This window comes from Nuphar pumila, chromosome 4 (assembly GCF_984573655.1).
Source record: "Nuphar pumila chromosome 4, dmNupPumi1.hap1.1, whole genome shotgun sequence".
NCBI classification, from domain to species: Eukaryota; Viridiplantae; Streptophyta; class Magnoliopsida; order Nymphaeales; family Nymphaeaceae; genus Nuphar; species Nuphar pumila.
Window position 1 is genome coordinate 145,075,610 of NC_143252.1, and position 54,579 is coordinate 145,130,188.

Sequence of the window (54,579 nt, forward strand, 5' to 3'; positions counted from 1 at the left end):
CAGATTGAATGGATTGGCTATGTTGTCAATTGAGAAAGAAATGGTTGAACAACTTGATTATACTGATTTGATAAATATTTTTGCATCTAAAACAACTAGATGGGTAGTGTTTATGTAGTTTATATAAATATTTTATACATTGTTATTTGATATAATATAAATATTTAGAACATCATATTTGTTTAGTAAAAGTATAAATCTTATCGTTATTTGAATGATGATACTATCAGGTTGTGTCTTATTCTCTTGACTTTCTTGTTTCATTGTAATTTCTTATTTTTAGTTTCTGTTAGCAGTTAATTTTTGTTAGTTAATTACTATTAATTATTGTTAGTTAATTTCTATTAATTGATGTTATTGCTAGTTAAATCTAAAAATAATATAAATATTTGTATTAGTTAATCTCTGTTAATTAATGTTGAACAACTTGATTAAACTGATTTGATAACTATTTTTGCCTCTAAAATAATCAGGCGAGTATTGTTTAGGTAGTTTATATAAATATTTTATATATTTTTATTTAATATAATATAAATATTTGGAATATTATATTTGTTTAATGTGAATGCAAATTTTATTGTTATTTTGATTCTTTAAAAAAAAATAGGAGGCGCTGCCCCCGAACTCCTACTATTAATAGGGGGCTCATTGTTTCCCTCTGCCTCCCCATAAAACACAGGTACGACTCTGGTTTTGCGGTATTTTAAAAACTAATCCTAACAATCTGCAGATATAATAAAAAACTACCTAACCACTAACAGAATCTGGACCTGTGGGCTGAAGCTAATGGAGACTAAGCCTAATGGAAGTGGCTGTATCAAAAAGTATATATCAAGATTAGCTATGCTCAAAAGAATAGTAATGCAATACAGAAAATGGGCAGCGGCTGAATCTTGTCTTATATGTAAAATAATACTAAAGAATTCAAATCTAATCACTAGGTCACTTAACATGGGCTGACGTGAATCACATTAAACGACATCTCAATATCTGCTATACAATAAAAGACGATACTCTAAATGGTTAACGATTAACTTCCCTACTTAAAATGCCACTAGGTAAATAGCAACCGTCTAATCTGATCTAAAAATTAAACTTCTGGAATAAAAGTGGATCTAACTAACTGATTAACTAGACGCTATCTGCAACAAAATACAATATGAGAAAGTAATCTAAGCTAAAAAAAATCGGTAATTAAATAAAGACAAAAAAATGGCTACAATGATTTTAGTCTAACCTAACTAATGTAACTAACTTCTAATTACTCTAATGGTTTAAACTAACCATCTATGAAAATAAACATAACATATTAGATCTACTTGACGTCATAAGAATTTCAGATTTTTTTTTGCATAAAGCTAAATCAGCTAAAAAAATATTTACGTGATAAAAAATGAGTATATATAAAAAAACAAACGTGTTTCCGACTACTCTAAACTAAAACTAATCAAGAATCAAGAACAAAATATGAAAACCTATGTTAAAACTCTCGATCTACCTATATTAATAATATTCTATACCTAAATCAAGAAAGCTGCTAACTAGATTAAAACAAAATCTATATTTTTTTCTTTTTATTTTTCAGATGTTAAATATAAACTGATCTAAACTAAATATGCATATGATGCAATGATCAAATAAAATAAAATGCAATGCCATGCTTTACACCGAGCAGAACTAAAACTATGGTGAAACGAGAGACAAAGAAACAAACCGTCGTAGATCGCCTTCGACAGATTGGATGAGAAGAGAAGATGGCTAATCCCAGCTGCAAGCAAGCACCTTCCTGATGAAAAGACTGTATTGCCGACGACGAAAAGGGCTAGAAGTAAGAAGAATAAGAGGAGAAAAAAGGAGAGGAAGAAGAAGAAAAGAGAGGGCGAGAAAGAGGAGGGCTTGAGGCTGCTGAAAAAAACCCTCCTCTCAGCCCTCAAAACCATTATTTATAATCCCTAACTAGGTTAAATTTTGAAATTTTAAAAAGAGTCCAATAATTTTTCTCAATTTTCAAAATAGGGTCTCTTTTTGAAAAATGCGTTTTTCAAAAGGATATTTTTTTAAAACTCATTCAAAATAATTAAGTCCTATTCTAACTAAATTATAATTAAGAAAATTCTAAAACTAATAAAAATACTGAAAAATGCAGGGTCGAATAAAAAAATATGTTTTTTTCCAAAAATTTAATTTTGAAGCAAATACTTGAAAACAATGATTGTGTGTGACACTAAAGAGGACAAAGATCTTGTTATTCTCGATGCAAGTGAAACCATACTACCAAGATGTCCGCGCGTTGAGGCACGCAATGGGATGCTGGAGCCAGAGGGGTGAGCCTGCGCAGGCAGGTGCGCAACAGGGCCAACAGGGACAACCACACATGAAGTGCGCGATGTTAAGGCATGTGTGTGGTGCGCTGGGGTGTGTGGTGCGGATGAACCCACATGTGAAGCGCGCGGTGGATGAAGCAGGTGCATCACAACACATGGACACACATTGAGGTGCGTGGTGTTGGGTGAGGTGAGCGATGCGAACGACTCATGTGGGAAGTAGGGACGACTGCACGATGTGGCGCACGGCGTTGGGGCCGACTGTGAGGCGTGACCGCGTGGTGAGGTGCGCAACACAGCCGACAGGGTGTGCAAAGTGCGATGATAGATTAGAGGGCCTTTCAGTGGTTGTGGAGGTGGAGCAGTTGCACAGAGGTGCCACAGTGATGAAGGAATTCGGGTCGGGGACCACGAGCGATCGGAGGAAGATCCACGTCCTTTAATGAATTCCCAAAGCAGTCATCGATAGCGATTTGCAGAACAGAGAGGAAGACAAGAGGGGAGAAGGAGAGAAGAGATAGAGAGGCGAGAAAAGTAAGGGGGGAGAAAAACAAACTATTTTATTCATAATCCAAAACAAGCTACAACAAGGGGGCTTTATAGGCCCATCAAGGGTGATCCCCACAATTGGGGCGCCAACACAGAAAAAGCAAAAAAGGGTATCAAGGGATCCTAACGGTCTCCCTGACAGCAAGGACATTGACACCCAGATCGTGCACCACTAGCCCCTGAGACGTGGCTGCTGTAGGGGTATTCTAGAATAAAAAGGGGCCCTGCGACGTGCTTGCCGCAGGGTGGTGGTGTGTAAGAATATGGGTGTGGCATGTGGCCACGCCTAGAAGCTTTTGCCGTGCGCTGAGGTGCGTGGCATGAGTGTCAACCGTCACGTGGGCATGTATCAAACATGCACGATTGCGTGCACAATATTTTTACGTGAAAATCTAGTGTGCATTTGGAGTTGTTTGGGGCCAAGATCGAAGATTCACCTTGTAAATGGACTATATGAAAGACGTCGGTGAAGGCGGATTCGAAGAATTTTGAAGTTAAATTTTTTCCGGTTCTCAAAGTATTTTTCGGGTTCCTCCTATTGGTGGAGGCTCAGCTCCCAAAACATCTATATAGGGGACCTCCTGTTTGAGCTCTTTGGCACGTCTTAGCAACAGCTTGGCATAGGCACCCCCTATATCACACGGGCAACACTAGGAGTGCATGTGGGTGTCCGTGTGTAGTGCAAATCCCTCATGAAATGTAGGCAAAGGCTTTGGGTGTGCAGATAGGCAGCCCTTGGTCTAGCGGTGTGATCTCAACCGTGCATAGTGGCATGGGGTTGTGCAAGTGAGTGCACGGTGCTGGTGAACGAGTTTGGATGTTGTTGTTCGCTATGACATGTAATCATCAATTGGTCTTCAGACTGAGGGTCGAAAGACCTTGTCCCTTTGGTGGTTAGGTTCTGTTGGGGTTGTGACCATGGGGTTGCCATCTACTCTATAGCATGTGAGGCTAAGGCATCCATGTGTTATTGACTTGGGTGATCGAAATTAAGGAAATGCGGCTCAGAATGATACTTGGAGGCTTGGCATGCGTCGGTAAAGGCTTTGGGATGCACCATGCTCCTCATGACTCGTGTTAAATGTTGATTAAGTTGACAGTGTCGTGAATATACGTTTCAGCCTATGCCAACTTACCCTTGCCTGTATGAGCGGCAATGCACGTTTGGCCCTTCTGTTGAAGGTGCTAGCCGGTATGAGACGGTTATACATGTAAGTGGCTATCAGATGCGCAATGACTATGCTTGAAAGGATTTCTTGAAAGAAAGGTTCGCTAAGTTAAAGTTTCGTTGTGTAAGAAAATTACGTGTGAAAAAAACATGTGTTGTGAGATTGAATAGACCACGAGGCTTAGTGCCGCACGGGCGTTTCTTGGCTTAAAAGTTAAAAAATTTGTCCTTGAAATTTTGCCCATGACAATAAAATACAAAATCACTATGTTAATTAATCATTAGCAAAAGACAAATATGAGCACTCCCTGGGAGGGAGGGGTAAGCCCAGTGAGTTTTACGCTGCCATGACAGGACAGTGATCGTAAGTACGACAGGCAGAGCCGGTGCGGCTTGGTCTCTGATCCTCGGGGCTGTATTTTTGTGTAAATATAAAAAAATAGACAAATACAGCTAGAGTTGATGCATAGTTACTCCATTACTTGATACACCCCGAGTGCATCGTGTCTCAGGTGTGCCAGTGTCAGTACCAGATACCAATATGAATTTCATGTTGGAAACCATAAATAGAAATGTCAAATATTTAAAGCTTGTCCCAGTCACTTGAAAATTTCATACCGTTTCTTGTAGAAACTCATTTCTATTGCACCATAAATAATAATAATAATCGTTCTCCTCAACACCTCTACTTATATATGTGCCGTTTCAATATACACTTTTTTGTTAGAACTTCTGAATATTGTGATCTACAAAAATATAATAACAATGGGGATTGATTAAATATATATGTTTAACTATTTTAATTTGTTGGTATGTTTATGAAGATATATTCTTTTAACTATTTAACTCATAGATATCTTACAAACATATATATTTTCGCTTCAATGTTTTAGAAACTTGAACCAATTGTTTTATAAGCCGTATCAATATTTTTTTTTGGATTTATAACTCGAAGAAACCGGCACCCAGCACTAAGACCTGGTCGCTCTGGCTCAGCCTGTCATACCAAAGGTCGTCTTGCCGGCAGCGTAAAACTCGGAGGCTAGGACCCCTGCCCCTGGGTCCTTAAGCCATATCAATATGCTTTCGGAATACAAAACCTACCTGAAACTGTACTAACACCTTGTACCCCTACCTGCAGTTTCTCACAAGAAGACGCGAAAGATCATTTTTTTGCCTTCATTCTGTTTAATAATAATATCCCAAATATTATGAAAGCAGAAGTGGGGGTATTAGGTGCAAAAAATTAAATGCTTCATTTATGTTTTTAACATTCTTCTCGTGTGTTTTGCCTGTGTAATTAAAACTTTCTTTCCCCTTTCTCTATGTAGTTTCACCCCCCCCCCCCCCCCCCCCCAAAAAAAAAAAAAAAAAAGTGTCACATGGCATATTGTAATTTTTGAACAAACTGTTGGGTTTCCATTATAGCTCCCTCTCTTAATCTTAATTTTCATAACAAAATCTTTATAACCATAATAATAAAAATAGGAAACCTTTGAGCTCTCTCTCTCTCTCTTAATAAGAAAGAATTGAGAATCTTAATCTCTTAATATTGATAAATAGTATTTGATGACCATTCTTTTTGTCATTTCAGTTTTCTTGTGGGACCCGAACATATGGATGGGCCAATGCTCTTGTGACAAATAAAGCCTTGGGCTGCAATCTTAGTTAGTGGCCTAACAAGTCATTGCCCTTATAATCTTATTTAGTGCCCCACTTTATTCATGTTGCAGAAATTGCATGGCAACAGGAAAAAGTAGTTACAAAAAATGTAGGGGTGTCAACAGGTTGGGTTTGGTTTGGACCCAGGTAGAACCAGTCTTGGACCATATTTTCTGGTATGGTATCCGGTCTGGACTTGAGTCTAATCGGGTTTACTATAAGAGAAACCATATCTGGACCCATTACGAACCACATGAACCAGACCCGCACCATACCTGGTAAAATGATATTTTTTATTATTTTTACATTGAAAATTTGTGGGTCTTTAATCGAAACTCAGGTCGGGCCCGAGTCTGGTATAAAATTTCAAAAGCTGTACATGGATCCATGTATTAATTTGACCTTTGGATCCAGACCCGAGTCTTCTTATTTGTCACCATACTCGGACCCTATAGGGTTTGGTCCAGGTCGAGTCCCGGTAAACCCGACCTCTTGACACCCTTAAGAAAAGGTGTGGCAGGAAATAGTGAAGCGAGGATCAGGTGCAATGTAATTGCACACTTTTAGTGTGCTGTTGCACCTGATCACCCTCCGTCTTTGGGATGACGGGCAGCAGCACAATAAAAGTGTGCAATCATATTGCCCCTGATCCTCCCTCAGAAATAGTGCCTTACTGCACTTTAGAATTTTTTTTTTTGGCGGGGAGGGGGGCATACAAAAAGGTTTAATTGGGCAATAGGGATCTAATCCCTGTGTTGGGATCATGTGAAATCACATTGCACAATTGCAATGTGCCTGTGCACATGACACCACCTGTTGTTTAGCCCCACTCGGAACAGAAGATGGAGGGTGATCAGGTGCAGCCGCACGTTGAATTTGTGCAATGTGATTGCACCTGATCCTGCCCCCTGTTGGTTGCTTTTATCTGCGTTTATAGTGGGCAGTTACACTGGTAAAACTGATAAAGGTGCATTAGGAAGTAGGGGTAACTTGTAAGAGGGCACCCCACGAGGGCTCTGCATACCTGATTAAGTGGGTTGACTTAAGTCTTTCTAAGTTGAAGGTGGTTGAGAGTTTGATAACCAGTGTGTGCATTTTTTGCCTTAAGGCCAAAGGCAAATGAAAATCTATCCTATGGTGTGAGTAAGGGGAGAGTACTTGTGGATTTTACTGTGGATACTGACTCAATTGCGCGGTTAATGTGATACTTTTTTTTTTTTGTTTTGCAATGGGATGTCTGAACTGTTGAAGGAATAGGACTCTCGACCACATTAGAGTCCACGTCCAGCTCAAGATCCAAGTCCACATCTCATACGAAGTCCTCATGTGATGAGTTCAAAAAAATCCTATAAAAAAAGAAGGCTTCAAAAATTCTCAAAGAGTCCAAAGTTTAAAAGTCTTGTAATCAAGGGATCAGTCCCAACCAAAATAGGAAGGTGAAGTTGGTTGGAGCCATGCCCATGTATACCGTCCCACTTTGTTATAAATACAAGCTCCTCTCTCTCTCTCTCTCTCTCAAGAGAGAGAGAGAGAGAGAGAGAGAGAGAGAGAGAGAGAGAGAGAGAAGCTACATTGATCGTGGATGTAGGCTTTACTTGAGCCGAACCACGTTAAATTCCTCTTGTGTGCGTGTTATTGTGTTGGTCGACCCATGTTTCAAGTGTGAATGTGAGTGTTATAGTTGTGATCGACCTCCTTGGGTACCTCTTATGGTGGGTCCAATTAGACCCAGGTTCAGACCCAATACCATACCTGAGGCCAGGTCTTATTCCACCTGGGTCCTAACCAAACCCGACCCGTTGACGTACACCCCCTTTGTAACGGGGGTGAAGGAATGAAATTAAAACCTTTTATGCACCTCTATTTATAATGAGAATGCCAAACAATGCATGACAGAAGCACCAACGTCATATTTATCATAAATCACTATTTAAAAGAAACAAAATTAAAAACTGCTGATCCGAGCAAACGAACGAGTGGTTGTCAAAGGGTAGCTAGCCAGCCACACCTTATCATGCATCATCACATCCACACCTTGTATACAATAATATCAATTTCATTTGTTACTTTCAACCAACCTAGTCAAAGTGGTACATTACATGGATGGCCAACCAAAAGAATATATTCTGAAGAACATTCCCTCAAAATTCTCGTTTAAAGCTATCATGAAATAAAATATAAAAGCGATTCGCCTCCTTTAGCTTGCACAATACTAAAACTACAAATAGTAATGATGATTATGGTGCCTCTTTTATTCAATGAGAAATAAACGTTTACAGTAATAAATAGAGAAAATAACCAGCACTCAAAGAGTCTAATAATCCTAACCATTATTTTCACCTTCCCTGTAGTTTCTCTAGTTTTTTCACTAGCATGAGCTAACCTGTCTTGACCTACCACCACTACTCAACTCATGATGGATTTAGGTGAAGCCATTAAGAAAGAGTTGATGGAAAAAGCAAAATTTTGGAACTAGAAATTATTTAGCTTTAATGAAGAATATTATTAGAACTTAGTAAATGGTTGTCAGGTGAGACCACCAACCTCCGAGCCCTTCTCCCAAAGCCATGTTTGAAAGTGAAAGTAAAAGGAAAAAATCCTGTTAGGGATGACAGTGGGCAGGGGACAAGGTCTCCACCCTTGCCCCGGCTCCGCCTCCATCCTCACATAGGTTTTGATTTTAACCTTGATTTTAACCTCCATCCCCACCTTCATACCCGTTTCATGTCCTCCATCCCTGGTTCAAATGGGGCGGAGCTCCATTTCTCCCCGATCCACTGTCATCCCAAAAGACATTTTAGTTATTTTATTAATGGGGATCGGGGGTGGGGGGAAAGCATAAGTCCATCCCCGGATGGGTTTTGATTTTAACCTCCATCCCCACCTTCATACCCATTTCATGTCCTCCATCCCTGGTTCAAACGGGGCGGAGCTCCATTTCTCCCCGATCCACTGTCATCCCAAAAGACATTTTAGTTATTTTATTAATGGGGATCGGGGGTGGGGGGAAAGCATAAGTCCATCCCCGCACGGGTTTTGATTTTAACCTCCATCCCCACCTTCATACCCGTTTCATGTCCTCCATCCCTGGTTCAAACGGGGCGGAGCTCCATTTCTCCCCGATCCACTGTCATCCCAAAAAATATTTTAGTTATTTTATTAACGGGGATCGGGGGTGGGGGAAAGCATAAGTCCATCCCCGCACCGGTTTTGATTTTAACCTTCATCCCTCCTCGTTTCATATCCTCCATCCACGGTCCAAAAGGAGCAAAGCAGGGTGGGGCCCCGTTTTCCTCCTGTGCACTGTCATCCCTCCTAAATCCTGCTATTGTAAATGAGTGAAATATGGAGGACCAGACCCAAGGGTTTGACCGTTTGATAGACGGTCTAGGTTCAAATCCCATAGGCGTTACCCTCCCGTGTAAGTTGAAGCTTGCCAACTCCCTGAGATCGATGGATAAGCCCTCGGAGTTTTATGACATGGACAGAGACCAAAAGTATGGCAGGCTTAGCCAGTAGGTCTCTGCGCCTGGAGCGGTTTCTCCTATTAAAAATCAAAAAAAGAAAAGATCGAGGACCATTTGACACCGTATTCTTGAATACTTTATATAATATAGGAATAGGTTACAGTTCCACAACGTGGGATCCATAAGAGTTCAACCGTGAAAGTTATATGGGAAAAATTGAAAGGTTTTTCTTTGTTTGAATAGTGGGAGCACACGAGACACATCACTTGGTTTTCTGCAGCCGCAAAATTTGGTTGGTTGCATCTGGTGCGGACCGAAGACGACAGAGCTCGACCCGAATAGACTCACCGTCCACAGTCTACTGGTCCGGAGAGGTGGAGCAGTCCGTCCACCAGGGGAAGCTCCGCCCAGCTTTCTGTCTACATAGAGGAAGAGGAAGAGGAAGAGGAAGAGGAAGAGGAAGAGGAAGGAGAGCTTTCCTCGACACCCCTTCTATTAAAATCAGCCTAAATCTTGATATAGGTCTACTGATTCTGCGGGAAATCCAAACGCTATCTCGTGTTTCTTCTTCGCCGCGACCGGAAACAATGGGTTTCTCTATCGTCGAGGTGAGTCTTGGCGATCCTTGCGTTTGTTCTTCGTTGGGTTGGGATCATTGGTTATTGGGAATTTTGGTTTTCTTATTCTGTGGGAGAGTTTTTGGAGATGGGTCATTGTGTTTTTAGTTTATCTCTTCTTCTCGTGTTATAAATCAGGGTTTCTCTAAGTCTCTCGTCATGACCGTGCTTTCGGAGATCGGCGACAAGACGTTCTTCGCAGCCGCGGTAAGCGATCCTATCGTTGGATGGCGTTGCGGTTGAAAGGAATGATGAATTTGGGGTTTTTTGGTTATCTTCTTTTTTGGTGTTTGCTGTCTGTGATTTATGTGTATGAGTAGCTTTGATCTTGGGCAAGATGCTGTCTGCTTAAAATGAACGGTATTGCTTTAGAACCTCTGGAGAACTTAGTAATGGATTTTGGATTCCTTAAAACGAGCCTTCTTTGCAAGTAAGATGTAATTCATTACAAAAAAGTTTGTGGGCAAGCTATTGCTTGTTTGGTTGATGGGCTTGTAAAAGATCTTGATTTCAATTTGCATGAACAATTAGAAAAGCCAACTATTGAGATATTGGATTTTGGGCGGAGCTAGAAAGCTTTAGAGAATAATATCACAAAAAAATAGCTAAATTGGGTTTATAATAGAAACTTTAGTCAGAGAAGGCTTTATCTGAAAAATCATATTGTAAATAGAAAATGCATACAATGTTTTTTCATGAACCTAAAGAGACCATTATAATGGGGTAATATGATAATTTATTTTAATAACCGTACAGATCAAAAGTGTTTTCAATTGGTTTATTGTGATTAACTGAGACGTATATAGGTAGTGAATATTAAAATGCAAGGAAATATTTGTTGGAACAACAATTGTTTTCCCAATAGAGCTGTTCATATTTAAAATTTAATTTGAGCATGTAGTGGGTATCGATGAATCTGCAGCTGCAGTACAGAAAGAGGTCCCATGCTGTAAGTTTTTTTTTATATCATGAGGATAAATCATTTTTTTGGTTCATACGTCCTGTTACGGGCCAAAAGGTTCCACTTGATCGTGGCCCTGTTTTGTGCCTGCAGTGTAAAAGTCCACCAGTACTCCCCCTTTCCCACCAGGGATAGTTTCCTGTTGGCTGCAGCCTTGCAGCAAGGGATGAACACCCCAGGTATTGAACTCTTGATGTCCTTCAACTTGAACACCTTAAGCTGACCCACCTAACCAGGTGTGAAAAGCCTTGTGGGATATGATGTAATTTTATTTATATATGATATAATAATGATAGAGCTTACGGAAAGGAACATTTCAATGATTAAAATTTAGGGGTTTTGTCTGATTTCTCTGTTGTTAAAACACAGTTGCATAATTTTCTTTTCTTATTTTAATGAAGGAAAAGCCAGATCTTTGTATTTGTAACGTTATGCTCACCAGACGCCTGAACATTAGAACATCAATCCCTATTTCAAGAGATCTCATCATCTAGAGTCAGGTTATGCAGTTCCACAGAAGAATCACATTGACACCTGATTCTATGAACATGAAAAAGTCAAAATTGAGTTTTTGTTTAACTTGGCTAGGTTCTTATTACCTGTATAGAAAAGTTTGATTGTTGTTAATGCCGTCTTCTGTAGTTAAGTTCGACATATTATTGGAATGTTAGTTGTGTATTACATTTACATGAGTTATTTTTAAATTTTCAATTGCTTCTTCTGTATTACATTTTCTATGTTTTATACAATTTAATTTATTTCTGGTTACTTTATGTGACTGGATTGCACTATAAAATATGCCTCTAAGATGGCTGCCTATTTTCTCCAGTCTTTGTGCTTATTGACTTTTCTGATCCTTTTTATGTTTCCTAGTTGTAACAATTCCAGAATTCCTTGTATCGTTCATACTTCTCTAGTTCTTTATCATGAAATTTATGCAAGATATATCCTGACAAATGGATGATTACATACCAATAAACCATATAAAGTGCCATACAGAGTGTGATCCAATACTTGGTGTTGCTGGGGAGGGGCTTGCTGGGCTTGGTCCCAAGACTCCCAACCTTCTGCAATTATACAAGAAGTGGCTGCCCTCAGGACTTGAGCCTGTGTTCCATGCTGAGCACTTGCTAGTGCACCAATCTGTGGCTTTCTTCAGGGAACAACATGTAGTGACAAATTTGTATACTGCAGTCCAGGCAATTTCGAGCTATCTTTTCTTAGTGAATTTGATGAAGCTTGTGTCTGTTCTGGCCTTTCTGGGAACATGGTCTTTATCTAGCTCCTCCAATGCTTTTGCGTGATAGCAGAACCAGCGCCACCATCCTTGGATTCTGTTTCATAAGTGAGATACATAGAAGTCTATTATCAATTCTGCCATTTGAAATTCAAGAATCGATTTCATCTTGTTCCTTCCATAATTCATACCAATCTAAAGCATCACATGCATTTTGATGGCAGTAGGCAGAGTGCCGCTGCTCTATTTTCACACACTTGATAGGTCTTGATTTATATGCTCAATCTTGAGATAGTGTTGACTGCTGCATTGTGGGCTTTTTTGTTTTATCATTTATGACCAGTTGTTTTCTTTGATTTCTTTTCTGGTAATAATGCAATGCCATTATTGTTTGTAGTTACATGGTTTCATTTTCTTATGGCAATGTATCTGAATTTCTGAACTGAGCATGGATGCTCTCTGGTGGAAGTACTGATGGATGCCTAGCTTATGCACCAGTTCACATGAGAAACTGATGGAGCGAATGTTCATTTCCTTCATTTGGTCGTGAAAAGATTGAGAAAATGCTTCATTTCATTATATAAATGCAGGCCATAATATAATAATATGTACCTATGCAATGGTTGTGTGAAAATACATACTAACAGATGGAGACTGTTATTCTGGCTCTTTGTTTTGGCTTCTTTTCACTTCAATGATAATTGGCCATTTCTATTTCTGTTATGTAAAGTGATAATGCCAATCCAAGAGGGAAGGCACATTAAGGGTCCGAATTCTAAATCTCATCTTGACTAAATGAGTTAAGGTAAAAATGCCTTTTAAGATTAATGTAATATATATATATATATATGTATATGGGAGTCAAGTCAAAGCTAGTTTGACTAGCTTGGGAGCTCTCTCTTATTATTTAATGAGAGAGGACTTCTTCTATCTATTCTACTTCTCTTCTTCTCTCCTCCACTTTTCTCTATAAAAGGGTATGGGTGTGTGCCTTGTAAAGTGAGAGAGTGATGAGTAGTATTAGGTATTTTATGTGTGTTTTGAAAGTTATATAGTGAGGAACTTATGTATTTTTTTTTTTTGTATCTCTAGTATCCATTATGACTAGAGTCATTCAATGTAATTTTTCTTTGTCTATTATGAACAAAATTGTTCATTCACTTTTTCATGTAACCTTTTAGCTCTCATGTTTTTATCAAAATGTTTTATGTTCTTGGAGAACATTGTGGAGTGTGTTGAGATCTGTGTCGTTTCATGACATAATATCAGAGCCTTGGCATCATGGTCTTAGAAAAGATTCATATTTATGAATGGTATAGACTCAAGGATTTTGCATTCCGGTATGTATCTTTGTCTTTCTACCTTTATATGTATGGTAGGTGGTTTTTCTAAGTGGGTTATGTTAATATTACATGTTTTCTTTTGAAATTAGAATACGTAGAGATTGTTATCTTTTGATATATGAAATACATGTTTTTGAATTATGAATATATAGTGAAAAACTATATTTTTGCAAAGATATGTGATTTCTTAAAATCTTATATATGTTCATGTTTTGTAAAATATTAAATTTCATGTTTGAATGTTCCTTAATGTATGTGTATACATTGACTACCCTGGGATTGTTAATATATTGTGATGTTTCATTCAGTTATTTTTTTATTATGAAACCAAGATATTATGCTCTCTTAGAGGTTTTTTCTATCATCATATGAATGTATTATTTCATGTACGTGTGAGTGAATATGTTATTTCATGTACGTTTGAGTGATACGGCTCTATCATTATACAACTTATTAAGTAAGATTATTTTCAAAATTAATGACTTGTGAAATCCCTTGGTATATGCCTTCTTGCATAAATTGATCAATAAAATAATATTTTATTCCTTGTGTTCATGCCCCTTTAGTGGGTGTTTGTGTGTAAGCCGATTTTGTGGCTTATGTATTCCTTTGGTGCTTTGGTGGAACTCTTTGAGTATCCACTCTTGTTGTTTCGGTGTATATATTTTGGAGGACCTTGTTTCCTTACATAGTATATGCCTCAAGTAATTTTTATGAGTATTAAGCATGGCTTATATTCGAATGCGTACTTTAAAATATTAAATGTGTTTCTCTTAGTGGATTATTGTGCTTATGCTTCCTCTTGAGCATTGTTAAATCTTACTTTTTCTTTTTAGTCCTTAGTGGATTTATGTGTTTCTTGTTCATTGGTGATTTATTGATTCGGGAACTTGTGCACTCTTGCAACTCCTAGTGGTTTCTCTTTTACTCCGCCTGTGTATAACTGTTTAGTTATATACTGCCGGTCCCAAGCCCGGATAAAGGAGGAGGGTTGCGGTAGGCCAGTGACAGCCAACATAAAAACTTAGTCATACCCTATGAATATGAACCAATATGAGAATTTCGTTGGGACGTTCCCTACTGAGCGACACGTTGTACTCTATAGGCCCGGAGCCAGTGATAAATGGGCAAGGGTTGCTAAGTCGTCGCCCAGAAGCGACGCGTCACACCGGCGCCCGGGTGTGGTGTCAAATAGGCAAGGGTTCCCTCACTTTGTTGGACTGGTGGGGGTAAAGAAGTTAGTCCAAGACCATAAAATTAGGTTAGCCACTTGGAACATAGGGTCTTTAACTGGTAAGTTGGTAGAGTTAGTAGATGTTATGTGTAGGAGAAAGATGGATATTTTATGTCTACAAGAGACCAAATGGGTAGGTGAGAAAGCAAAAGTGATAGAACCTTGGGGATATAAGATTTGGTATACAGGAATAAATAGGAATAGGAATGGAGTAAGGATTGTTATGAGTCGTGAGTTTATAGATAATGTAGTTGAGGTCCGTAGGAAGGGTGATAGGATTTTACTTATTAAATTAGTATTAAGTACAAATATTATTAATATTATTAGTGTTTATGCACTTCAAGTAGGTTTAGATGATTCCATTAAGCGTCAATTTTGGAAAGATTTAGATGGAGTAGTACAAGGGATATCTTATGGAGAAAAGCTTTTCATCGGCGGTGACCTTAATGGACATGTAGGCATTAGTAGGGATGGATTTGAGAGTATCCATGGAGGCTATGGTATAGGAGAAAGAAACGAAAGTGGAGAAAGGATTTTAGATTTTGGTTTGTCCTATGATATGATCTTAGCAAACACTTGGTTTAGGAAGAAGGAGTCTCACCTAGTAACATTTAAAAGTGGGGTTAATACGAGTCAGATAGATTTTTTTCTACTTAGAAAGAGAGATAGCGGTTGTTGCATCGATTGTAAGGTTATACCGGGAGAAAATGTAGCTACACAACATAGAGTCTTAATTTTAGATCTTAGAATTAGAAAATGCCGCAAAAGGGATAGACATAGGATAGATCGTAAAATTAAGTGGTGGGCACTGAAAGGAGATAAACAAGGAATGTTTGTAGAGCAGGTAGTTACGGAAGTTGATTGGTGTCTCGAAGAGGATTCAGAATCAATATGAAATAAGATAGCAGGTGGCATTAGAAAGGTGGCTAAGGAGATATTGGGTGAGTATAAAGGTGGTGTATCGCTAGGTAAGGATACATCATGGTGGAATGAGGATGTCAAATTATCTATTAAGGTTAAAAGAGAGTGTTATAGAAATCTAAGTAAGAGTCGTGATAATGAGAATTTGGAGAAGTATATGATAGCAAAGAAGGAAGCTAAAAAAGTAGTTCGAAACGCGAGAGATAAAGTATATAAGGAGGTTTATGACAAGTTGGATACCAAAGAGGGCGAGAAGAATATTTATAGGCTTGCAAAGATGAGAGATAGGAAATCGAGGGATCTGGATATGGTTAGATGTATCAAAGATGAAATGCAAAGGGTTTTAGTCAAAGATGAGGAGATTAAGGAGAGATAGAAAGATTATTTTGATAAGCTTTTTAATGAAAGTCATGCTCAGGATCTTGGAGACTTATCCATTCCTTTTCATGAGATGAATCGTGACTTCATGCGCAAGATTAAAAAGAAAGAAACTGCAGAGGCTTTGAAGGAAATGAAATCAAGAAGGGCAGTTGGCCCAAATGGTATACCTATCGAGGCTTGGAAATGCTTGGGTGAGAAAGGTTTAGAATGGTTGACAAATCTTTTTAACAAGATTTGGCAGACAAATAAGATGCCTAATGAGTGAAGGAAGAGTACTTTGATGCCTCTATATAAGAATAAGGGTGATATACAAGATTGCACAAACTATCGTGGTATAAAACTCATGAGACATACTATGAAACTTTGAGAGAAGGTGATTGAGTATAGGTTGAGGAAGGTTGTCATGATATCGGAGAATCAATTTGGTTTTATGTCTGGAAGATCAACTATGGAAGCTATACATCTTTTTAGACAACTTATCGAGAGATATAGAGAGAGAAACAAATATTTGCATATGGTTTTTATTGATTTGGAGAAGGCATACGATAGAGCACCTAGGGATGTTCTCTGGTAGACAATGAAGAAGAAAGGTGTTTCTCTCAAATACATTAGTATAATTAAAGATATGTACGAAGGAGTAGTAACCAATGAACGCACTTGTGGAGGGGTGACAACCAAGTTTCCTATAACGGTTGGGTTACATCAAGGATCTGCATTAAGCCTTTTCCTATTTGCTATAGTGATGGATGAGCTTACGAGATCAATTCAAGAAAATGTGCTATGGTGTATGTTGTTTGCTGATGATATTGTTTTGATTGATGAGTCTAGAGCTGGGGTTAATGCTAAGTTAGAATTATGGAGACAGACATTGGAAGCAAGAGGTTTTAAGTGGAGTAAGAGTAAGACAAAATATATGGAATGTCGGTTTAGTAAGCAACGAAGTAGTGATGGGAGTGTAGTGAAGCTTGGTGAGCAAGAAATACCGGTGGATGACTGTTTCAAATATTTGGGATCTATCATTCAAAAGTATGGAGAAATTGATGGAGATGTAAATCATAGGATAAAGGTTGGGTGGATGAAATGGAAAAGTGCAACTGGAGTGTTGTGCGATCATAGAATGCCATTGCGGTTGAAGGGAAAGTTTTATAGGACGACAATTAGGCCCACTTTACTATATGGTACAGGATGTTGGGCTGCCAAGAGACATCATATTCAAAAAATGAGTGTAGTTGAGATGCGTATGTTTAGATGGATGTGTGAAAATACAATAAACGATAAGATTCGAAACGAGGAGATACGTAAGAAGGTAGGTGTTGCATCCATTGAAAATAAGACGAGAGAGAATCGCTTACGGTGGTTTGGACATATTCGGCGAAAGCCTAATGATGCTCCAGTTAGAAGGATGGAGAAATGGAAAAATATATTAGTTAAAAGAGGTCAAGGTAGGCCTAAGAAGACTTGGATGAAGATGATAGGAAGGTGTAATAAAATGGTGGTCTTCAACAAATGCACAAATAACTCACAAACAAGTGTCTATTGGAGACACTACAAGCATGACCCTTGAAAGGGTATAAAAGGAAGAACACTTGAAAAATAAATAATACTTTATTCATGAACAAAATGCTTAAGAAGCATAGTAATATACATTGAAGGGGTTCACCCCTATATATACAAAAAAGTGGGAGAGAGGAGAGCTCATTTTGAGCTCTCCAAAAGAGACGTTGGATTCCAACGTCTCTTAATATAGCTGTTGGACTACCGTCCAACAACATTTATTATTATAGCTGTTGGACTGTAGTCCAACAACATTTATTATAGCTGTTGGACTACAGTCCAACAGCTATTTGCACAGTCAAGTTCCAACTAGTTTCTATTGAACTAGATGCTAAAAAAGAAAATAAAGAAAAATAAAAAAATAAAATAATAAAAGAAAATATAATAATATTAAATAATATATATATATATATATATTACAGATTACATTTTAACACTCCCCCTCAAACTTACGGTACAATGAGCGAAAGTTTGTGTAAGAGGAAGTGAAATCTGGGAGCAGCGAGAGGCTTGGTGAAAAAGTCTGCTAATTGATATTCTGATGTAACATATGGCAGATCAATGGTTCCATGTAAGTATTCCTCTCTGACATAGTGAAAGTTCATCTCAATGTGTTTAGTGCGCTCATGGAATATCCGGTTGCTTGCAATGTAGATCGCACTTTTGTTGTCACAGCACATCTTTGAAGCTTGCGTTGCTTTAGCTCCCATATCCGCTAGCAATCGTTTGAGCCAAACAACCTCTATAGTGGTAGTTGCCATGGCTCTGTATTCAACTTCGGTGGAGGAAAGAGAGACTTTCTGCTGCTTCTTGCACCTCCACGAAATTAAGGTTTCACCTAGGAACACACAAAAACCAGTAGTTGAGTGTCTATTATTGGGATCACCTCCCCAGTCAGCATCAGTATATGCAATTAAATTTAATGAAGATGAAGCAGACAAGAAGAGTCCTCGTGAAAGAGAGGATTTTAAGTATCTAATAATACGCAAAATCGCTCCCATGTGCACGGAGGTGGGAGCATGCTGAAACTGACTGACTGTATGAACTGCATGAGTTATATCTGGCCTAGTAATGGAAAGATAAGAAAGAGCTCCAACAAGTTGTCTATAAGGAGTAGGATCATCAAGAAGTTCTCCATCATCAATTTTCATTTTAACATTGACAACTTCTGGAGTGTCTACTTTCTTATCATCTGTAATTCCAGACCTGGAAACGATATCAAGAGCAAATTTAGATTGAGATATCAAATACCCCCGAGGGGAATAAACAACTTCAATGCCTAAAAAATATCTTAATAAACCTAAGTCAGTCATTTCAAAGTGAGTTTTAAGAAGAGATTTGATATTTGCAACTCCCTGTTTGTCGCCTCCGGTGATGATCATATCGTCCACATAGAGAAGAAGAATAATGATGCCTGCATCAGATTTCTTAACAAACAAAGCAGTGTCAGTTAAACAAGGTTGAAAACCAATATCAAGCATAACATGACTAAATCGGTCATACCAGGCTTTTGGAGCCTGTTTAAGACCATAAAGAGCTTTTTCTAGACGAAGAGCTTTACCCTTAGGGATACTAATACCAGGTGGGGCTTCCATGTATACTTCTTCAACGAGATTCCCATTCAGGAAAGCATTTTTGACATCTAATTGAAAGATAGGTCATGTTCTAATGGAGGCCAAGGCTATTAAAGTTCTAACAGTGGTCATACGGGCCACAGGAGCAAATGTTTCTTCATAATCGATGCCATACTCTTGGGCATATCCTTTTGCTACTAAACGAGCCTTATATCTTTCCAGGGTCCCATCACTTTTGGTTTTGACTTTGTATACCCACCTACAACCTATAGGTTTCTTACCCGGAGGAATATCTTGTATCGTCCAAGTATTGGCCTTTTCTAGTGCATCCAATTCTATTTTCATGGCTTCTATCCATTCTATATGATTTTTTGCTTGAGAATAGGATGATGGTTCAACATATGATTGTATTAATGTAATGGCGGCCCTATACGTGGGTGAAAAAGATTCATAAGACATAAATTTTTCTGGAGGTTTAGAGATTCTAGACGTTCTTCTAGGTGAGACTTCAGAGTATTTTTGTAATGCACATGGAAGATTTTGCTCTCTACGTCTTGAATATTGTAGACTAACATCCCTATGGATTTGCTCTTCATTATCATCATTTTCAACAGCAATAGGACTTTGATCATTGTCAAGGTCACATCCAACATCACATTCATTGGATTTTGAAATTGGATCAATTAAAAACGAGTATTCAGTGACATCCTTGGATTTTTCAAATTCAAAGAAGCTTTCTTTTCCAAAAAAGATACATTTCTTGACACATATAATTTGTCATTTTGAAAATCGAAACACCTTTAGCCTTTTTGATTATCAGCATATCCTAAAAAGGCACATGGGATTGCACGAGGAGAGAGTTTGTCATTTCTGTTGGTGAAAACAAAACATTTGCATCCAAAGACTCTTAATCTAGAATAATCTGGAGTTAAGTTAACAAGTTTTTCTATTGGAGTTGTATTCTTTAATGAGGAAGATGGCATCCTATTAATGAGGTAGGTGGCAGTTAGGACCGCTTCAGCCCAAAAACTTTTTGGAACTTGATTTGCAATTAGCAATGTCCTAGTAGTTTCCATAATGTGCCGATGTTTGCGTTCGGCTAGGCCATTCTGTTGTGGAGTGTGTGGACATGATTTTTGATGTGTAATACCATGTAAATTGAGATAGTCTTTGAATTCGTTGGACATAAATTCTCCCCCTGAATCAGTGCGAAAAATAGAAATATCATTTTGAAACTTATTTTTAACCATTTTATGAAATATTTGGAAGTTAGCAAAGACATCAGATTTATGTTTAAGAAAATAAATCCAAGTATATCTAGAAAAGTCATCAACAAAAATGACATAATATGTATAACCACCTTTGGAAATTACTGGTGCGGGGCCCCAAACATCCGAATGTATTAACTCAAGTGGTCGTGAGGAAACAAAAGTTCTACTAAGAAATGGTAACCTTTTCATTTTGCCAAGAATGCAGTCTTTACAAGAAAAATTTTCAGAATTACAAAATTTTTCCAAACTTGGAAAATATTGAATTTTAGACATATGAGGATGGCCAAGCCTTTTGTGCCATAAATCCAATTCTAATTTCTGAATATTATAACAAAATGCATTCTTGGGTAATTCCAAAAAGTCCATGTAATAAAGTCCTCCTTCTCTATGGCCTTCCCCAATCAGCTTCCCTGACTGGCGATCCTGTACCCAACAACCATGAGAAGAGAAGGAGATATTACATCCATAATCAGATATTTGCGAGACAGATAAGAGATTCAAATTAAGTTTAGGGATATATCTAACTTCTGGGATAAAAAATCTTTTGGATTTTTGAAGATTTTCAAAACATCCTATTCCTTTTACTTCGAGAGATATGCCATCGGCTGTAAAAACCTTTGACACACTTGAGTTATTTTTAAGACATTCGGATAGACTATTAACATTTGGGGTCATATGAAAAGAAGCACCAGAATCTAAAAGCCAAGGAAAGTTACCTGGACCGGAGAAAGATGCAACTGCCGCTCCAATTGAGGCTTCGGTTGAGGAGGATACCCCTTTGAGAAGAGGTTGAAGGATTTCCATTAGTTGAGCCATAGACACAGGTGCATCTTGATCTTTTGACTCAGATTCAACAGATGCAACTCTTTTTTCTTCTCTTCTTTTTAACTTTGGACATTGAGGCCTATAGTGCCCCGGTTTATGACAATGATGACAAATAACTTTTCTTTTATCAAAGTCGCCGTTTTGCCTTCCAAAATGAGGCGGCTTGTAAGTACGAGTATGATTCCCCGGTCTAGATACAGCTAAAACAGAGTCATCATCAACTTTTGGAGTACTTTTTCTAAGTCTATTTTCCTCCATAGTGAGCTCTTCTATAGTATCAACAATAGAAGGAATTTTTCCACGATGTAAAAGGGCCGATTTGGTGGATTCAAACTCCGGCCTTAGACCATTCACAAATTGATAGAAATGTTCCATATCGAGTTGCTTTTGGCGAAGCTCGATGTCTTCGGCACAATGCCATTTGGGCTCAAGAAGAGCCAACTCTTCCCAAAGTTCGGACAACTCATTATAATATTCTCGAATAGTTTTATCTTTTTGAGTCATTGTCCGAACTTTATCTTGTAAATTGCATACATGTGCAATATCTTTAAGGGAATACATGTTTTTGAGGTATTCCCAAGCCTTATCGGCATGCTCAAACTTAGCTAGACTAGAGCATTTTTTAATGTCTATGCTATTAATGAGCCATGACATAATTTTTGCATGCCCTATCCTCCATTCTTTCCATTTCTTTTCATAAGTGGCTAACGCCTTACTCTTCTCTTCTTCCGTTAGAGGAACCTCTTTATCACCCTCTTTCTTGGTAAGAGATAGTTTAGGTTCCAAATCGGAACCATCCACTATACCCCATAAACCTTTTCCCCAAATGTGGTGCTTCATAATCGAAGCCCACATTACATAGTTAGTATCATTTAGCTTCATAGGAATGATGGTGATCTTATCATTGTCATCCATCTTTTACAAGAGTAAGAGAGGAATAAATAGGAGGAGAGAGAGAGAAAAATAAAAAGAAAAGAAAAAGAGTAGACAAAAGAATAAGAGAGGATACAAAACCAATTTTTTTTTTGTAGCACAAGTTCGCCTTTCTTCAAACAAATCTTCTTGAGCCAAGAACAAGGTGATGAAACACCTTTTGTAAATGTGGCACGGAAATCGAGGCGAAAGCACTTCAAGATCTAAGGATTTCGTAGCTCTGATACCATGTAATGAAATGGTGGTCTTCAACAAATGCACAAATAACTCACAAACAAGTGTCTATTGGAGACACTACAAGCATGACCCTTGAAAAGGTATAAAAGGAAGAACACTTGAAAAATAAATAATACTTTATTCATGAACAAAATGCTTAAGAAGCATAGTAATATACATTGAAGGGGTTCACCCCTATATATACAAAAAAGTGGGAGAGAGGAGAGCTCATTTTGAACTCTCCAAAAGAGACGTTGGATTCCAACGTCTCTTAATATAGCTGTTGGACTACAGTCCAACAACATTTATTATTATAGCTGTTGGACTGTAGTCCAACAACATTTATTATAGCTGTTGGACTACAGTCCAACAGCTATTTGCACAGTCAAGTTCCAACAGGAACTTGACTGGATCAAATATCTAGTTTCTATTGAACTAGATGCTAAAAAAGAAAATAAAGAAAAATAAAAAAATAAAATAATAAAAGAAAATATAATAAAATATAATAATATTAAATAATATATATATATATATATATATATATATATATTACAGATTACATTTTAACAGAAAGGATATGAATGCTTTGAACCTCACCGAGGACATGACATTGGATATAAATGATTGGAGGAGAATGATTCATGTGGAAAACCCAGAATGATTTTCTTTTTTGGTTCATATCGCCGACCCCAATTGTTTTGGGATGAAGGCGTAGTTGTTGTTCATATTTGTTGTATGACGTATATGGGTTCATGATTATAGATCATTATGTATGTTATTTCTATATGTAGATCTTTATGAATTTCTACATATTTGCCTCAAGTAATTTTTATGAGTATTAAGCATGGCTTATACTCAAATGTGTACTTTAAAATATTAAATGTGTTTCTCTTAGTGGATTATTGTGCTTATGCTTCCTCTTAAGCATTGTTAAATCTTACTTTTTCTTTTTAGTCCTTAGTGGATTTATGTGTTTTTTGTCCATTGGTGATTTATTGATTCGAGAACCTGTGCACTCTTGCAACTCCGAGTGGTTTCTCTTTTACGCTTTGATATTTTTTAGAAATTTCATATTTGTTGTATGACGTATATGAGTTCATGATTAGAGATCATTATGTATGTTATTTCTATATGTAGATCTTTATGCATTTCTACATATTTGCTTTCAATTGTCTCGTAGTAGACTTATGATTTAGCTCTGATCTCTTATCATAGTAGTTTTTGCATATACGTCTATTAAACAATATATATATATATATATATTTTAAACAATATATTTATATATACGTATACATATGTGCTCTTATCATAAGTCTATTGAACAATATATATACTTATATTACATTAATCTTAACAATGCCATGTCTTCTTTCTTTGTTGTTTTTGCATGAAAGCTTCAATTGTTATGATTGCAAAATGCAAGCTTTCCATGTTCATTTGTTATATTTGTTGAATCTATTTTTCTTATGTTTGAATTTATTAATGCTACTTAGATCCTAGCAATGCGTCATCCAAGGGGGATTGTGTTATCAGGTTGTCTTTCAGCTCTAGTTGTAAGTATGCTTGCTTTCAGTTGGTGTTGCCTGTTTGATTAACTAGAAAGGAGGAAGATGTTAGGTTGCTGATTGAAATGCTAAATTGCAGGTAATGACATCTCTTTCTGTTCTTGTTGGCTGGGCAGTGCCAAATCTGGTAATTGACTGGACATGGATTTGCAAAAGCACTATAATTCACTTATTGTTCCATATCATTTAATGTTGGGTCACATATAGTTTTCAGAAAATGTTGTACTAACTTTCGTAATATCTTCTTCCAAGAAATTAATTGATTAATCAATGTTACTCAATGGTTCATTCTCTTTACTGACTTGCAGAAAATCCTATCCTTCGTCTACCAGAGCTTAATATGGCCAGTGATCAAACTATATGCAAGAATTTTTGTAATGAAAATGAAAGATATCTTTTTAAGAAGCTGAAAACATATATATATATATATATATATATATATATATATATATATATATATATATATATATATATATATATATACAACACACTGTGCTGTGGAGATCCTAACATTTGTCACAGACTACCATGTCATTTAACTCCACCCAGTCAACCTTTTTGCTGGACCCACTTTGAGCTATGCTTTCCAACATTCCAAGTTCCATATGTAATATCCAGCCTCGACGTTATTGGGACTTTATGTAAATCTTCTATATCTTATAACCCCAAACCAACATTTCCTGTGCAGTAATTTTGGACGTTATCTTTTCTGTGAAGCTATATTGTCATGGTGGCCCTTTTTTTTTTCCTGTAGTTGCTAATACTGCTGCTGCAGCAACAGCTACTGCTATTATTGTTGTTATTGTTATCACTGCTACTGCTATCCTTTCTTGCATGGGAATATGAAAAAGATCTCTGGCTTTGAGTGAGTAGTAGGATGTGATACAACCTATGTAACACGGACTCTTCTAACAGGGCACTGCACCCGACACTTGGACACGACTTCCTTTGTGTCAGGTGAAGTCAACCGCAGAGGTCCATTTATGTCCAAAAGTAGATTCAGTTAACCCTAACCGATTCCAGTTTTATCTATATTATATATATAAATACATGAATGCACACACATACACGTGTGTGTGTGTGTGGGGGGGGGGGGGATGAAAACCGCCCTGATGGAAACCCTCCCAAACCTTCAAAATGGATTTTTTTTTCAAAATTTTGACCATACAGATGTGTTCAGCATGATTGATTTACTATAAATCGACACTTGGATCATGAATTTTGGATAGAAAAATGGTATTTGGAGCCTCAAAAATTTATGAAAATTGTACGCCGTTGATTTTGAAACTTATAAAAACCTATCCATGCATCGGAATCCAATGCTCCAAGAACTGATTCCTATAAAAACAAGCATATAGATCACATCTGTACGGTCAGAATTTTGAAAAAAACAACAAAAATCCAATAAAATGTCCATTGGGGAGATTTGGGAGGGTTTTCCATTGGGGAGGTTTTCATTTCCCTAGGGTATATATATATATATATATATACTCCCTGTACCTCCTCACCCAAGTTTTTTTAAAGTGCCACATCTGCACCCACGCCTATGTGACATAGGATACAACTTTCATTACTTATCATAAGCTGTTGGAAGATGAGCAATGGGCACAATTCTATGGTTAGGTTTCAGCTGGTTCCTTACATGGAACTTTTTGGTTTGAAAAATAATGACTTTGTGTGCTAATTATTTTAACCAGTCTTGTCTGTGTGCTGGTAGTGTTGTCCTATTCTGCATTAATGATCATTAAATTATGTCTGGTTCATGAACAGTCTTTTTCTCATTTATTTGTTGGAGATAGAAGCTGCTCTAAAGCCTCTATTGAAGTGGAATAACATCTTCTAAGATGATTTGGTTTGCTGGTATTAACCACTAGGTTGGGTGTCCATATTGCTTAATTTCTTCATGTGGCATATTGCGAGGGTTACAATTATGGATTTCCATATGGCATCAGTCCATTCTTCAAGCATTATCTTTTAACTGGAAACAGTCAAAATTGAACTGAAGAAAAAAACTAGGAAACTATTTCATTCCGCATTAACCCAGTGGGGTGCTAAATCTGGGAAGCTTCAAAGCTTAGTATCTTTTGTCTCCTAGATGCGACATTGCAATGAATGCATCTTTTCTTATATCTTGAAGGGTCTCAACATGACTGTTTCCTTGATCTTATCTGTAATATAACACCCTAATTGTACCCAATTATATGCCAATTATAGTAGTTTCTAATTGGGGTGTGATATTACACTATCTCTCCATTCCCTTTGTTTATTTATCTTAGGAATATATGCTAGTTATTTGTTTGCACAAACTCCTGATTCTGGGTCTGTGATGCTGGAGATTCAAGCTTTTGGTTGTGTTCTTGTGAACCAAAATGAAAAAATAAACATAGAAATTTATGTGGGCAGCATAGCTAGGATTAAGTTTGAACACTGGAAAAATTAATAGTTCATACTTCATAGCAAATACCATGGTCAGGGGATAGTGTCCATTGCTGCTTTACATACAACCAGTGTTGTGAAAAGCGTTGAGGCGTAGTGAGATGCTCCACCAAAAATCGAGGCAAGGCGTAAAGTGTAAGCCTCAATTTTTTTTGAAAACTTTTAAAAAATTATAAAAAAATATCTAAAAATACAAATAAATAAAGAAATGCTTTATTGATGAAATAACAACAAATAAGAAATAGAAAATCTCAAATAAGTACTAAAAAATATGAGATTAACATATAAAAGTAACTAAAAACTGATTATATAATTAGAAAATATATGAGATTAACCAAAAAAAGTTAAAATATACTATGAAACTTATTACATAACTGAAATAACTGGAAAATATTTGACATTAACCTACAAAAGTTAAAATATATGAGATTATTCTAAAAAATATGAGATTAACATATACAAGTAACTAAAAAAATGATTACATAACTGGGAAATATATGAGATTAACAAATAAAAGAAAAAATATACTAAGAAACCGTTTACATAACTGGAAAATATGTGAGATTAACCAACAAAAGTTAAAATATATGAGATTATTCTAAAAAATATGAGATTAACATATAAAAGTAACTAAAAAACTGATTACATAACTGAAAAATATATGAGATTAACCAACAAAAGTTAAAATATACTAAGAAATTGATTACATAACTGAAATAACTGGAAAATATATGAGATTAACCTACAAAAGTTAAAATATATGAGATTATTCTAAAAAATATGAGATTAACATATAAAAGTAACTAAAAACCAGGGTTACCGGAAGCGCCTAGGGTAATGGGGAAGCGCACTTCCCCGACACGCGCTTCGGAAGCGCGAAACATCGCGCTTCCGAAACGTGTGGGGGAAGCGCGCTTCCCCACGCTTCTCCATTTTTTTCACTTCCCCCTCGCTTGCTTCCGGTTCGCTTCCTAGGTCGCTTCCGGTTCGCTTCCGAGACGATTCGTAATTTTCTTCTAAGTGGTCCCACGCTTCCCCGCTTCCTACATTTTTGAAAGTGCCTCGCTTTCCCGCTTCCTCAACTGGCAACTCTGCTAAAAACTGATTACATAACTGGAAAATATATTAGATTAACCAACAAAAGTTAAAATATACTAAGAAACTGATTACATAACTGAAATAACTGAAAAATATATGAGATTAACCTACAAATATATGAGATTATTCTAAAAAATATGAGATTAACATATAAAAGTAACTAAAAAACTGATTACATAACTGAAAAATATATGAAATTAACCAACAAAAGTTAAAATATATTAAGAAACTAATTACATGACTGAAATAACTGAAAAATATACGAGATTAACCAACAAAAGTTAAAATATAGTAATATACTAAGAAACTTATTACATAACCGAAATAACTGGAAAATATATGAGATTAACCTACAAAAGTCTTTTTGATTATGTCTCAGAAGTCTTGTTGTAAAAAAAAAGTTTTTTTTTTTTGTTTTTTTGGGCCTCAGGCTTGTGCCTTGAGGCACAAAGGGCGCGCCTCAAGGCGAGGTGCACCTTTTGTGCCTCAAGGTGCGTTTTTGATAACACTGCATACAACTATTATGGCATGTGCTACATGCTTCTAGTATATGTTTCCAGTTAAAGACTTGAACTATTTACTCAAGTAGGAGATCTATCTGAAATGACTAGCAGAATTGTGCTGGAGGACTGATTCAGTTGACAACTATATAGCATGTTGTATGGTCAGGGTGGGAAGGGAGTGTGCAAGTTGAACTGCTATCTAGCTTCTTCTATTAGATATTACTTCCCATTCCTTCAATTAGTCTAATCAAATTCTATTTTTCATATTAACTTTGAGACAGATTTCTCGCAAGTGGACTCATCATATAACTACGTTGTTGTTCTTGGGGTTTGGACTTTGGTCTTTATGGGAAGGATTCACTGATGAAGGGTATACTTCCTCTGTCATCATGCTTTATCCTCAGAATTTGATTGCTGCTTTCAAAAAAGATTTTTTGTTTTCCATCTTGTCAATTGGATTTTATTTAATAACTTTTTTCCATTCTTTCTAGCTTTTTTTATCTTATTTGACTAGTGATTTAGTTTATTTTTCTTATGCTACAGGGAGTCTGAAGAGCTAGCTGAGGTGGAGGCAAAACTGGTGAGTAGATCTCCATTTCTTTGTGCAAGTTAATGAAACACAACTTTTTGTCATATCTAATCTTCTTAGGATAACCTATGTCATATCTAATTTTTATGACTACTATGTTACAGAATTCGGATACAAAGGCCAATAAAGTCAATGGAAAGTTTGGTTCTAAGGTCAGTAATCCAACTAAATGGCTGCAATCTTGTCATTCTTTTTAAAATTTAGAAACTGAACAGATTGCCTCTTTGGACTGGACAAAGGTCATCTTCTTGTTGTTAGGTAGAAATAATCTTTTTTCATTGGCTTAACCTGGACGATGTAATTACTGTGTCCATTGTTTGACTAGGACTTTAGTGGCGTTGGTCCTTGACAAGTCTAACAAACATGGTAATGAATGCATTAGTGATATGCATAGATATATGAGAATAGAACTCATAAGATTTCAGATCATTCAATCTGTTAACAGCATGTTACATGATGCATGATGGTGATGTAGTCACATAAAATTTCTGCTGTTCATATAATGTTGTAAAATGCATTTTTCTGGTAACCTAAGCCCTTTTTTCTTTTTTGTGCATTAAATAAATTTGAGTTTTTGGACAGGCAGATGACGATCTAAAGAAGCAAGAGAGACGGCTTCTTGTTCGTCTATTTTCACCAATTTTCTTGAAGGTAATGAACTATGATTGTCCCATGGTATATAAGGAATTCTTTATGCATGCATTTCACAATAATTTGGTCTAACCTAATTTTCCTTTTTGCAGGCGTTTTCCATTACATTCTTTGGTGAGTGGGGTGACAAGAGCCAGGTAAGCACTGGGAGACTGAACTTGTCTGTTTTCAATGGCATAGTTGGTCTTTTCTCATCTGGATGCTGATTGAATATTGGTATACTTTTTTAGCTAGCTACAATTGGATTGGCTTCTGATGAAAACCCTTTTGGTGTGGTTCTTGGAGGAATCATGTAAGTGTATTCCTTCCCTTTCCTGTTCTGTTTTCTAACTAGCTGCAGGCACCAACGGGTATGCATGTTTTGAATTTATGCATTTGCGTCAGTGGCCAAGCACTCTGTACAACCGCAGCTGTTCTTGGTGGGAAAAGTTTAGCATCTCAGATATCAGAAAAGATGGTGAGTGGCTTTAAAGTTTTTGCCAAATCAACCTTTCTCATGCCTGTTGATTCTTATGGTTGCTACCGTGCAGGTTGCTCTTTCCGGAGGAGTTCTTTTTATTGTCTTCGGGCTTCAATCATATCTTTCTCCGGTAGAAGGTTCTTGATAGCTAGCCATCTGGTGGTCACCGTGATCTCTTCAACTCCTTCCATTATTTGGAGCAGTTCAAATGGAGGATGGCTTTATTATTCAAGCTCCGGACTGATTCCAACCTGTAGTTTTCCATCTGTTACTGCTATTGCATAACCTGTACGCACAAGCAGCAGCATACACACCCTTTCATAAAAGTTGCTATTGTGACATAGGTGCTAAAATTAACATAGTTGATTTTAGGAGGCATAGCTAAAAAAGCTTGTTGCCAAATGACTATTCTTCTACCTCAAACATGTCTTGATTTTTTTAGCCTTTGATTCTGTTGTTACGTTTCTGATATCCATAATGAAGTTTACTAGCCTGGTTGGAAATTGGAATGTAGTGCTTGCAAGTGCGTGGCATGAAGTCAGATGTGGATTTCTCGTTTTTAAATTTATGTACATGATACAAACTAACTGCTCTGGTATGTGAGGAAATAGTCCCCGTATGAATGGCAAAAATAATCACCGATGCAGATATGGAGCTCATGTTCATGAGACCAACGGGCTCTGCGTGGTTGGTAGGAGCCTTGTGGTGGGACGTTGCAGGTTCAAAACCCAGTGGTACAGTTGAATAACTGGTGGGGATCTTTCTAACCCCATCTTGCCTTTCAAAAAAAAAAAAAGCTCATGTTCATGAGTAGGAAAATTTGTTAGATATCTGAAAAGTGTTTATAGGAATTTGATTCCCATTTACGGAAGGAGGTTCAGAAAATTCCCTTCATCGCACCAAAAAAGGATACTTTTCAGTTTTCAGAATCCAAATAAAGACACTCAATAGTTGTATCACGAGCAGCAATGTTGGATGCAAAATGTCCAACTTCATTGTTGCAGGCAGTAAAATAATATAGTTTTTGGAATGAAAACGGGACTTTTTCAACAGAAATATTGTAAAATTTGTGACAGGGAAGGGTCGCCTATGAAACCTTTTCTCAGGGGGGTGGTTTATATATGCCGCAGCCATTTTCTCATGAAAAATATGATTGGGGCGTTTGTTTCAGCTGATCAAGTTGCAAAGTCTTCAGAACATGCCTCGTGCGAGTATTAGGTGCTTGAAGTTTTGAAAGACGGACATTGTTGCAACTATGGAGAGAGAGAGACGTTGGAAGATTCTGAAAAAATAACGCACTACTTCATTCCTCACTGGCGGATTCCAATCAGACCATCTCAAACATGGCAAAAATTTGACATGCTGCAAACCAAAAAAACAATGGCTTTTTAAAAGAGCCCCCACTGTTGGTCGGTTTTAGTTATCCTAATACGCTGAACATTCGTTTTCCTGAGGAATTTTACTATTTTCCAAAGAATTAAATGAGTTGTATCCATTCATTGGATAGCTTTCAATAAAATATTAAATGTTTCAATGTTTCATGTTTTGATAAAAAATGCATCTCCAAAAAAAATCACTTCTTGGAAAGGACTTTTCAAAATAAAAGAACGGATTATTATTTTCAAGTGATAAATGATACGCATATGATTTGTGACAGGGAAGGGTCGCCTATGAAACCTTTTCTCAGGGGGGTGGTTTATATATGCCGCAGCCATTTTCTCATGAAAAATATGATTGGGGCGTTTGTTTCAGCTGATCAAGTTGCAAAGTCTTCAGAACATGCCTCGTGCGAGTATTAGGTGCTTGAAGTTTTGAAAGACGGACATTGTTGCAACTATGGAGAGAGAGAGACGTTGGAAGATTCTGAAAAAATAACGCACTACTTCATTCCTCACTGGCGGATTCCAATCAGACCATCTCAAACATGGCAAAAATTTGACATGCTGCAAACCAAAAAAACAATGGCTTTTTAAAAGAGCCCCCACTGTTGGTCGGTTTTAGTTATCCTAATACGCTGAACATTCGTTTTCCTGAGGAATTTTACTATTTTCCAAAGAATTAAATGAGTTGTATCCATTCATTGGATAGCTTTCAATAAAATATTAAATGTTTCAATGTTTCATGTTTTGATAAAAAATGCATCTCCAAAAAAAATCACTTCTTGGAAAGGACTTTTCAAAATAAAAGAACGGATTATTATTTTCAAGTGATAAATGATACGCATATGATTCTGTTGTCAGTGTCCCTGTTGTAAGGTGTTAACCTCAACTTTCAAAAGGCAATTTTCTGTAGTTCATGGTTACAATAAACATTCATTTATTATGGAAATTGCCAATCTCTACAGAAGCCACATTCAACAAGAGAAGGAAAGGTAAAAAGAATAAAGAAAGAAAAGCCAAGCGTCTGTCTTGAGCAAAACCAAACCAATAAAGCATTGGTGATGACAGAAAAGTGAAACTATTGTGAGTCTGCTGAGAAAGTAACTAGGTTTGAGATTCGTCTTCTGTCATATGAAGCCATTGATGATGACAGAAAAGCCCAACTTAATGTCGAACCCTCCTCCCTCCCCCCTCCATACGATCAGAAATGGTATATGTTGCTGTTGTTAGGAAGTCGGATGCAGCTGTTGCTGTAGCAAAGGAGTAGTGAGTTTGGCAACACAGCTGTACTTGGAAATTGAGTATTTCCTGTACACTGATGTCAACTTCCCCACACCTGCATTTTTGCGTATCTCCTCTATCAATTTCACGCATTCCCTGCAAGAAAAGAGAAACACAATTTCTAAATCTTTGTCCAACCTTCAGATTTGCTTGTTTTGTCTCAGTAGAGACCAATTCAGATGGAAGAAATGGCCTCTGTACAGGAATGAAGCGCAAATTCTAGTTGATTCATCAAGTAGAATTTGCCATTCTAATATATGCCAAACTTTGAATCCAAGTGCAGGACTCACTGAAGCTGTAATTCAGAATAGGTGGAATGAACGTTGAGGGTCTTGTTCCACTGTGGAGATTGTTTCAGCAGGCACCGTCCTGTGTATATTGCAGCAGCAGCCAGCAATGATGGTGGAAATTTTAGCATCCGATATTCCACCATACACAACTCTGTTAAATAAAATGACACCATTTCCAACTGCACCACAAAAACAATGTCTAAATATATAACTATAGGACACTGAAACACACACACACACACACACACACACACACACACACACACACACACACACACACACACACACACACACACACCTTAGTGTCAGATTCTGCTGCCTTGAGAAACCTTCTCATAAAGACAAAAGGGGTTGGGACTGATACGTTGAACTGTAAAGTGTTCAACATTGATTTCTCCTGTAATATTCACAACGGTCAGTTTTTTCAAATAAATAAACAAATGAAATATAATATAGATATTGATATATATTTCTCCTACCATCTTCAAGACATCCTCTCTAGTGTAAGCTCTGTCAGAAATGATCACAAAGTCTTCCAGGGTAGGAACATAAACCTCCTCATACTTGCAGGCTAGGAGCATCCCTGTGATGCCAACCAGTTGAAGGGATTTTCTCATCACATTTTGAATAGACAGATATCTGTCTATGAGATTAATGGCCAAGAATAGAGTCTCATGCATCAGATCAAACTTGTGGTGTACCTAGAGAAGTAAAAGAAACAATACCACCATCATTACCTCACCACTATTAGAATGCCAAATTCATTTCATTGTGAAAGTGCACAGAAATTAGAAAAAAAGGAAACAAATTGCAAAACCTCAATCAGCCAATCGACCAATATAGCTCTCATTCGATGATTGATATCAGTCTGTTTTGATATGTAGTCCGCAGGAATACAGCTAATGATCTATATCATATAGAGAGATAATTTAGATATGAATACATATCTAATCGATTTGCCATTAAAGTTCTTCATAAATCATAGTGTACCTCAGTTCTTCGATAATGGTTGTATATATCCTCAATGTAGTCAACTACAGCCAATGGGTTTCTAGCGTCTGCTTTGTCAATGCTGGGTATTGGTGAATCTGCTTCTTCCATTTCAATTTCACACGGTTCCTGCCCCCAAAAAAAGATTCATCCCAAGTAAGGCCTTGTAGAGAAAGAAGAAAGAAGCAAAAACAAAGAAAAGGCTTATGAGAGAGGGATCACATACGTTCTCATGAACCTTCGACATGGACGACGACGATGCCGGAGAAGATTCGCAGTCCATGGTACTATTCTGCTTGGAGTCCTCATCTTCTTCCATGGGTACATCAATCTGATCCTGAGTTTCTCGGTTCTGGCTCTTCTTTTTCCTCGGAGACAGCGTTCGCCTCTGTTTGGATCTCCACTGGGCGTTCCCATCGTTCTCTTTGCCGGAATTCTGAGAAGCCTGATGCTCAGAATCCAGTTACAAAAATAAGAACCCAAAAACCATAAAGAAAAAGTAAGAAATCACATTATAGAAAACAATGGAAACCTGTGCTACTGATTCGCTTTTGGCAAGAATAGCACCATATTGTCTGCATTGAAAGAAAAGGCAAGAGTTTGTTAAAAAGGTACCCATTATTCAAATCATATGCATCCATAGACCAAATGGAAGAACTGAATAATTACCGTGTGATGGGTCGATCAAGAGGGATGAATCCCTTGGTCGGATTTCTGTTCAATTTGTTTTATTATATTAAGAACCCCGCAGGACTAAACCATAGAAAGAAACTATAAAAAAGAAACAGAAACCAAAGAAAACCAAATTACATACTGGGGAGGAAATTTTTGGCAATTTTGGGGAATCGATGGTCTATCAGACAGATCACCAATCAGATTTCCAAGATCTCCCAACGCCCTGCGAGTGGTCGCCCTCGCCATTTTCTTGATGGGCTTTCTCCTTTCTTCTACAAGAAAAAGAATGAGGACGACAATGTTTAACTCAGAAATGCATGGGCAAATCTTTGATGTTTCTTGCAGGACAGAGAGGAGAATAAGAAGAAGAGGAGAGTGGAGGAAAGAGTGAGGTGGGGGCACACAAATAAAGGTGGAGGCAAAACAGGGGTTGCAGAGAGAGGAAAGGATGTTCAACGGATACTTGCCCACGAGAGAAACACATCAGCACGGTGCTCAACGGTCGACGTATCTCGACCGTTAGATTTCATCGTGGACGGCGCTCAGTTAGCCTTGCGGTCGACGGTGTCAGAACCAAAATTGAATCCCCATATTATTTATTGGCAAAACCCCGTCTCACGACTTTTCGCCACCACTGATTGGAATTCGGACACCCCCTCTCTCTCTCTCTAGAATAGAATGTCATTATCTTGCACATTTTTTTTGTATAAACTTATACTCCATTTCTTTTCTTTTTTTATGAAGAAAAAACTTGTACTCCATTTCAGCGCATAAATATTCGCTTAAGCTACTCAATTCCTTACTTCATTTATGATTGTTTCATTTAGTTTTTGGGAATTAAACCTTTTCCCTTTTAAATGAAGTTATATTGCAACTTTTCGCTTGTCTAACTACTTGCAAATTCACTTTGTGGGTGAGTGGAAAAAAAGTGAGGTGATAGTGCAGTTAGAACGGTGGATGGGCTTCAATGTTGTGTTTTAAAGAAGAGCGGCTGTGGGGAGGGCCCATTCATAAGACCCCTATTGTGCTTTCTTAGTTTTGAGGGCCTTACATCTTTGAGATTGAATGATTAGCAGCTACCTTCGTACCATATTCATGGGATAGAATCACTAAGGTATAGGGGGTCATTGAGGGCACATGAAGATGAGTGGAATTATCACATTTAGGGTGGACCATATTTTATGAGCACTTCATGAATATCATCACATGGGCTGAGCTGTTACGTCACAAATTGTAGAAAGTTCAGCATTTAAAATCTTGTAGTCGCAGTGTCGGGTTTTCCGTATCAAATTCAAAGGGGATGTCTCCATTTGAACCGTTTGACTGACCAAATTGGGCCAAAGATTTAAAAAACTATAGGCAAGGTTCGGTTCAAAATTATGTAAGAAAACCTTGTCTCTACTCGGTTCAAACGGTTGTATGCGTTCAAAAATGTTGGAAGCTAGCCACATTGATCAATACTCTTCCTCTTCTTGGCTCAAGTTGGTTTTAGCTGGGTTTTCACTAAGGGGTGAGTCTGTGTGCCCCAGAAACCTGGTGGTTTTCATAGACCATGCTTTATGAGGCCCACCCATGGCAATGCAAACAAGTTTTTTTTTTTTAGTCTTGGGGACCACCTCCTTTACGCGGTGTCCTTTCCCATGGGGGTGCGGTCTGAATCCTTTTCGGTGGGAGGGGGGCCTAGGGCTGGTAAACAAACCGAGGAACTCATGGCTTGGCTTGGTTTGGTTTCTGCTTATCATGAACTCGTTTCGTGGTCGGTTCGTGTAGTTGGCAAGCCGAGACACGAGAAGCTCGTTTAGCTTAAACGAGTTGAGCCTGAACAGGAGAACGCATATAGATAAATTATATATATATTTTTTATGTATGAAGGACTCCAATTGTGATGTTGTGGCCTCAAGTGGAAATGCCCAAACCATCATAACTAAGAATAGGATGAAAGAGCGGTTCACGTTTAGCTCAAAAAGAGTAGGATATAAACAACAATCCAAGCAAGAGGTGAAAAAAATATAAAATGGAACCAATGTCACAAATGTTGATTATGAGAAAATATTCCGAGATATTTAAAAATGTGGGTTTCTTGAGAAAATCTTGAGATTTTTTTTTTTTTTGAAGATTAAGCTGGGGTTAGAACGAATAATCAATAGAGCTAACAGGGGAGACCAATCCAGGGGTTTGTCCTTCCACGAGTGATTAAGACCCCTCTGGCTAACTTGGCTAGCACTCTACACAAAAATGATGAATTACAGTATCTGAAAACTATACAACACCGATCAAAACTATACAAGATGTTTACAAGGTGAGACATATCGGGATCAAGCTCCACTCTACCTTCCATGGCCGCTGTCACCTCTCTCGCATTATCAGCTCTTTCAGTCTCCAACTTCACCTTACCATTCACCTTCGCAGTCTTCAAAATCTCACCCTAGAACCTCCATTCCTTGTCTGCGAGGTGCCTATGTATCGATTTACATCCTGCAACCAAAATCTCACCTTCTACGGACCTTATGGTGAAGCCAAAATGCCACTGAGAAAAAGCAAATGCTATTGATATTGACTTTGACCCAAAATTTCACCTTCTACTGATCCGACAAATGCAAGAATCTCCACAGAATATTCCATGAGAGGTTAGATGTGCTCTCCTGCTTGAATCGCTACTTGATCAGCTATGTGCTCCTTTGAGGCTTGGGATTCCTCGAAGAGGACAACATTCCTCCATTTTCACAGGTACCGTACAACCACGTGAAAAGCAGATATCCACCGTTTCCTTGCTGCAGATATTGTTATCGGGGTATTAAGCCAACTTAGCAATGCTTCCTTTGCTGAGTTCTTGGGCCTCATCCTAAAAAAGAATGTAATATGATATCATGCTGGGGTAGTTGCTCAAGCGCATAAGAACAGACCATGAGATGTTGATTCCTCCGCTTCTTTAGATAGGAAACACTTATGAGCAACGTTGTACCCAAAGGACTTCATCTTGTCCTGGGTTAGAATGTGGTCCTTGCAAACACCGCTGCTCTTCATGGAAAAAACAGGGTCCCGCTCACCGTCAACCTAAGGCCTGAGCTCATTGTGGGCATCGATCGGCTGAGGAGAACGCCAAATTTCCTACACGCACTCGATGGCGAATTCAGGTACGCTTCCTACATTTTGTTTCACAGGATTCGCCAACATTGGGTTATGGGCCCATGACACACATTCAACTGTGCATGGTAGTGTAGGGCTTTCCGGAGTTTTGCAGCCACTGTCGCCCTAGGGCGACTTAACTCGCTGGGTGACAACCATAGTCACCGTGAGGGTCACTGACAATTCTCAGCAAACTGTCATAATGAGTAGACAACTTTTTCGACAGTCTGTCACCGTGAGGGTCACTGACAATTCTCAGCAAACTGTCATAATGAGTAGACAACTTTTTCGACAGTCTGTCACCGTGGGGCGACAACCTTTATCGGCATCTATCGCTGTGGGGGCGATAACAATTTCTCAGTAGCAGTCGGCTCAGGCAGCCCTCATTAAAAAAAAACACATCGAGTTTTACCTATGGCTGTCGGGCTGCAGAGCCGACTGCCATCGCCGGGAAATCGGAATGATCGCCGTGGGGCGATATGTTGGAAGGAGCGGCCATTGGGTCGTCATGCCGAAGAAGTCCCCTGACCGCCTGAGCTTTCGCCTGTGATCCCCTGTGCCGTCGGGTTGCAGAGTGGTCGGCCTATGCTAAGCTCACCAGAGGTGTTGCCGAGGTTGAAATCACCGGATGGCCGGCGTCTGGGGTTTGAAAACCCTTTTTTTTTTCTGCCCGGCATCCATCGGGCTGCTAGTGGAGTCACCGTCGCCAGGGCATCTGCGGGCGATTCCAGCTGGTAGCTGGTGCCTGCAATCACACACCGTCGTGGGGCGACGTCGGTAGTCGATGGGCGGGCGACGTGGGTTGCCGAAGGATTTTTGGGCATCCAGAAACTATTGTTGTTGCCATCAGGATCAGCCGGTGCCGGGGCTGTCGCCGGATCAGACGATCGTCGTGGAGCGATGTTTCGGTAGGATCGATCGTCGGCAGCCTTGTCGGCGCTGCTGGCTGGTGACGTGCTCTTTTTCCTCTGCTCCTTCAGCCATCAGACTGAAGAGGAATCTGATGTCGTCGTGGGGTGACGTCGGTTGCCGATGGCCGTCGACGTAGATGCGTCGCCTGAGGTGGTGAGCGTCGCCGGCTGGACACCAACGTCGGTTGCCGTTTGGCGACGTTGGTCGCCGTGGAGCCGAAAAGGGTGGAAACCTTTTTCAGTTTCCTTGAAAATGCAAATAGAAACCCTCGGGTTTCTGTTTCATTTTAACAGGATACCGAATCGAGCCTGGCGAGGTTAATGGATGACAGACTCGATCCAAACCCATTTTGGGTGGATCGAGTCTACCGTTTATTCTTGGATCTGACCCGGACCCATAATGGTTCTGGGTCTGGGTCTGATCCGAAAAGAATCGGGTCTCTCTTGGATCGGGTTAGATCCGGGTCTATTTAGGACTGGGTCCGATCCAGATCTATTACAAGTTGGGTCTGATCCAGAACCGTTTAGGACCGGGTTTAACCTGAGTCCGTTTTGGACCGGGTCTAACCTGGGACCGTTTCGGACCGGATCTAACCCGGGTCCGTTTCGGACCGGGTCTAACCCGGGTCCTACTCAAACAGGGTCCGACCCGTATCAAGTATGTGTCGGGTCCAACACGGGTCCATTGAGGATCGGGTTAGACCTGGGTCCAATATGGTTAATATCGGGTCATACCTGGATCCGTTTAAACCACATGTTTGACCCAGATCTGGTTAATACAGGATTCTGACCCGGATCCAGCACGGTCCAGGCACTATTTGGCCTGAACCGGATAATGAACCTGATCCAGCCCCTTCCGGAACCGGTTCAGAGCCATTTTTGACCAGTTCTTTCCAGTTTTTCATCGGTTCCGAGATGCTAAGACCCTGTTATCATGAATTTATGAAGATACAGGGATTTTGGCATACTGTTATAGGGTTTTATGAACTTTTGTTTATAGTATCGGTTCATAAGGTTTAGAACTGGTTCAGGACCTTTGATGAACGATTCAGGGCGATTTTAGACCGGTTCATGGTGTTTTCAGACTGGTTCCTACTTGAGGACCCTGGGTTTTACCCATATGAGCATGCTTTTGTTATTTTTCATGCTTTATAAAGTATTTATTTTAAATAATGCATGTTAATTCATGTATTTTGCATTGGTTAAGTTGTGCATGATGGTTTTAAGCATGAATTGTAACTAAATTCATGACAATTAGTTTATGTATATTAGTTGAAGCATGAGCTTATATTATGTCATGAATATACATGCATTAAAATGTGTGCATGGGCGTGCTCCATAATACGAATATGATTTTTGGTAAAAGATCTTGATTGATCGATTCTTGTAATCACCAAAGTGATCTGAGTCGTGTTAATTAAGGATTCTTTAGATCCTTTTAAGATTCGTTATTATGATTGTGTGTGAATTAATGAAACATCGATTCTACCCAAAGGTAGGTCGTTGTGTTCCAAATTTACACAGGGTGTGATAGTAGATGTGTATTCCAGCCTATGAAGCATGTTCGTACCCAAATGTACACTGCTGAATTGTCTCTGGTTACATGATCTGCTAGTTTTACCAATTGAAGTCGATTCCTTGAGAATTGAAGAGACGGAGCAACTATGAGTATTATCATTTTCACTAAAGTGGGACGATAATGGCTCAACTATGCTTGTCTTAGAAAATGTGAAAATAAAGGGTCTCACTTTTACCTTTTCAACACGAGTCTCGTCTGAGCAATAATAGTAATGTCTTTTTGTTTTCGTTCCTTGTTTTATCAGGTTCCTTCCTTATCGATGGTTCTAGTAATATTCTTATTTTAAACGGATCAAATTTTTCTGATTGAAAAGAAATCATATTATTTACTTTGGGCTATATGGATTTAGATCTGGCCCTTAGAATTGACGAACCTCCCACTTTTATAGAGCAGAGTACAATCGATCAGAAGGCTGACTCTGAGAAGTGGGAGCTCTCGAACGAACTTAGCCTGTTGTTTTTGCAATCTCGGGTGGCCAAGAATATTTGAGGTGCCATTCCTCACTGTGAGACAGTGAAGAAATTTTTGAGAGCCATTGAGGCTCAGTTCGTCACTTCTAATAAGGCAAGGGACAGTACACTCATGTCCAAATTAGTGTCTATGAAATATGTTGGTGACAGTCACATTCGACAACATATTTTGGAAATAAGGAATATTGCGACTCAATTGAATGACATGAAGTTTGCCATCTCTGACTCCTTAGTTCATCTGATCTTAACCTCGTTACCTACTGAGTATGGACCATTTAAAATTTTCTACAATACACATAATGATGAGTGGTCTTTTAATGACCTATTGGCCAAGTGTGTTGAGGAAGATAAGAGATTGAAGGGTGAGAGGGTGCCAAGTGCACATATGGCCTCTCATAAGAATAAACAAAGGTCGAGGTCAAAGAAAAGCTCATTCAAAAAGAAGAATCAGAAGAGAGCCACTGAAGAGAGTTCAAACTTTCAGGCGAAAGCTAAATCCCAGTTAGGAGGCCATTCTATAAAGTGCTTCTTCTGCAAAAAGAAGGGGCATAAGAAGGTGGACAGTTTGAAGTACAAGAAGTGACTAAAAAATAAAGGTAATAAGTCATTCGTTTCTCATGAGTGCAATCTAATTCATGTTCCATTGCATAGTTGGTGGATTGATTCTGGTGCTACGATGCACATTGCCAACTCTTTGCAGGCTTTTTTGAACAAAAGGGAACCAACAGAGCATGAAAGACGCATCTTCTCAAAAAATAAGAAGCGCTCGCATGTCAAGAGCGTTGAGACCTGCAGAATTGTGTTGGAGTCAGGATTCATATTAGATTTGGTCGATACATTTTATATGCCATCTTATAGTCGGAACCTAATTTCAATTTCAAAACTTGATAAGTTTGACTTTGTATTTAAATTTGAAAAATCTGAACTTATTATTATGAAAAATTCAATGAATATAGGTTCTGCATATATGTGTGATGGTTTGTATCGATTAAGAACCAAATTCCAAATTTAGAAATCTCACTCCATTGAGAACACAATGATTGACAATAAACATGGCCTAAAGAATGATCAATCCTCTTTGCTTTGGCATCAGAGGTTAGGACATATCTCGAAAGAGAGAGTCCAAAGACCCATAAAAGAGGGAATCCTCGAATCCCTTAATTTTACGAATATAGAGCCATGTGTTGACTACATAAAGGCTAAGCGGTCTAACATATATAAGAAAGATACCAAACGCAGCAATGGAAAGTTAGAAATAGTGCATATGGATGTGTGCGACCCTTTTCACAGTATTATACAGGTGAAAAATATTTTGTCACCTTTATAGACGATTACTCACGGTATATGTATCTCTACTTATTATCTGAAAAATTAGAGGTCTTTCAGGTTTTTAAGGACTTCAAGAAAGAAGTAGAGAAATAAACTGGTGAAGTTATTAAGGTTGTCAGGTCTGATAGAGGTGACAAATATTATGATCGTTTCACTAAGATGGGACAAAAGGAATGTCCATTAGCGTGGTTTTTAAAAGAGAAAGGCATTGTACCTCAGTATACCATGCCTGGTAGTGCTTACCAGAATGATGTAGGTGAAAGAAGAAACTATACGCTTAAAGAAATGATTCGAGCGATGTTGAATCACGCAAACCTTCTTTTGACCTTGTGGGGTGAAGCTCTTAGGACAACAATGCATATTTTGAATAAGGTTCCTACAAAGGCTGTTCAAAAGACTCCTTACGAGTTATGGACAGGCAGAAAACCTTTTTGTCATATATGCGTATATGGGGATGTCCAGCAGAAGCTAATATGTATAACCCACACATAAAAGCTTTTGATCCTAGAACAACTAGTGGTTTCTTCATTGGTTATCCAGAAAAATCGAAAGGCTTTAGGTTTTATTGTCCATCTCATACACCACAGATAGTGAAAACAGATAAAGCAAGATTTCTTGAAAATGGTTCTGTTGGGATAGATGCGTCTCAAAATATTGATTTTAAGGAAATGCAGGATTCAGGTTTCACACCTGCTAAGGATAAAGACCCGATTTTCTCTATCATTGTTCCTTCGAGCCATGTAAGAGAAAGTCCAGTCAATGAATATCAATCCTAACTAGATCCGGTTGTTGATGAGGATATACAACAACAACAGGATACAGAGGCTCATTTTGAACCACTTATAGCACCTGTATGAAGGTCCACTAGAATTAGGAAATCTGCTATCCATCCAGACTACGTGGTGTATTTACAAGAGTCAAATGATTTCATAGACATTGATGAAGATCCCTTCACATTTGCAGAATCCATTGAAAGTGAAAGATCAACACATTAGATTAATGCCATGAAAGAAGAGCTTGACTCTATGGCAAAGAACCAAGTGTGCGATCTTGTACCTTGATCAGATGGAGTTAGACCTGTTGGTTGTAAATGGGTTTATAAAACCAAAACAGACTTTAAAGGTCATGTGGAAAGGTATAAGGCTAGGCTTGTTGCAAAAGGTTTCACACAGATAGAGGGCATTGATTATAATAAGACTTTTTGTCCTGTCTCAACTAAGGAATCATTGAGGATAATCATGGCTCTCGTAGCTCATTTTGATTTAGAGCTGCATCATATGGATATGAAAACTGCCTTCTTGAATGAGGATCTAGATGATGAGGTATACATGCAACAACCTCCTGGTTTCAGTATAAATGACTCAAATAACTTAGTTTGCAAATTGAATAAGTCAATTTATGGACTTAAACAGGCCTCCCGCCAGTAGTATAAGAAGTTCAATCAGGTAATAATGAACTTTGGATTCACTAAAAACATTGTTGATCAATGTATTTACATTAAGACTAGTGGGAGTAAGTTCATAATTTTGGTTTTATATGTTGACGATATTCTTCTTACAATTAATGATTTGAGTCTATTGCATGAAACAAAAGATTTTCTTTTCTCTCATTTTGATATGAAAGACATGGGTGAGACCACTTATGTCCTTGGAATCGAGATTTGTCGTAATAGAACTAAGGGTGTCCTTGGCCTCTCTCAGAAATCCTATATCCTTAAGGTTCTTAAAAGATATGAGATGGAGAATTGTTCTCCTTGTTCGACACTTATAGTGAAAGGAGATAAATTGAGCTTAAAGGACTGTCCTCAGAATGATATTGCGAAGGCTCAGATGGATGTTGTCCCATATGCTTCAGCGGTTGAGAGTTTGCAGTACGCGCTGACCTGCACTCGACCTGATATAACATTTGCTGTGAGAATGCTTGGTAGATATCAGTCAGATCCAGGCATTGCACACTGGAAGGCAGCGAAGAAGGTTATACGCTATTTACAAGGAACGAAAGACTATATGTTGACCTACAAGAAAGTTGATCACCTAAAGGTCATTGGATACTCTAATGCGAACTTAAGAAGGTGTATTGACAGTAGAAAATCCACTATTGGATACATTTTTCTTCTAGCGGGTGGTGATGTCTCATGGAGAAGTGGAAAGCAGTCTACCACTGCTGCTCATACCATGGAGGCAGAATTTATTGCTCTATACGAGACTTCGTCACATGTCATTTGGATAAGAAACTTCATTATGGGTCTTAATATGGTGGACTCTATTGAGAGACCACTAAAGATCTTTTGTGATAATGAAGCAGCCGTGTCCTTTTCAAATGACAACAAGAACTCAATATCGTGTCGACACATGGAGTTAAAATATTTTGTTGTTAAAGAAATGACTGAGAATCACCTGGTATGTATTGATACAATTGGGACGAAGGAAATGACTACAGATCCCCTTACTAAAGGGCTAGTATCAGGATTATATTCCCAACATGTAAAGGGGATGAGTCTTTTTTATTTTTTCTGATGTATGACAATACATTATGTGATCACATTTGTGTTTATGTTTTGATTCTCTAAGGTTTTGTGTTATTGTTGATTTTGCATAAAGAATCTCTCATATGGGTTACAGAGAATAGCAGAATAACAATATTAAAAGGACCAATAGAATAGGTGAGAGACTAATCTATTTATAAATGTAATTTTCTACATGCCTAAGCACTGAAGGTGAATTATAGCGTAGTGAGAATATGACATTTCATAAAAGAGTGCTCATATCCATGACTCATACGATTCATCCTTATGATAAATGGTGGCAAGTGAACCCACATGAAGAGTTAAATCAAGATAATGATATACATCTCAATTTAGCACACTTTTGGTGTCAATGGGTCAAGTGGGAGAATGTTGGACATTATGGGTTATGGATCCAACCCACAGTGTGACCTGGTTTGACACCCATTAGTGGGTCACATTAGTGGCCACGTAATGGGGTTAGTGGGTGGGAGTTACGTGAATGTGGAGAGACCACATTCACGTAACTACCTTATTCTCCCATTATATAAGGGGTTAGGGGCTATGAAGATGATGAGATGTTCATAGCATTTATCCTGCCAAAACAGTTCCACATTCTGATATAGTGGAACAGGGTCCTGCTCACCGTCGGCCTAAGGCTTGGGTTCATTGTGGGTGTCGACCGGTTGAGGAGAACGCCGAATTCTCTACGGGCACTCGATGGTGAATTCAGGTACGCTTCCTGCATTTTGTTTCACAGGATTCGCCAACACACCCTGCTATTCGTAATCAACATTTGAGGAACAATTGTGGGATACATCACCTCCGCGACCTTGATATGCAGAAGAGAACTGTAAAATATATGTTGTATTGATAGCATTTGCTTAACCAACGATGCCTGCCCTGACCATGCATTAGTCCAAAAATATGTATCATCCTCGTTCCCCAAAATCCACTCCACCCGCAACTGAGCGGTCTCGGCTCCATACCGAATACTTTTCCACCCGCCCTCAAGCTTCGCCACCTATAACGATTCCTTGCTCAAGTATATATATAATCCCCATCAGGGTCTCTTAGGGATTCTGCCCTTGATTGCATAGCTTTCACACTTGCTTAGTCAAGGCCGCATTGTTTACTTTTGCTAACCTTTTGAGCCCCCCCCTCCCTTTTTTTGGTTTACAAATGTCCTCAGGCCTATTGCGATCCTCTGTCCCATTCCAATGGAAGTTTCTAATAAGCTGCTCCATATTCTTTATAATTGTCGCCGGTAATTTGAAACATCCCATCCAATACATCGAGAATGCTGCCCGGATGATAACTAGTCTACCTGCTAACGCCAGCAACTTGCCCTTCCAGCTGGGAATGATTCATTCTAAAATCTTGGTAAATTATTGGCATGTATAAAAAAACACAAAATGTTCAATATATACATTTAGACAAAACGAGTAATAATAAAAGGACTTTAAAAAGTGTTTTTATCGAATTAGTATCACAATAAAAATGTGATCCTTTCAAAATATATGATATTTTGAAAATATAACGTTCCTTTGGCAATATATCTGATTTTGGAAATACCATGATGTTTTGAAAATATAGCCTATATTTTGTGATTGTGACATAGAAAGGAACTGGCTAAAACAGATTAGTTTTCTTCCACTCGTAGTGAAAACAGTGTTCTTTTAACTTCAAGTTATTTGGGACAAAGGACACGCTTGCGTGGCCCCTTGTGAGAATTATTCTCTCAGATTTATGGGAGAATGATTCCTACAAGCCTCATTTTCTCATGTACTTGCAAATGTGAGAAAATGGGGCTGTGCGGATGAAACGGAATGCGACAGTCGGAGTCAACAGGGAGGAGAGTGTGACTCAGATTCTCATGAGAATCCCTCAAAACTGATGTTTTTTAAGCCGTTAGTAACAGGACTCTCAAATTTCAAATTTAGAAGAGTATTTTATTTTATTTTTTTCATTAAAAACCTTAGAAAAGGTGTCAGAACATATCTTTTGCCTTTTTATATATCGATGTTTCTTTTTATTTCTGCTCTTTTGGCTTTAGCAAACAAAAATTTCTCTCTGAATTTGAGTCTGTCAATTTTCAGTTCCGTTGTACTGCTGTAAAACTATGTTGCCCACACTAAGACTCATTTTTCGTACGGATAATTAAGGTTGTGTAGTTGCCCCCGACTCGGCTTGAGCTCCACTATTTAGTAAATGAGATGAGCTCAGGCAGTTAGGTTCCACTCATCTCCACGTCATCCCCCACCTTTATATACCCCTCATAAATCTTATGTTGCAAGTTGCTTTTGATCAAATCTGACGTTATTGATGAATTCAGAATGATTGATTTAATAAGAATCGACCTTTAGATCGTATCTTTTTCATTGAAAATATGATTTTTTAAATCATAAAATTTAGTGTTTTGTCAACTGTCTGACTTTGACTTGAGAAAGTCCACTGTTTTTCACTTTCATAAAATAAGAAAAAAAAAAAACTTGGCTCGAGCTTAGCCAGCCACACAAGGAACCAAGCTGAACTTCGAACAGCTCAGGCTCCACTCGTTTGGTAGGGATGACTTGTGAATATCACCAAAATTGACAGGACTTCATGAGTTTGAAATCCATGAGGACCATCTGTTGCCACAAGACCGAAGCTGGGTATACTTCTCGCGGCACAGGAAAACCTAAAGAGTTTTACCAACAGGAATGCCAATGTGCAGTTTATGATGGAGGTTCCATGTACAAAAAATTTGCCTCTTAAGACTTACAAATGTCTCAAATTAAAGATCTAATGTACATTAATTATTGGACCTTTTGAATAAAAGTCATGATCTTGCAGAATTTCAGCATTAAAACAAAATTTTGAGTGGTTGTGAAGGTGCTGAGATGAAGGCATTGGATCAAACCCCACTGGAGCAAGGGTGTGTCAGTAGCCTTCAGAGGTGAGTCACATAAGGCAGGGTGGTCGTGGGGCCCCAACCGGGATTTTGTAATTAGCTTTGGCAATAGTTCCTTGTCATAAAAAAACAAAAGACATTAAGGTTATATCAGAGTACTTTAGGACCTGCTTCATCTTTTCTAGTAACATGCCTGACAGATTGCACATGGCAGCACCAAAGCTATTGACTAAAAACATTGTTTGAAATCACAAAATGACTTTAATACATGACTACTAGATCTCTCCAAAACATTGCAGCCGTTTATAGCTTTTCTCTAGGGAAAGCTTTGGAACCTGCTTCCAAAATATGGGAAAGTTGATTCCCTTTAGTAGGAAAATCACTTCCGCTTCGTTTCACAAACTGATTCTCTTGGGCTTCATTCATGTTTCCCTTTCGCTTCTTGTCACTTTTCACTCGCTTCCTTCTAACTTCCTACAACCTTTATATTAAAAAATTATTTTTTTTTTGTAACAAGCTTATATGTTGGCTTTATATCATTTTATATTTGTGTTTAGGTCATTTCTTATTTTGCTTCGGTCGGTGCTTCATATTGTTTTTTATGTATTTTCTTTTCATTTTTCATGCACTTACATAATAGCTTCACAACAGCTTCTCACCTTCATACTACTCCGACTCCCTTATCCATTTTGTTTCCTGGTAACTATGGTCACAACTAATATATGGTGATATTGTATGTGAAATTCATGCTTTGATAGAATGAAAAGGATTGATGGAGCCACAAGACTGGTGATGGTTCTTCAGCGTTTCTGCAATATTGAGCGAAATATACTCTAATCTGTCAAGGAGAAAGACTCGTTGGCTGCACTATGGACAATAAATCATGGTGATTAGACGACCTAGAAAGAAATGAATTTCAAGCCAACTATTTGGGAAATGCCATGTATAGATAAAAAAAAAAAGTGGATTGATCTGATGATGAAAAAAGGTCACAAAACATTTCTGAAAATCATTTTCTATGTTATTGGAAAATTAAGCCCACACAACCATCTTTCTTTTGCCATGCTTAAGGATATGACCAAATTGTTTCTAGAAGCTCCCTCATGTTTAGACACAAATGGGAGCAACGCATATGGGTTTGACCTTTAGCTTATGTTAATTGTCAGGAACTTCTTTCAAGTATAGGTGATTTTAAGTAGTTATGTCACTTTCCATGATGAGTTCAAGCTTGTCCAGATAAATTTTAAGGCATTAAGAGGTTTCCCTGAGGATGCCTTGGTCATTAGATGTTGATGTATTGGGTTTGATTTGGGTAGAATGGGGGCGAGATTCACATGCAGGATCATTTGGATCTGTTTGGATTCACTTTGCATGATGTTTAAATTAATTTATTTTTATTGTTTGGATTTTATATTTAGATATGTGATATCTGGATTAAAATTTTGAATTTTAATTATAATTTGAACTCATATTATATTAGGTTTTTCCAATTTGCTCTATAATATTCATTGTAGAGATTGAATGAGGATGAATGAATGAGTTATTGAGTTATTTTTATTTATTTTTTTGCTATTTTCATTAGATCTTGTTTTTCAATTATTAGCGTGAGACATTGTAATCATAGTGTGGACTAGACCCATAACTTCAAAGCTTCCTTAAATTAGATACCGAAAATGATTGTAATGTTCTTGTAAAATGACACGACTTCGAAAATGCCTCACTACTTGCCAAAATCCTCTCCATTTTCAAAATTTTGATTCCTGACTTGTTTAGAATATTTTTACGCACAAGCAAACTTGTTAATGTTCACACGATAGATACGTACACCATCCAAAGGTCGCAACATCTCAATAAAAAAGAGATTTGCGTGAACACTTTGCAAATCTAATAAAATTTGTGTAAAGTATTTGTGAACATGGATAACTTGAATCCCAATACAAGATATTTGCATATGAAATGCGTGGATCTCCTGAGATTCGCAAGCCTTATGCGAATCTTATAGAATTTAAAAGTTTGAGCTTGGCAGGTTCGATTTAAATATTTGCGACAATCCTGACATTCACACAAACGTTTTGTGAACCTCCTTTAACTAAGAACTCAGCTAAAGTCAAGACATATGTCTGCAAATATATGGCTGACCTTTACAAATGTCTACAACGAATATTTTTATTTTTGCATGTTTTCTGATTCGAGCTCGATAGGTTTGCATCACATATTTGTAGATGTCACGACCTTCGTGTCGATACCATGCAAACTTTCATTAACTAAAACCTTGCATAAAGTCTGGATGTACGTCTATAAATTAATGTGTATCTCACATTTGCAAATATGTGTTGCAAATGCCTTTAGGGTTCAACTTTTCAATGCTACACAAAATACAAGGGTTACGTGGCGCGCATTCAGACCTGAGAACATGCACCTGGGTGTTGGGGGGGGGGGGGAGAGAACATATAACCTGCTTGGGTTTTGTAGAATTCACCACATATATTTGCGTACGTACATTCACAACTTTTATGTCATTGGCTTGACGGCTTCAAATGTAAGCTTGTTGTTAGGTGACTCAACGAGACCATTAAAAGCTATCTTAGTTACCAAAATAACAGCACATAAAGTCGCATAAACTTCTTTATCTAGCTCATGGCGCAACATTAATGATGATGTATAATACCTCCAGCAATCAAGGCAGCTTCGATGACCGCGTAAATGATATCAACAACTTCTGTTACCCTGCATGTATTTCCCTTGAACGTTTTCGCACCGGACTTGCCAAACCTGGTGATGCATTTCAGTAGAGCCTTATTGCACCCCAAGTCAAGATAGCCTGTTACAGTTGTGCAGAGAAAGAGCATATTATCATATAAGACTTCATATTATATGCAGCGACCTCCTTGATAGCCATCCATCTTGGCACTTCTCGAGATGGGTCCTTTGCTCATCTCGAGAAATATTGAGATTGATGGTCTGCAGCAGTTAAACTGCATGCTGAGCATGGAGCACCGCTACAAAAAAAATGGCCTCAAATCATATAAATAGCAGAAGAGAAGGAACGGAAGACCAGGTCACTTAATGGACCTGCCTCCCTCCCAGGAAAAACTCCGGATTGAAGACACGACCACCCAGCCTTATGTGTCCCAACCATGATAAAGCAACAGCAGCCCCATGTGCCAGCAGGATTCGATCCTGGGCCTTTAACTTGACGCAGGACCCTTCTGACCACATGGGCAACCACTGCGGTGGTAGGATATTTCAGATTTTTTAAAAGGGGGGTAATAGAACACCAGTTATGAGTGCTACTGAGGGGTAAAAAGCTGGTTATTGGTCAAAAGGTATCCTAATAACACGACAAAATCCTAAAAAGTAAGGTATTGGTTATTGGTCAAAAGGTATCCCAAGAACATGACAAAACCTTAAAAGTAAGGTAGGGTATGCTACGTTACTTTTTTTGTTTTTTGTTTGGAAAGGCAAGCTGGGGTTAGGCAGACCCTACAGTTATACAACTATACCATTGTTGGGTTTTGAACCTGCAACGTCTCAACACAAGGTGAAGTGCACTAGCTGCTCCACTTGTTCCCCCCTTGGTATGCTGCATTACTTATCTCGTAAAGGCTGACCAAGTTCCTAAACTCCAACTTCCGCGACCAAGTTCATGACCACGATAATTTCTACTTTGTAGAAACACCATTTTTCATGAACTTGGTCAGACTTTACATGATACCAGAGTCTACCCTACATAATGTATTAACTGATAATGAAAAAATGATGTATCAATTGACAATTGACATTACTTTGTTTCGCCTGAACACAAGCATCATGCATCTGGCAGCAAGCATCTAGACCATCACATGGGGGCTCTCCAGGGCAACCACTGTACAGAAGTCCGCAATACTTTCCATACCTCAAAAATGGAGGCACTGCCCAGGCCACCATATGTAAGAGTGCATGATATTATAACAAAACCCTTTAAGAAAGATGAATATTCATTAAAAAAAAAAAAAACGAAGGCAATAGTAGTACCTGAACAAAAGTCCGACTCGCATTTCCTGCTACATTCTGAGTGCTAGAAAACATAGAAGAAAAAAAGAAAAAGAGAGGAAGATAATCAAAACCCTAGTTTGAAGACCAAACATTTTATGGACCCCAACTTGGTTTGGAGTCGGCGGATTTGGGCAAACCGCGCACACTACAGAGCCTAAAGGTGTTAGGAGGATGCAAACAGTTCGGATCCAGTACAGCTAAATACATGAAGATTCGGATTGGAATCTGAACCAACCAGAACAACCAAAAATTGCAAAACCTCCATCCTGGACTCGACCCAACAGAGTTTTCCCATGTAATAATAAACTACAAACAAAAAAGTGATGGTTTGCACTCACCAAGAGTGAGGAAGTATGTAGAGCAGTGTTCTGAATGCCAATATTGAGACCCTGAACCGGGATCAGTAGACAAGACAGCAAAAGGGGTGAGATGATTACCAAGATGAGAAGAGAAAACCTGCACTCCTTCATGGCTGGCTGGTTGGTGCCCACCAATATTGGTGATGGCCCTGGTAGGTGGGTTTGGTGTTGGTGGTGGTTAGTATTCTCTGTGAGATCTGAAATCAATGCTTGGTTCTCAACCAATGCACGTTTGCAGAGCATGATATTGCTGAGGAATTGTGATTCTGCCTCAATGTGGGTGAAGTGTTAGTAGGTTTGTCTTGTTCCGGCTCGTGATATTATTTTGTTCTTTTGTTGGTGTATCTAGAAAATGTAGGTTTGGATATGACAGTGATGTGGTTCCTTTTCCCATCGTTGATGTGAAGTTAGCCCTTGGCACAATTTCTCGTGGCCCCCCTTGCCAGGCTGCTTTTGCTTGACCCGTTGTCTTGTAGGAGCAGTGAATGCACCTCACCTTGTGTTGGGACGTTGCAAGTTCAAATCCCAATGGTATGGTTGTATAACCGGTGGTGGTCGGCCTAACCTCAGCTTGCCTATCAAGAAAAAAAAGGCACGAGTTCATATAAGGGTTTCTGGTATATATGTTGTACACAAAATCGATCTGTGAAGTATACGCAAATCTGCGCTTCTCTCTTTCTTTTTTTTTGAAAGTAAAAAAAAAAAGAGCTGGAAAAGCCAAGATTTGCATATACTTCACAGATCGATCGATTTTGTGTACAACATATATACAAGAAACCCTTCTATCTCTTCTGGTATGTCAGATTTGAACTCTTTCTCACTTTTTTTAAGGGGTTGCATTAATTGGATGATCAGGTTCTTATTGATTAACTAGATCATGGTTTGAAAGAAAGAGACTTTGGGTATGCCAGACTGATTGATATTGGGAGTTTTGGTTGGAATTATTGGGAACTAAGGATTCATGGATCAATAAGCTTGGATGGTTTATTTTTTATTTTTTGCTTTTTGGCTAGGCCAAGTGCAAAATTCCCATTCACAGACTTTTGGTTAATAAAACCCTTGAGGTGCTTCCTGTCCTCCGAGGAGTATACCCAGCTTCGACTTTGCACGAAGACTGCTGCTGTGAGTTTCAAACTCGTGACGCCCCCTTCAAACTATTTAAACTGAATAAAAAATCATATCTTCGTCCTAACAAAACTAATCTGCCTAAACTAATATCGCAAGCTTTAGTTAGTGAAGTGATGCAAGTTAAGAAGTTTGTGTTGGTATCCCATGAATGTGCTCCTTCCGTTAAACCTGTACAAAATCAGGGGGGAACGGTTACACAACCGTTCCCATTTTGTGCCTATAAAAAGGTATCCATGAGCGACCCTTTGTGTGTGCAAAAATACAGAGAAAAACACAGAAAAGGGTTAAGGCATAAATTACCTTTTCTGGTGGGTTTTTTATAAAGGAAGGGAAGAGGGATCCTGCTCGCCGATTGTTGAAGGAGCCTGCACTCATTGGAGGGCTGCAATCCGACTGAGGAGTGAAACTTTCCCCTACTTCAGCCACCACCTGCTCCTTTCCTCTGCTCCAGCCGACCTCAGTTTTCCTGCAAGCGCAGCAGCCTGTCAATGGCTGCCTCAGGTACGCTGTCTTCTTCTGTATTTTATTCTGTTTAGCAGAGTGGTGCTCTGTGTTTTCTGTCTTTACGCAGGGCCACCACCTTTCAGGGGAGGAGATGTGTTTGCTGAACCAGCGACCCAACATTGGGTTATGGGTCCACACCACCCCCTCCGTTGCGAGGTTTCGATGGTGAATTTTGTTTTTCCGACAACTGTCACCATTGGGTGACAGTGTTTTTCGGCAGAGCGGAGTCTCCATGGGACGACGTTGTAGGCTGACGACAGCAGGTCGTCGTGGAGCAACATGGTGTCGCCGACAGTCGGCGACTATCGTCGTAGGGTGACAGAGTAAAAAAAAATAAATAAATGTTTTTTGACCGGCTTACCTTCAGATTTTTTGGGGGTTTCAGTCGGGAAGGCCGTCGTCGGTTGTTTCTCTTCTTCCTTCATCTTCGTCAGGGCGCTGCAGAGTCATCGGAGCCGTCGTCGGCGACTGTCGAGTCGTCGAACCTCTGCATTTTTGCCGCATTTGTTGTCGCCCCACCATCGAATGCCAGTGACCATTGGGCCACTGACGGTGGTGGTTGCCGCCTCTTTGTCGTCGGGGTCGCTAGCAACCGTCTGATTGCCAGACCGTCGAAGCCTGCGGCAATGATCTGCATCAGGTGAGAGAGAAGGAAAGAGGCGAAATAGGGTTTCAGAAACCCTATTTCGCATTTTAAGTTTTCGTTTTAATTGTCTTCGGGTCGGGTCCATTTTTGGATCTGGACCCGCCCCACCAGAACTGATCCATAAGGCTCCTCTAGATCGGATTCGGGATTCGAGTGGGGGACCCGTTCTGTTTCGACCCATGATCCACAAACATTTGGATCTGGATCAGGTCAATGTTATGATCTGATTCATATTACCCGATCTAATCCATAAAAGTTTCTTTGGATCAGATCTGGTTCTCGGGTAATGGATTCGAAGCTCATTTGACCCTGACCCAATATGATGATTGGATTCGGTTCGGGTCAAAGAGATCCATTTTGAATCTCTCTCTGGAACTGTAACCGATCCGTTAAGAACTTTTGGATCGAATCACGGTTCAGACCTGGATCTGATGACCCGTACCGACCCATGAAGATAAACCGAGTCGGATCCGAATTCAGATCTTCGGGTCTTAGATCCCGAATCCGAAAACATCCGCTGGATCGGATCCTGGTAAGCCGGACTCGGTTCTTTCAGTGACTGATCCAAAATCCAATTAAAATCAGATTATATGGTTCTGGATCTGTCAGTCTGACAGAACCGGATCCGGATAAACTGTAACTGGGTACGAACCGGTTCAGCTGGTTCGACCTGTTTCTGAACCGATCTGGATCTCTCTGGAACCGGTTCTCAGACAACAGAGATTGTTTCACTACTGCAGAGACCGGTTCACTGCTGGAGAGACCAGTTCAGAGTATTACAGACCCGGTTCGGTACATTCTGAACCGATTCAGAGCTTGATTCAACTGGTTCATACAGTTTTAGGACCGGTTCGTGGGTCATTTAACCAGTTCATGCAGTTTTAGGACCGATTTGTGGGTCATTTAACCGGTTCATGCAGTTTTAGAACCAGTTCATGGGTC

At 38.7% G+C, this 54,579-nt stretch overlaps 3 protein-coding genes and 1 long non-coding RNA gene across 6 annotated transcripts; 1 reads left to right on the top strand and 3 right to left on the bottom strand.

Annotated features, from left to right (window-relative positions):
* Positions 1–9,323: 9,323 nt before the first annotated feature.
* Positions 9,324–30,036, top strand: LOC149841506 (GDT1-like protein 5). Of its 3 annotated transcripts, XM_090003879.1 has the most exons (12): positions 9,328–9,778; positions 9,926–9,994; positions 23,731–23,790; positions 23,882–23,929; positions 28,121–28,209; positions 28,383–28,419; positions 28,533–28,580; positions 29,011–29,079; positions 29,172–29,216; positions 29,310–29,371; positions 29,464–29,536; positions 29,610–30,036. In XM_090003879.1, exons 1-12 carry the CDS (start codon positions 9,758–9,760, stop codon positions 29,682–29,684), a joined length of 696 nt encoding a protein of 231 aa, XP_089860005.1. In that variant the 5' UTR covers positions 9,328–9,757; the 3' UTR covers positions 29,685–30,036. The 3 variants fall into 3 exon arrangements, with proteins under 3 accessions (XP_089860007.1, XP_089860006.1, XP_089860005.1); XM_090003880.1 differs by lacking the exon at positions 9,926–9,994 and having other exon boundaries at positions 9,325–9,778; XM_090003881.1 differs by lacking the exons at positions 23,731–23,790; positions 23,882–23,929 and having other exon boundaries at positions 9,324–9,778.
* A 1,791-nt stretch (positions 30,037–31,827) lies between these two features.
* LOC149841507 (uncharacterized) lies at positions 31,828–32,668 on the bottom strand. Its single transcript, XR_016431654.1, has 2 exons — positions 32,490–32,668; positions 31,828–32,295 (listed from the first exon to the last, which is right to left on the bottom strand). It is a non-coding gene; the product is annotated as an uncharacterized LOC149841507 (long non-coding RNA).
* A 126-nt stretch (positions 32,669–32,794) lies between these two features.
* LOC149841508 (uncharacterized) lies at positions 32,795–34,400 on the bottom strand. Its single transcript, XM_090005279.1, has 6 exons — positions 34,294–34,400; positions 34,012–34,054; positions 33,706–33,924; positions 33,480–33,608; positions 33,307–33,396; positions 32,795–33,190 (listed from the first exon to the last, which is right to left on the bottom strand). The coding sequence occupies exons 1-6, from the start codon at positions 34,398–34,400 to the stop codon at positions 32,795–32,797; spliced, it is 984 nt and encodes a 327-aa protein (XP_089861405.1).
* Positions 34,401–49,453: 15,053 nt separating this feature from the next.
* LOC149841509 (phospholipase A2-alpha-like) lies at positions 49,454–51,601 on the bottom strand. Its single transcript, XM_090004827.1, has 4 exons — positions 51,339–51,601; positions 50,980–51,022; positions 50,751–50,876; positions 49,454–49,786 (listed from the first exon to the last, which is right to left on the bottom strand). The coding sequence occupies exons 1-4, from the start codon at positions 51,468–51,470 to the stop codon at positions 49,614–49,616; spliced, it is 474 nt and encodes a 157-aa protein (XP_089860953.1). The 5' UTR covers positions 51,471–51,601; the 3' UTR covers positions 49,454–49,613.
* Between the last annotated feature and the right edge of the window lie 2,978 nt (positions 51,602–54,579).

Excerpts from the sequence above, each read along its gene's own strand:
- LOC149841508 (XM_090005279.1), bottom strand. The coding sequence starts at position 34,400 with ATGGCGAGGGCGACCACTCGCAGGGCGTTGGGAGATCTTGGAAATCTG. Across the intron at positions 33,397-33,479 it reads ACCATTATCGAAGAACTGAG|ATCATTAGCTGTATTCCTGC; the intron begins GTACACTATGAT and ends TATATGATATAG. Across the intron at positions 33,191-33,306 it reads TGGTCGATTGGCTGATTGAG|GTACACCACAAGTTTGATCT; the intron begins GTTTTGCAATTT and ends TTACTTCTCTAG.
- LOC149841506 (XM_090003879.1), top strand. The coding sequence starts at position 9,758 with ATGGGTTTCTCTATCGTCGAG. Across the intron at positions 23,930-28,120 it reads GCTGGGCAGTGCCAAATCTG|ATTTCTCGCAAGTGGACTCA; the intron begins GTAATTGACTGG and ends ACTTTGAGACAG. Across the intron at positions 29,372-29,463 it reads GTGGTTCTTGGAGGAATCAT|TGGCCAAGCACTCTGTACAA; the intron begins GTAAGTGTATTC and ends CATTTGCGTCAG.
- LOC149841509 (XM_090004827.1), bottom strand. The coding sequence starts at position 51,470 with ATGAAGGAGTGCAGGTTTTCTCTTCTCATCTTGGTAATCATCTCACCC. Across the intron at positions 51,023-51,338 it reads TACATACTTCCTCACTCTTG|CACTCAGAATGTAGCAGGAA; the intron begins GTGAGTGCAAAC and ends TATGTTTTCTAG. Across the intron at positions 50,877-50,979 it reads CGAGTCGGACTTTTGTTCAG|TGCCTCCATTTTTGAGGTAT; the intron begins GTACTACTATTG and ends TGGCCTGGGCAG.